Source organism: Pavona decussata, unplaced genomic scaffold (assembly GCF_977016875.1).
Source record: "Pavona decussata unplaced genomic scaffold, jaPavDecu1.1 SCAFFOLD_40, whole genome shotgun sequence".
NCBI lineage: Eukaryota > Metazoa > Cnidaria > Anthozoa > Scleractinia > Agariciidae > Pavona > Pavona decussata.
Window position 1 is genome coordinate 1335784 of NW_028145462.1, and position 72089 is coordinate 1407872.

At 38.9% G+C, this 72089-nt stretch overlaps 1 protein-coding gene and 2 pseudogenes across 2 annotated transcripts; 1 reads left to right on the forward strand and 2 right to left on the reverse strand.

Moving 5' to 3' along the window:
• Positions 1-17060: 17060 nt before the first annotated feature.
• LOC146483104 (uncharacterized) lies at positions 17061-18719 on the reverse strand. Its single transcript, XM_085106203.1, has one exon. It carries the CDS (start codon positions 18717-18719, stop codon positions 17061-17063), a length of 1659 nt encoding a protein of 552 aa, XP_084962329.1.
• A 12079-nt stretch (positions 18720-30798) lies between these two features.
• On the forward strand, positions 30799-33658 carry LOC146483105 (large ribosomal subunit protein mL43-like; annotated as a pseudogene). The gene is made up of 3 exons (XR_014863956.1): positions 30799-30905; positions 30992-31106; positions 32429-33658. The product of XR_014863956.1 is annotated as a large ribosomal subunit protein mL43-like (transcript).
• A 4018-nt stretch (positions 33659-37676) lies between these two features.
• LOC146483106 (uncharacterized) lies at positions 37677-39836 on the reverse strand (annotated as a pseudogene).
• Between the last annotated feature and the right edge of the window lie 32253 nt (positions 39837-72089).

A 72089-nucleotide genomic window follows, 5' to 3' on the forward strand; every position in this document is an offset into this window, starting at 1 on the left:
ATGAAAATATACCTGCATTGTGGGACAAGTGAGTCAGATCCTTGGGTGTTAATGATTTGATTTCAAAATACATGTCCATGCAGTTGATATAAAATTTATATTTTATTAATAGCTGGATCATTGTATAATGCAATTCGAGCGATTTGATTGGCTTAGCGGCCACGGTATATGAGCCATTATACTATGCTCAGGAAATAGAGACCATTAAATTATCCTGTAATAATTCTTGCAACGCGAAATCAGCAAAATCTAGCAGTATTTCTTGATTGTTTTTAATAAGACAATTGAAGGGCTGGGAGCATAACCGACTTATGTCGAATTTCAGCCCGTTTTCCGAGTTTGCTCGGATTTGTCCGAATTTTTGCATGTGAACTTCAATTCGATTGAAAAACATTGTTCACTATTTTTTTGCGCCGATTTGTGTTTCATATTAATGCCATTGGGAATTGTTACCATCTTCTAAAGAAAAATCGATAACATTATAGTCACTATGGATGACCAAAAGGACAATGCATTGAGTATTAATATTTGTATTAAATAGGAACTTGTTGTCTTTGAACCACGGCACACGAAAGCGGTCTTTCTCGCGGGAGAAACGAAAAGAATTCTGTTACACTTTCATTTGATTGTTACAAACTACTACGTGCGTGACAGGAATGTAAGAAACGCACCTCAGATACAATACGTCATCAAAATGTCCGCACAGTTCTCGGCCACAGTTCTCACCACTAAAAAGTCATTTATATATGTTCGTTGGCAATGTTTTACCTTTGGCAGCGTGTAAATGCTTTGTTTATCATTAGATCGCCATGTTGAAATGCTTTCCTAAGGTGTTTCACAGAGGAAATCTATTTTCCAACAGTTCTCACCCCATTACGTAAAAATAATTCAAAATTCAATTAGTTTCTTTATTGCGACATGGGCGAGAACTGTTGCCAAATTACTAAGACGCACTTTTGCTGTGATCAAAAGGGGTAGAATAGAAGGGCAACAAATCGGTTTTTCATTGAGAGAAAAGTTTATCTCGAAACAAGCCATTTCCTTTCCTGCAACACGATTTGAATAAGCGAGAACTGAGGGCGAGAACTGTTACGCATTGAAAGTAAACAAGTTCTATGTCACGCACTGCGTGACTTACGGCCTTACTGGCTTTCAAGAGACCGGTCTTTGTATGAAATGCAGTTATTTTCCCTTACGGTTAAGTGAAAAGTTACAACCATGTTAATGAAATAATGTGACAGTGTTGCTTGAAGTTCGTTATGCTACTAGTTGGTTTTATCGCCCCGAAAGGAAAACACAAAATTGGAACTAGCACTTTTTTGAAATCACGCGAAAGCTATTTGCGCCACACTTAACCTACGGCTAAAAAGAGTAACTTTCTTGACTTCGTTAATACACAAAGCGAAAATATGCACCATAGGACTTGGTTGACCGAAAACCGTAACTTACATTCCAATGTTTCCACTTCCCAAATATGCACGGTTACCTTACAATAAGAACGCGCAGTCCGAGTCTTCTTAACCGACGAGCACGACGTGGACAACATCTCTAACAACATTAACCTTCCAAGCACGTTTACTAGTAAACAAGGAAACCACCACATTTCATTCCCCCCTCCCCAACTCAATGTTGTTTTCTGGGTCACGAACAGTCTCCTGGCAAGCATCACCTTCCAAATCAACATTGCATAAGGGGGAGGGGGGGGGAGGGAGAAATAACTGTGGTAGAATTAAGAAGAAAGAAACAGTGAGTGAGTGGTTTCTACATCTGTTTTCGGTTGTCATTGCATAGGGGGAGGGAGTGGGAGAGAGAAGTAAAGTTCTGTGGTAGAATTACAAGAGAGAGAAATAGTAAGCAAGTGGTTTTTGCGCTGTTGGTGTTTGGTTTTCTCAAGGAGTTTTGTACACGATTGTAAAACCGCGAAATGTTTTCAAAACCAGGGAGAGCAAAAATTGGGACAAATGCAAGCGAAATCGTAAACTGGGCTAAAATTCGACATAAGGCGGTTATGCTCTCAGCTCTTCAATTATTCCACTCACGCTTGTTGGATATGAGATGATTATAGCCAACTCGGCACAGCACTACGCACACCCTTGGCTATCTATCATCTCATATCCAACGCGCACTGTTAAATATAATTATTTTCTTATTTTTATTCCCCACAAAAATGTACTCACTTATACAGTTATCACTAGTGACCGGTGCTTGTAATACAGTTTGTAGCAAGAGATTCATTTAGTTGAGTAATGTGGCTTTCTGTAATTTCTGTTGAGACAAAAATGATTTTTAAATGGATGTAATTAAACCACTGGTCAGAAATATTATTTTTTATTGAAGAGTATTTACTGGTTTATAATCTTGTGTCATCACTGTATATTAATGAACACTGATAATGACCTGAAGTCAACACTAGTCTAGGAAGAGGTCATGTCAGCACTGAAGAGAGTTTAGGAAACTGTAGTGTTTGTTTGAGTTGACATAAACATTGAAGTTCTCCCAAACCTACTGTGGTTATATCATGTAATTTAACAACTCATACAAGTTTGTAAATTGAACAGTTTTCTTTGTTACAATAAAGTTTTACTGGTATATTTGTTTTGAAGTATTACAGGGGAAGTTATTTGGCATAAAAATTCTCATTCTATTTTCCTGGTTTTATTTTCACATAAATTCAAGTTTATTCTCAAGATTGAAATATTTTCTTTACTGTCAACTTCATAGACTGCTCCTCTGACAACCTGCTGTGTAGTAGGGTGTAAAAGATTCCTCGCTGTCTTTACCGAAATACTGTGTAAATGATTTCTGAAACAGTCTCATCCCAGCGGCTATACTTGCGTTCAATAACATCTGAACTATCACACGTCAACATTTCATCCAGACTGTAAAGTTAGAACCACATGAGTGAAGCAAGGTTAATAAGAACATCTGCAGTTTTTTTTTCTTCACTGAGAAGCCATGAAGTGAAACAGATGCGATGCCAGTGTATTGCCTTGTACAAGTTTATTCTCAGAAAGGTCAACATGGTTTCTAGGAATCAGCAATGTTCAGGTGACGGCAGGTCTATTCCGGGGGTGAGGGGTGGGGGGTGAGGGGTGGGGGGTGAGGGGTGGGGGGTGAGGGGTGAGGGGTGAGGGGTGGGGGGTGGGGGGTGGGTGGTGAGGGGTGAGGGGTGGGGGGTGAGGGGTGAGGGGTGAGGGGTGAGCCAATTGTTCGAAACGAATTCTAGTCTGAAATGTCAGCCGTCTCTTCTCCCTAACCCACAGGGGGTTATGGGGAGGAGACAGCTGACATTTCAGACTATAACAATTCAAGATTCAAGACTGTAGTTTCTTTCCCCTATTTTACTGAGATCTGAGACGCATCTAATACCCGACATTCACTAATGGAGTGTATTGTAACGTAGTACATGTGACACTGATAAGTTTCCTGAGAACTATAATTTTTACATTGTTGCTAATTTATTTGAATTTAATCAGTGATTTAATTCACACACTATCTTAGGTGCTAAAACAAAATGGGTTCCATAGCAGCCCAGAAACCCCTTTCCCTTTGTCATACTGTCTCCATATGTGACCCTCCACGCGAAAAGAGGGCTTATGGATTTCACTCCAAATAGTGAATTTTTTTCACGGTCACGGCGCGTGTATTTGAAACTTCACACTGTGAGGTGGAAATTTCACGCCGTGTTCACGCTATTCCGAAACGTTTTCACTCTGGGAGTGAATCTGAAGACTGGGAAATAAATTCACGCCGCCCGGTCACGCCGTGAAAGTAAAATTATAAAGGAGTGAAATATTTCACGCCGTGAAATGTAAACCTCGCCGTGAAACTTTTCAATGGCGTCAGAGTGAAAAATAATGAAAATAGTTTACTAGGATCCGGTTACGTATCGCGGCGAGTTTAATGAACAAAATGCCCCAGTAAACATACTTCTGAAGTATTATAAAGCTTAATCCATTATTTACGCCAAAATTTCACAAATAAAACACAATATCCTTAATAATAGTGTTTTGCTTTTGTTCAGCCAGGTCAACTTTCAAGTCAACTTAAGAACGTGTTTTGTGATCATTTGCATGAAATCAACATCTTGTGATAATGTTGTCAACAGCCTGTCAAAGTTCATTATTCCATTGGTTAGTTTATCGGTAGCCTGAAAAATGAGGCGCCTCTTATCGCGCTTTAGTATCAATTGAGACGCGGTTGTTGGCAGACGTAGTATCTCAGAACTATAAACCTGTGATCAGGATCTCAGTCTTGGTATTTTAAAAACCATTCCTGCAAAAATTTAGCGAGCGACCGCGTAAAAATAAATAAGAGCACTGCTAAAATTGGGCCTTATCACAGGTTTAATGGGGAAACCGACTGAACTTCTGTCAAGGGACATTTAAACTCACCCCAGTTAAACTCACCCCCCACCCCTCACCCCTCACCCCTCACCCCTCACCCCTCACCCCCCACCCCTCACCCCTCACCCCTCACCCCCCACCCCTCACCCCCGGAATAGACCTGCCGGTCTTGCATGTGTGACGTACAAAACCAAAAATTATAGCAGCAGCAACTGTGTCAAAAACACAATGTGTTTTGGCTCAGTTCTCAAATTTGTGCCAGTTACTTTCAGCCTAAAAGTGGGTAAATAAAACAATTTATTGAATCAACAGAGGAATTGATTTCTAAGCATATACACTTTACAAAAAAATAAATTTTATAGAGGGTGGCTGCTTAATTAACAGGGCCGTTATATACAGGTTCGACTGTATATACACTTTACAAGGAATCTCCCTCTAGTCCTTTTTCCTGATACAGTGGTTACAGGAGGTAATCGGTTAGGGGAAAGATCAACAAAATATGCCTTACACTAGATTGATTAATTAGTTACATAAAAATGTCAACTTAGCAGATAAAACTAGGCAAATAGAAACAAATTCATTGGATTTTTTTCACATCTATTCATTCAGGTTCAAAGCAAGTTGATAATGGCCTACCAGTATTTGTATAAAGTTGTACCTTAAAGAAGCCACAGTCTTAACATGCATTTAGTGAATTTGTTGAATCATCAAGACATTCTTTATGTGGTGATAATTTTCTTTAATCTCATGAGTTGTATGCTTGATGAAGTAGAGATGTTGTAGCGAGAAATTAGGTTCTGATCATTATTGAGATGTTTAGAAAGGTTTTAACACCCCTGCCAGACTAATTCCTCTAAAGATGTCCCTGCAAGGGCAAGTAATTCATGGTAAGGTACCATATAGTCACCCACATAACCCTATCCCTAACCCTCCATATAGTCACCATTACCTTCCCATGAATTATGTGCCCTTGCAAGAGATAAAATCCCTCTGGCTTTTAAAGGGTGGAGGGGGGAATTTGCTTGAACATCTGAATAAAATGTAAAATATAACTTGAAACAATTGAATCTTTTTGTTATTTCTGTTGCATATCCCTTGTGAAAAATTTTCCGAGATCTCGGCGAGATAAACGAGATCTCGCCGGGATCTCGGACAATCGCGCCGAGATTTCCAAATTTTCCGAGATCTCGCCGAGATCTCGCATATCTCGCCGAGATAAGCGAGATCTCGGCGAGATAAACGAGATGTCGCCGGGATCTCGGAAAATCGCGTCGAGATTTCCGAGGTCGGACCGCGATCTCGCCGAGACCTAGCAAATCTTGCCGAGATAAGCGAGATCTCGGAAAATCGCGCCGAGATTTCCGAAATCGGACCGCGATCTCACCGAGATCACGCATACCTCGCCGAGATAAGCGAGATCTCGCCGAGGTAAACGAGATCTCGCAAAATCGCGCCGAGATTTTCCAGGGTCGCACTGCGAATGTTGAGATCGTTCCTAGATCTCGCCTATCTCAGCGAGAAGTGCGAGATCTCATCTCGCAAAATCGCGACGAGATTTCCGAGGTCGACGCACTGCGAGAGTTGAAATCATTCCGAGATCTCGCCGAGATTCTGGAGGTCGCAACGTCAAATGGCTGAGATCATTCCGAGATCTCGCCGAGATTCTGGAGGTCGCAACTTCAAATGGCTGAGATCATTCCGGGATCTCGCCGAGATTCTGGAGGTCGCAAAGAGAAGGTTGACATCATTTTGAGATCTCGGAAAATCTCGCTGAGATTCTCCAGGTCGCATCGAGATGGTTGATTCCCAGATCTTGAAAAATCTCGCCAAGATAGTTGAGATCAATTCGAGCTATCTCACCGAAACGATAGTCACGGCTACAATGTAGTCAGTCGAGGCGTCGTCGAGATGATGATGATTTTTTAAAAGCTGCGATCTCGCCCTTACAAAAGAACCTGCACGTTGGGAGATCGCACCGAGATGCATGACCATGATGATCTCCGCAATATCGTAGATTAAGAGACATCCACGATTTCGCCTAGAGACTAGCCGAAATCTCGGGAGATGACCGTCATCAGTTTGGCGAGAAAACCGCTTGCTCGCCGATACAATAACCGAGCTTGTGTCGAAGATTAATAATATCGAACGGCATTTCAAAGAAAGAATATTCTTAGTGATAAATGAAAACCGTTTGCGTCGCATAAAGTCACTTTGTGTTTATGAACTTTTCTTTAACATCTCTCTGAACTTAGCCTGCGAACGCATACGTATTTCCGGCTGTTGAAGGTCCACAGCCGAAATACGTCTGCGTTCGCAGGCTACTCTGAACTCAACGCAGTTGTCATGTCATGAAATGTCATGACAACTTACCTTCAAAACGGTTGCGATACAATGTACTCTTAACTTTCTTTGGTGTTTTATTTGCATCAAATTAATTTGTATAAGATTTTGAGTATATAATTTGTTGGTTTTTACATTTCTTTAAGGACCTTTATGATGCAATCCATAAATGTCTGTCAAAACTACCAAACTTCTGATACCGGCTTCCCAGGGGGGGTACTCGGGTATAAACATGACGGGGGGGTCCACGGAGCCTAATATTTTGCACCCAAAAAAAATAGAAGGACCTTATATTGTGCACCCAAAAAATACAAGACTCCTGCTACATGCAGATTATTCATATATGCTTTCAAACCTTGCGGGAACTTTAATTGGCTTGAATTGCGTAAGAACTATTAGCCAGGCGGAAAATCGGACCCAAAAAAATACGCGCAGATTTTTCAGACCCAAAAAAATACACGGTTAAATCTTCAACCCAAAAAAATACAGGAGTTGAAAATTATAGACCCAAAAAAATACGTCGGACCCCCCGTCACGTTTATACCCGAGTATCCCCCCTGGGACCGGCTTACCAAGTACGCTGCTGCCGAAATAAACTACTACTGCCTCTAGTGTACTAGTTAACTATTACTACTCCTTATACTACTTACACGTACGACATGTACAATGAATTTTGCTGATAAACATTTAACCGTATTAGGGTAAATTAAAGTTTTAAATGTAGCCTTACATCTAATTTTCTTCTCGAGACCAATGCTAATTGTTGTCCTTTGTGAAATAAAGCATCGACAAATGTTTTTCATTCCTATTACAGAGCACAAAGGCTGGATGTATATATACATAACAAAATAAGCGAGACTTGAAGTCCCCCAGTGAAGGTGACCACAGTGACGCCCAGACACACACTACACTAGACCGCAGTTAACCCTAGAGTCTCTCCCGCGCCATGTCCCGCTGGCCAAAATTAAAAGCCTGTTGAATCTGGATCGAGATTGGCACGCCACTGCAACCGTGTGGGTCACATGCCGCATCTGTCTGTTGTGTTAGCCTGCCTATCACAGCTGATCTACACTGTGGTCCAACAGTACGATAACGACTTTAAAATATAAAAAAAGGTCACTGACTACGCCAGAACTTTTGCTCAAGTCTCTTACAGGTGTACGAACTAGACTGGTTTTAAAAGTCGTTCGCAGACTCCTTAACTATTTGTATTCTCGTTACGCTACATTGGTCTGGTGAAGTGAAATGTGAGAGTTGAAACAGTTGAAACACGTTTGGAAACGTGTAGTAAACTGTTCAGGGGCACCCAACGGTTTACATCTGTCTAGAAGGTCTTACTTGCCTCAGAAAATTACGATATACATTTATAAAGAAATTATCGAATAACGACTGCTAGTATCTTCGTAATGCGAGTAACAGCTTGAATGTAAAATTAGAAATAAGTTTCTGTTGCCAAAAACTTTTTTTGCAGCTTAAAATTTTAGCTGTGTTAGCTTACGCCATCTATAAGGTGGACTGTACGGATAGTGTTGAAATGGTCACGTTGGGTGCCCTGAAAGTTTCTTATCTACATGTTCATAAATCAGCACTAGCATTTTTAATTAACGGGTATTTAAAGCTCTCCTTAAAGGAGCACTGTGACGGACATTTTGCTGTGTTTAATAGAACAGGCTACTGAAATATTTTGCACAGAAACCACATTAAATAGTTCGTAGAACACCGGAAGGAAGATATTAACCCGGGATATTAACTGATTTCTTCAATAAAGAACAAACTAAGCATTTGAACAATAGTCTGTTGTTATTCCAACGATTATATACTTTTGTTAAGATACAATACGGTACTTACGATATGAATCTTGCCCAAGGAGCACACAGAGGTGAATCATCTCACTTTTAAACTTGAAAGCTGTTCCAACCATTTCAGTTCTTAGATAATCCACCTAGATTGTACAAGTTGATCGAATTTAAACAATTCTCAGAATCGAAGTGAAGAATTGAGTTTGAATAAGGCATCCTCACTTACAATTCCAAGTAACATTTTTACTGACGTCTTCATGGTTAATTCACACTCATTGGTAGCCAATTGTATAGCCCAATGTGTGACAGAAAATGACCGGATTCGCTGGAGCGTGGTAAATAACACCTCGATTTGTGATAATCTGTGGGCAATTACTACAGGTTACATTTTTTAAAGTCTTGCCGATGTTTAGCCCACCTAAAGTCGATCAGAAATTGGCCGATTCAAACTGTAACATGTAAATAAACTCCTTTCCAAATATTAAAATTCAACTTCTTATAACATAGAGGGCAAAATTTTCATAAACTGTCGCAGCACAGGTATTTATTAAGCAAAACAAACAAACCATTGTCCTTTTTCTTAATTAGCATACGAAACAGACAAAACGAGAAAAGTTATGTAGGTGAAATTAAGAGAAAATACGAGTTTAAGCAAAGGAACAACAATTTAACCAAATGTTAGGCATCAATTAATTGTTTCACCTGCTCTCAGTCAAAAAATTTCTACCGCTTGAAAATCACACGAACTACAGATCGATAACAATAGGAAACGGTAGGTCCAAAGAAGGAACTTGTTGATTAAATTCTTGAACTGAATGTGTTTTGCCCTTTCCTCCCTTCAAAAGGGAACTGTTATCTTCTGTTATCGTTGTTGGAAGAAGCCGTAACAAACTGAAAATGGTTGACTGGTCGCGAGCATGAATGATTTCAGTCTTTTAACCAAACAAATCCGATCAAGTTTTAAGAACCCTTTTTCTCTAAAATGGACACTTCTGTAATACGGACACTTATTCCTGTCCCCTTGGTGTCCATAATAAAGAGGTTTGACTGTAGAAGAAACTAACCAACATGGCGTGCTCAGCAAAGGCGCAGCCAATAAGAAGCAAGTGTTTTCGTTATTCAACCAATCAGGAGTGAGTAATAATGCCCTCGATTAAAGGTAAAATAGGAAAAAAATGCCCCTTGTTTTGATCAATCTGTATTCAAAATTTTTACCCTCTATGTTATAAACTTGATTATTCAATTTCCTTCGTTTGTGTCCTCTGGGCCTCATTGTCAATTCTAAACAGTTTTAATAAATCGAATCGAGACTATTTGGTCAACCGATTGAATCGCGGGCCGAAAAATTGGTAAGTGTGAATCAACACACTCGTAGTCAAATCCATTGGCAAAGGTCTCTGTTACTTAGTCGCATTCTATAAAGTTTGGTATATGGGATACGTAAGAGTCGCTTCCCACTTGGAGAAAGACGTACTTTCGTCTGATGGAATGTGCATTAACTGCTACCAGATGATTTGAACTCGTTACTCTGGTAGCCGATTTCAGTTGCCTTGCAAATATTCCCTGATCTTGAAACTTTTCTGAAAGCATTTCAGTGACCTCATCATCGTCGGGCATCATAGGTGTTAGTGCGTGCATCGCTGATCGCTCAAGAACTCTTATCACAGCAATGTCTTGATTTCTGTGTTTAACATATGACACGATGTGTCCTAGGGTCTCGTGCCCACGACTGCTCTCATCGGCAAAAGAAACTGTGAACGAATTTCTGGCGGTTACTCTGCGATAACCAGTGCTGTGGTAAACCTGTGAGTCCTTCTTCATCCTGTAGTAAACTGCCACAGGTTTTGGTCTGCATTAACACAAATTTCCCCTCTTGTGCAGAGGAAACGATTAACGGCACGCATTTCATCTATGCTGAGTATTGCTCTGCATTCTGAACCCAAAAACTCGACATCTGAGACCGAGTGGGCACTGCAAATGATCAAAAATTAATGTTAATTCTAGACAGGAGGCGGGGTGCCCGAGGTGGTTACCTGGCAACCCCAGGTTTGGGTCCTCTCTCTGAAAACTAGGTAGCCCCCTGTTTAAATCCTTTGCCACGTACGTTTTGTAAATAGCAAGCTGGTAAGCCTTGCTGTCAGTATCCATTTCGTTTAATTGTTTAAAATACCAATTTGTTTTATTGCCGCCGCTTATAAGTTAATTTCTTTACTTTACTTGTAAAATCTAAAGAGCGTGTTCAAACGTAAACGTTACTTATGAAAGCATACCATCAGCGATTTTGGTATTTTCTTTTGTAGAAAAGACAAAAGCGTACGGAACTGGATGTGTGTTAAAAATTAAATTAATTAGTGTGAACGTCCAATAACAAGACATGTTTCTAATTTAATTAGTCCGCAGTTATATCAAAAAAGCTATCGCTATATTTCTTCACCTGCATTCGTGTTATTATTAAATATGAAATGAGAAACTTAATGCACCTCTCTTTTTCTCCTGATATCTTCTTTATAAAACTAACAACGTCAGGTGCGATGGCTTGGAAATCCAGGAGCTCTAGCAGTTCGGGTCCTCTGTGTAGCATGGAGATGGTGAAAGCTATCTAAGTTGTGCAAGAAAAAAACTGTTATAAGAGTTGTTTTAATTAAAGTTTCATATGATTTTGTCACCAACAACGTTTGTCATAACACCTGTCTGTTACGGACAGTTTCCTATGTCCCAACAAAATTTGACATTTTCTTTAAAAAAAAACATTACAGTCAAACCTCTTTATAACGGACACCAAGGGGACAGGAATAAGTGTCCGTATTACAGAGGTGTCCGTTCTAGAGAAGTAGGCTTTCGGACCAAGTGAACTTTCCGTAATAGAGAGGTGTCCGTATTATAAAGGTATCCGTAAGGAGAGGTTCCACGGTATATAATACGGATAACATACACTTAATCTCGGCCGCAGAGAGCAAATAAATATGAACAGAACTTAACCTTTTTATTACGGACACTCCAGTTGCTGAATGTCAAACAACGACTCACAAAAGCTGACCAATTGGACCTTTTAAATGCCCTAATGACTACAGTACATGTATAAATTTTTTTTATAATGGTTTACCCTAGTTGCTATTGGCTGTAGTTGAAACTGCATTAAAACACGTTTTCCAGAAATGAACTGTAGAACAATGTACTTTTTAGGTGCAGCATTGCGTTGTAGTATGTTTCGTTCTCCTGTAAGACTGTGCCTCGATGCTGTATATTAATTAATTCAGATGCATGTGTGTGCCTGTTTTTAGTTACTAGACACTTTACACTGTCAATGGAAGATTAAAAGTGAAGTCATCGTACTGACCTCTATAAAACGGACACCTCTCTCATACGGACACTTTGCTCCGTTCCTTCGGTGACCGTAGTAGAGAGGTTCGACTACATTTGTAGAAATATTATACGGAAAGCTCAACCTCCCACTGGACCTAAATTATAGTCTATTATATAAAAGTGTCATACACACCTGTGTTGCTACATATCTCGTTCCATGTACCATAGTTTTGACAAAACCGTTAGTGGACTCATACGGAAAACATGAGAAAACCCACAGTGGCCCGAAGTTCTTCACGCACATTGGCAAATGCCTAAGCATATGCACTTTCATCGTCATTCTTTTTTCACCTGAAAATGGGTTAATTTCAATAATGTCAAACGCACAGGTCTAAAGTGTTATGTCTTAGTAAGCAACTAAAGTAGTAACATATACTTAAAATCTGTCCTTTTTTTATTATTTTTGTAACTAAGCAGCTAGCATGGTGCTTTTTTTTTTGTTACGGGACATTTATCAGTAAAAGTGGATCTCACTCAGTTTCATGTACGGAAATTTCACAGCCTTCGTAATCATCAGGCCCCAGTTGTTCAAAGGTGGATAACTTTATCCAGCGGATAAGTCTCTATCCGACAGTTTCAATCTGTGCAAAGATTTCAGCATTTTCTCGTGTACAAGCGAATATGCACACTCTAACCACAGTCTAGTTTGGGAGAGTACGAAAACCTTGGACAACATTAAACGTGAAGTATATTTTAGACCCTGAAGAGTGCCTTATCCACCGGACGTATTATGAGGATGACGTTGAAAGAGGATAAAAGCGAACCATTCAGCCATTTTCACGCAGTCCTCTTAGGGATTCTCGGCGATTCTCGGCACGTTTTTGGCCGCCGAGATCTTGCAACTAATCTCGGCGCGGTTTTAAAAGAACTCTCGTAATCTCACCAATATAATCTGGGCGCGTTTTTTGCAACCGAGATTTTCGAGATCTCGACAGAAATCTCGGCGCGTTTTTGGCCGCCGAAATTTTTATCTCGGCCGAGATCTCGCCAGTAATCGATCACGGCGCGTTTTTGGCCGCCGAGATTTTCATCTCGGCCGAGATCTCGCCAGTAATCTCGGCGCGTTTTTGGCCATCGTGATTTTCACCTCGGCCGAGATCTCGCCATTGATCTCGGCGCGTTTTTGGCCGCCGAGATTTCCGTCTCGGCCGAGATCTCGCCATTAATCTCGGCGCGTTTTTGGCCGCCGAGATTTTCATCTCGGCCGAGATCTCGCCAGTAATCTCGGCGCGTTTTTGGCCGCCGAGATTTCTATCTCGGCCGAGATCTCGCCATTAATCTCGGCGCGTTTTTGGCCGCCGAGATTTTCATCTCGGCCGAGATCTCGCCATTGATCTCGGCGCGTTTTTGGCCGCCGAGATTTTCATCTCGGCCGAGATCTCGCCAGTAATCTCGGCGCGTTTTTGGCCGCCGAGATTTCCATCTCGGCCGAGATCTCGCCATTAATCTCGGCGCGTTTTTGGCCGCCGAGATTTCCATCTCGGCCGAGATCTCGCCAGAAATCTCGGCGCGTTTTTGGCCGCCGAGATTTCCATCTCGGCCGAGATCTCGCCATTAATCTCGGCGCGTTTTTGGCCGCCGAGATTTCCATCTCGGCCGAGATCTACCGAGATCTCGCCGAGATCTCGGTAAAATTTTCTTACGTTCCATCAGTGATTGCGTGAACCTAAGTGTATATGACAAAAAAAAATTATTTGTTTCGTCAAGTCTTCATGTTGTTATCATAAGAAAGTAGAAAAATAGAGTCCGTATCAATTTTTCTTCCCCCCGCTATTGAGGCATATAAAAGCATCAAATTTCAGTTTCGGTTGGGTACAATACACCCAAGATGGGAGACTGGGGACAGTAGGGCTGTAATGTCAATACAGGAGCACTTAGTATGCCATGTATTCAAACGCTGAAAAAAGACAGTGTCAATCAGTCTCTGTTTACTGTCTGTGTTTTACCGTTTGAATACATGACATACTTAACTTTAAAAAATCTTGAAACCTTTTTTCGGTAAGTAATAACTGAAATAATTTAGTAAACTCAGACTCACAAATAACTTATCAGCTTTGCGCTTGAAAAGTGAAAACCTTATCTTAAAGGGGAAGTATCACGAAAATTTGATGTCATTTCAAAACCCAAAAATGTTTGTCTGACAACAGAAACAAAAAATAATTGTCAAGTTTTGTTACAAAATTATCACCCCAAAGTAATAAAACTGTAGATAATTAGTGCCCCTGGCCAGAGACAGAGTAGGCCCGTATGAATTGAAACTTGAAAATGTTAGGCTAATGTTTTTCAAGTTATCATATTTTTGTTTCCAAAATGCGCTAGAACAGAGGATGAGTTGTTCCTGTCAAGAATTGAGTTGATTTCTCTCCTCATTGTTCCAAAATTATTTTGTAGCAGATGTAAAAATACCCATGATACTTTCCCTTTAAGGATCTTCTAATTTTCTAAGTTTAACGACGTTGCCTACAATAATTAACGAAGTATTTTTGCATACTTTGTGACTATGCAGAAAAAGCTTATCTTAGTATGGGCTAATGGAATCCAGAAAGATAATAATTTGGGGTAGCGGGGTAATTTTTTGTGAGATAATTAAGCAACAGTTATTCTAAAAAGCAGTAAAATACAAAGCAACGTATGGCATTTTTTCCCAAATTTAGTTTTATTATCTCTAAAAAATGCATGGTTACCCCCAGTTTTCTTTTTGGATACCCCAAGAAACATACTTGCGTAATAGTAAGAGGCGTTGCTTGATCCTATTTCCTATTCATAAATTTCTCTTCACATAAATTTTTACGAAAACACGTTTTTTTCTTTCATTCACTCGGCCAAGGTAACAGATGATTAATATTGGAGCGAAAATCATTAAAGTTTTCTCAGACCAACCGCGTGACTTGGTCGTGATCCCATTGTCACCCGAACATTGCTGATTCCTAGAAACCATGTTGACCTTTCCGGGAATAGCCTTGTACAAGGCAATGCTCAGGCATCGCATCTCCTTAACTTCATGGCTTCTCAGTGAAGAAAAAAAAACTGCGGGTGTTCATATTAACCTTGCTTCACTCATGTGGTTCTAACTTTACAGTCTGTGCATGAAATGTTGATGTGTGATAGTTTAGATGTTATTGAACGCAAGTGTAGCCGCTGGGATGAGACGAATTCACAAATCATTTACACAGTATTTCGGTAAAGACAGCGAGGAATCTTTTACACCCTACTACACAGAAGGTTGTTAGAGGAGCAGTCTATGAAGTTGACAGTAAAGAAAAAATTTCAATCTTGAGAATAAAACTTGAATTTATGTGAAAATAAAACCAGGAAAAACGGGAATTTTTTATGCCAAATAACTTTCCCTGTAATACTTCAAAACAAATATACCAGTAAACCTTTATTGTAACAACGAAAACTGTACAATTTACAAACTTGTTCGAGTTGTTAAATTACACGATATAAACACAGTAGGTTTGGGAGAACTTCAATGTTTGTCAACTCAAACAAACACTTTGAAGTTTCCCCAAACTCTCTTGAGTGCTGACATGACCTCTTCCTAGACTAGTGTTGACTTAAGGCCAATATCAGTGTACATTAGTATACACAGTGATTATACACAAGATTATAAACCAGTAAATACACTTTAATAAAAGTTAATATTTCCGACCAGTGGTTTAATTACATCAATTTAAGATTCATTTTTGTTTCAACAGAAATGAGATCACGGTGCTCTCTAAATTCTTTCCAGCTCTTACGAAAGCCACATTACTCAACTAAATGATTCTCTTGCTACAAACTGTATTACAAGCACCGGTCACTAGTGATAACTTTAAAGTGAGTAAATTTTTGTGGAGAATAAAAATAAGAAAATAAGTCAGTCCACAATATATAAATTATATATCAACTGCATGGAAATGTATATTTTGAAATCAAATCATTAACACCCAAGGATCTGATTGAATTGTCCCACAATGCAGGTATATTTTCATTATACAATCCTTGCCAAATTGTTTGGAACGGAGGACTCACTTGGGCCGATATGCAGACATGATTTAAATTCTATGCATTCTCCCTCCATTACAATGGCAACGAACAAAGACAAATCAACAAGTGTAAATTCTCAACATTGAACAGAGAGGGAGGGAGACATTATGTTAATGAGCGACTAGTGGGAAAGATGTCGATGTTGTTGAAGCAAAGTAAAATGGGAAAAAAATTGCCAAAACAATCAAGTGTCGCTAATGTCTTATTGGCCAGGATAATAGTTGCATGTGGAGCTGTCAATCTAGTCCTGGGAAACTTTTTCACTACTCATACTTGTAAGCAGACGAAAATCAACTATAATTTTAACAATACTTCAAATTACTTAGTAAGAAAAATAATTTATCAGTTTCCATGAAAATAGTTTGTCAAAAATATAATCATTTATCAGGATCAAGATAGCTTAAAGAAAAAGAGCTTTAAAAAATGAGAAATTCCAGCATCTTTTGCCATATAACAGGTAAAAAACAAGGGTAGCTAATTCAAAGTTGTGCTCCTTGATTGGTTATTTTCAAGGCTCCTCGATGAGTTTAAAATAACAGCAACATTACTGCATAGCAGCAAAATAACTAGCCGTTTTTATAAAAAAGAAAAACCCTTTGAACAGCTACAACAATTAAGGCCAGGCAAACTTTCTAAAATAGAAAGGTTCTAACTATAAACTTTTATTGCCATCTCACCATTCTAATAAGATTAATAACTGGATTACACTGAGTGTGAAGATGACTCGAGAAGCATTCTTTTGGGACTATGCTGTAATAGGAATACAAGGAGTAGATAGGAATAGGCAGAATTGCATACTTTGCAGAAATAAATTCTGTGTATTCCTTTATTCCTAAACCACAATAAGCTGAATAAGAATAACCAGAATTGTCCTAAAAGAATACATCCTCAATATACCTACACTCTTTATGCTATTTTAAAACTTGTATATTCCCGTAAGTTTTCTTTATCACAAATGATATTGAATTATACATTACAAGCTCTAAGAAAAAAAATCAAAAGTTAAAACATCAGTAAACGTAGTTACTGTTACAATCGAAAGCTAAGCAGTAATGGCTGTCTTCATAGTCACTTGATAATCCTGAATTGTGGCGAAGAAAAATGAGTTAATTGTTTTCATGAAACTTCCTTCGTTTTAGTTTTCACTAAAAAATTGTTGATTTATGTTTCAGAGTCACTAACTCTAAAGAACAAATACCTTGCCATAAGGGGAATAAGCGGTAACAGCCACAGCAATGTGACCCTCCATGCTCACTGTAATCCCGGGTATACCAAATATCTCCTCTTCAGTTACTATTATTCTCCTCATTAACTCACCATCTGCAGTGTATATTGCCACACACCGGTGGTCTGTTCCTCGTTCCCGTCCAGCGACGACAGCAAATTCACAAGATGGATGCCATGCAATGCACCGCCAGCAAGTATCTTCTTTGGTGTTAATGTTAACTTTACGCTGCTGTTTACCATCCTCGGTGAATAACAACACACAGGAATCATCCAGTGTCATGACCTGGCCATCAGGACTAGCAGTGATATCCCACGCATCCTTCAGTATCCCCTCCCCAAAGCTGTGTACATATCTTCCCTCCTGCTCGTACACATGCACAGTCGTCCCTCTTGTCAGTACCAGCACTTTGTTATTGGTGACTGCCAGTCTGTCCCAGCCCCTTCCCCTCACAGGAAACTTGTTTAGTAGGTCAGCGGTCTGACTGAATACCTGAACTTCCCACTCAGACTCAGACTCATACCTCCTGGGACCGACCAGTACAAAGATGTTGCTATTGTTCATATCAGTGGCGGCATCAGAAACATCTAAGACCGTCTCAGTGTCATTACGTTCAAGGTGAAATTGGAGAACAAACTTTCCGCTGCTGTCAAACACTTTCACACTTCCATCCGAATCGTCTGCTATAATAAACTGTCCATCTGCGTTTGCAGCGATACCCATAATACGCTTCAGCTTGTGCTCCTCTTCACCCTCCTGACCAAATGACCATGGTGTGACACAGCAGTGCTCCATACCTTGTTTCTGCAACACTTTAGAAACTCTTCCATCAAAGAGCGGATCCACTTTCTCTTCCCCGGTATCAACACAAGGCCAGTCGTTTGCGTACAGCGGGTTGTTGCTAGAACTGACCATCAGAATAACATCGTAGATGGTGCGATTCACATGACAAGTGGCGGAAATGATCGCCCTTCGTTCTTCTTTACTAAACCGAGCCCAGAAGCCTCTTTTAAGCTCGACAGTAAAACATTCCTTAACAGCTGACAGACTGTGTAGCTCTTCAATGCACACTCTACACGCTGCTAATGCGATCTCGGGATCGTCCACTGTCTCCAGTATTGTCGCCATTACTCGATATTGCATGGCCAGTACGCGATCAGACAACTCCAAAGCTTCATTAGCGAACGCCTCTGTTGCTTTCCTACGTGTTTCTTCGAATCTCTTTTTGGCATTTGAAAGAACCTTCAATGCTGACTCATCTAGGTCAGTAAGCTCCAGTCTTCTTATTCCTTTTGCCAGAGAAACTGCTTCAGCACTAGCTGCTCCAGCTGCTGCTTCTTCCTTTATCGTGCCGTGCTCCTTTTTGCGCCTTGCCTTACCAAACACTTCATACAGCAGCTCGATTCCTTCTTTAAAGAAGCTGATGCTTGCTAACAAATCTTTTCTTGCCAAGCCCTTCAACTGCGACTTGATATCGTCGATTTCACGCACGATCAAGCCACGGAATTTCTGATCTGTTACGTCGCCATCCTTCAACTTTTCTGCTGCTTTATCCCGTCCTTTATTCACGAGCAAGCCGATGGTGGCTTTAAACACAGCCGTTATTATTGAGGACATCACAGCTAAAGAGAAAGCCAAACAATGCTAACAGTTGTATTCTATAAGCTAACAGAGCTTGTTCATTAGTGTTGTGGCGTTGCTTACTAGACAGGAAACATTTTCACATATTACCGCCTGCAAATTAGATTTTGAAACAAAGAAATAAGAGTTCATAGTTCAGTGCCTCACAAAAGACTGAAAAGCGGGGTTCTTTCACCTATCGCAATGTCTAGAAATATTTATTTTAAACGAATCAAATGAGAAAGGAAACCGGATGTGTCAAGTGCGAAAACAATGACTGTCAAAGGGTTTATTTATTGCCGCTTCTACCCTCAAGCAGTGTCCATACCGTATCGCACTGTTAAAGCTTTTCTTTTGAATATGCTTAACAAGTCATGAAAGGTGTTAGCCATCAGTGATCGCGACTTGATATGATCGTTCAATTCAATCGTTTTTTTACAACAGTTTTCACTCACATAACTGTAAGTGTGAACCGCAACGTTTCGACCGCTAAACTGCTGGTCTTCTCTGATTAGGTAGTTGTGTCGACTGGTTATCAGTATCAATATAAGTACAGTCGAACCGGTATTAAGCGGCACCGTATTAAGCGGTCACCCTCTATTAAGCGGTCAGTTGTCAAAGTCCCGAAAATTACTTCCCTTATTTACTGTAATTCTGACCTGTATTAAACGGTCACCTCTATTAAGCGGTCGCGGTCACCCTATACTAAGTCCCTGCGAGCTGTTTCTATTGTCTTGACCTGTTTTAAACGGTCACCTTGTAAAAGGAAACCACTTAAATATGGTAACAAATAGCGAGCCAGGCAATTGAGCTTCTAAGGAGCTGCACAATCGTTGCGTTAATGTTTTACTTGTCTGTTGCAAAACCATGCTATCCTTTGTCATACCATTTTACCGCCGAACTTTCTTAACCAAGAAAGGGATATATTCTGTGCAACCTGTATTAAGCGGTCAACCTGTATTAAGCGGACACTTAGCCATTCCCCGAGGGTGACCGCTTAATACAGGTTCGACTGTAGTAACACCATGTTTGACATCCTTGCTTTGGATGTTAGTGATTAGAGGATTTCGATTCTCGTTGTTCGGACTGCTACATAAAGCGTCGCGATCAGACATCAACAACTAGGTTAGCCTGAGTAAACAGACGTCGTTTCACGGTGCTGCCACCGCGTTGACGTCTGTTTATTCAAACTACAGCCATGTGAAACAATCGTGAGACAAACGATCAATTTGAGCTATCATGCTTGTCATTCCATAATGGCGGTGGGTGGAGAAGAGCATAGTATGCAGGCGTATTTAAGCAATTCTTCTGTAACTCCCTTTCAAGAGTCCTGATCATAACAGCAACTCAGTCTATTGATTGGAAATTCGCTTTCATTCATTTTACTTTTAAGATAGCTGTCCATAGCCTTACGTGGTGGCACAGGGTACTATGCATCTCATTATCGTCAATATGTTATCAAAGATCCTTAAATCCAGACTCAACGACGCCGTTTGTTATGAACGCATGCACCGTTAGGTCCTTAATTAAACAGTACGGTTTCATAAAACGTTTAGAGAAATAATTGCCATTATCAGAAGAAAGGTTAATCACCTGTTTTATCAACAGCTCAAATAAAAAACTGATCGCTTCTTAAAATTGGCCGCCACATTAAAAAAAGAAAACAAAAACTGGCTGATAAGAATTATAACGTGATGAATCTGTTTTCGCGCGAGATTTTTTCCAGCTCGCGCGCCAGCTTCTCGCCGACTCCTGAGACAAAAGAAAAGTAAAACTGCTTGAAGCAAGCTGTCTTAGAAACCACCGTAGTCTTTTTATTTTCATCGCTAGGTTCCGTTTAGCTTCTTTTTGTTGAATTAAAAACTGAATAAAATAAAATGACGCCAACGCATTATTATAAACCATTAGTGACCAACATTTTAAAGTCTCCTGACCCGTACCAAAGTATTGCATCCAACTGATGAATTGTCCTTGTTCTTCAACATGAGTGAAGTTCATTTGACTGCTTATTATCTGTCTTGACTATATCTTTGGTCTGTTGGTAGTTCCTTTCATAAAGAACATGTACAGCTCTGTAACGTTTTGACGCATGTATAGGTTTGGTATAGCTCCAGATAAACTAATATTGTGCTGCGCTCTTGGCCTAAAATTAGAAAAATGTAAAGACAAAACAACCAAAGCAAGTTGCTACAAAAACGCCAACATTTTTTTATTTACATTTCGACATCCTATGGAGACTAAATGAATTTCTACTATAAATATGAAAGTTACCAGTCAGTTTTAATTGAACTTATTAATTCAACACCTTCCATGATTTCTGAGAAACATTCCAGGATTCTTTAACAAAATATTTGCCGGCGGCAAAAAGCAATAGTGAGAGACGTAGCCAGGATTTTTCCAGAGGTACGCACAAGTTTTCCAAATCCCCCTGCAACCCCAGCCCCCCACCTCCATTTTTTTTTTCACGTGCCATCATGATGACATGAATAAAATTTCTTTATTGTAAGGATGGTGAGGTTATGCTGTACGTTTAAGCGTGATATGAAATGGCAATTACGTCGTTACATTCTTTGCTGCTGTCTTGGGTTCATTGAAGTGCTCCGATCCCTTCATTCATTAATTAAGCCAACAAGCTAGCGGTATCTCAGGGTTTTATTCGCAAACGCCGGAGCACTTTTTACCACTGTTTTCCACATCATTGCTTTTGAGCGGCATTAAGTACGCGCTTACTCAGTATAAATCTACAAATAAACAATCAAAGTGTACATGTCTAGATCTACATCGCCAAGAGCAAAAAAACTGAGGCATAGCTTTCCTAAAGGCATAATGGATGTAATGGTTTACTGTTACAAACACAAAGCTAACCGTATGTCTTTTCTTCCAGCAAAGACAGAAATTACCTCATTAAGGTCTACTTCCTTGTGCTTGTGAATATGTATCACGGATAGCGAGGACAACCTCGCATCTGAAATAGCACTCCGAAGTGGCGTCTTAAGCCTCTTCATGCTGCTAAAGCGCCGCTTTGCAGCACATGTAGACACAGGGTATGTGAGAAGCGTCTTGACTGCTACATCAATTGTAGATTAAAATTCTGGGATAGAAAAGTCTAGCGTTCCCACCAAGGCCTGGGGAGTGCCATCTTCAACCAGCAGCCACTTATGACGCCACATAATCACTTCTTGTTTTATTCATTTTATTTTATTTTATTTCATCTTACCTGATTTGATTTTATTTTCGACTTTTTCAGGTACGCACGTGCGCATGTGCGTACAAGTAGCTACGCCCCTGCCAGTAATAGTAGTCTGGGAAAGATGATTTAGGCCGGAATTTTGAGGGAGAATCTCATTAAGATGCAATAGATTGTAAGTGCTTATCCGTTAATGGATTTAGTCAATGAAGGTTTGAGAAAAATGAAATAAATCGAAAATCGACTGAATGTAAGTTCATTTCAGTCGCCAAAGTCGCCACACTCGCCAAAAACGCCAATGAGATGCCTGTGTTTTACCTAAGGGCTCGTGTGAGACACGCAACGAAGTTTACGTGAAGAACCCACGCGTGGATAACGCGAGATGTACTTCGCGTGTGCATTATTAGTCAGAGATCTATATATTTACAATCTTTAAAACTATTTGGAATTAAGCTAAAATAATATAATACTATCATGATATTTCTATAGCGCTTATACATCGTTGTACAAAGCCTAAACAAAACAAATTTAATTACAATACGAATTTAGGTTATTTTTAATTTATTGCTTGATTTATAAGATAGTCAATAAAATGCTTTTGACAACTAATTGCATCATTGGACAATCATTTTTCTTGGAAATAAATCCATTAACGGATAAGCACTAACAATCTATTGCATCTTTACACAACCATTTCCATGAAGGTAATATTCTTTAGTGAATAAAGACAAGCATAAGTGTCATCATAACATTCAACTATTTGAAAAGAAATTTGAAACTCGCTGTGTGAATTATCCTTAATTTTTATGCCGCCATTTAGACACCGTGGTAAATACGTTTACATGAAATGATACCACTGTCCACATTAAGCTGTCTTGATGGAACTAATATTCCCTTAAAAAGCAACAATTAAAGCAGCCATCAACCGTCCTGAGGTACAGGAACAGATGATTATTACAAACATATGAAGGCAAACTTAGTGCTTTAGAAGTGGAACTCGGAGAGTTACTTTCATTCATTCATTCATTCATTCATTCATTCATTCATTCATTCATTCATTCATTCATTCATTCATTCATTCATTCATTCATTCAAAATCTTCAGTAATTTGATCATTTCTGTATCGCGCTAGTCAAAGGCAGTTATTTTTTAGGTCTCTCAAGAATTTTGCTTTGTTTATTAGCAAGCATTCAGTAGTCGCGTGTTTGAATTGTTATTTTTTTAAATTGATAATTTCTATCAACTTAAGCTGTCTATTGCGGTTTTTGATAAAAAGTTAGAGGTTTAAACTTGCATAAGCCGCCTTATTTTCATGACAAGCGTAATACTACAACTTCCTTGTACAAGATCCGTTAATTGTAACGGTTAAAATATTATCCATCAAAATACAACATCTTGCTGGAATGTGTGCTAGCGTGGTACTCAGTTGGTTAACAACACCTCTCTGTGAAGGACGTATCCATAAAAGAAGCACTGGCTCTTTCATCGCTTTCATAACGTCTTCTGTTCAGAAAATCCTCAAATGACAGAGGCATGGCCCCACACCGATCGCTTCCTCTCTTTCTCTGGAAAAGATACATCTGTATGCAATAAAAGATGCAACTGTCTTCCTTTAAAGGACAACGTTTTCATCGCGTAGCGATGAAAAACGGAAAGGCATCGTAAAAGCATATGTTTGAAAAAAAAAAAAAAAAAAAAAAAACGGTTTGCCAAGTGGTTGTTTCTAGTAAAATGTTTTCGATCTCGACGGGCTTTTGATGTATATTTTGTAGATGTGAATTTCAGCGTTTTTCAAAAGATCATCACTTGTTTCATGCACGTTTGCCAACCATCAAATTTGAGTCAACGTACATGGGGCTCATTTCTGCGTTTCCTCAAGTTAAAAAATACTGGAATCCACTCTCTTGTTGAGATTTATGATGGCTATATTCAGAACGGCAACCGTTAAATACGAATAATAATAATACGAGCAGTACGAATTAACAAACACTTTGCAAAATCTCGCTTGGTAAAGGCCTAATGAACATGAGTGGACGAGAAAACCGGTTAAACCAGTTTTCATAAATACTGAATGTACTGAAAAACTGTCATACCCAGTGTCCTCTCTTGTCAATGCCCAAATGTAGGCCGTATGAGAGCTGGGTACTACTTAGGTGTTGAGTAAACAGAGTAAACAATCAATGCTTGGAAAGTTTCTTTTATTTTCTTTCTTTTTTTTAATGTAAATATATTCGTTATGTATGTCGAGAGACAAGGTGCATTTTTAGACACCATTGTAGTTAAATATATATTTTTTACTTTTAATCTTTGAATTGAACATATTTACAGTCCTTGCATAAGTTCGTTGTTTACATGTAATTATTTACAGTAAAGAGATGAAATTGTTTCCATATTTTTCACTCCATATGAAAACAGTATATATCTTTTTTATTTCGCAACTGAACTTTGTCTCGAAATGGTACAGAAACTGTACTGTAACAAAGGACTATTAAATAACAGTGCGATCAAGACCTTCTTTGCCTTGCTTGAGAGCAATGAGCAAATCCGGAAGATATATGGCAACGCGTTGTTGGATGTTTATGGTTACAATCTGGTGTTTAAACAAAGCGAGACATTAAAACAGATTTGCATATTCCTAGACGTTCAGTGTGACGATAACTATTTGAAAACAGTTGGAAATATCGTCAGTGAGGTTACTCCATCGAGACCTAGAGATCTTGTGGAGTGGAGAATGGAAGACAAGGATAGGATTCACAATGAAATGGATATTTCCTCCAATTTGACATGTTTATCTCTGGGACAGGCCTCTGGGGAGTATATTTTTTAGTTGATACAATTACTTGAGGCGGCAAAGTTTCGACAAAGTTCTCGAACAGAAAGGCTGCTACTGTCTCCCTATTTTTCCCGCCGCCGCCAACTCCGCTACCCTCCCCTCGGTAATTTAGAAACTCTCCCGAGATCGCGCTCGCTTTAACAAACCAAGATGGAGACAGCCCAGTCTCGAGAATCCCACGGAAAAATAGGGGGATAGACTGTTCACAGTCCCCCTATTTTGCGAGGAATTCTCGAGACTGGTACGATTCGATGGATCTGCCATCATCTTGGTTTGTACAGGCGAGCGCGATCTGGGGAGAGTGTCTAAACTACCGAGGGGAACGGGAGTTTAAGAACGGGAGTGGGTTATACCCGATCGTGTTACCCTCCCCTCGGTAGTTTAGACACATCCCCAGATCGCGCTCGCTTTTACAAGCCAAGATGGCGGCAGCTCCATCGAAGCGTACCAGTTTCGAGAATCCCACAGAAAAATAGGAAGATTGTGAACAGTCCAGGGGCGGGGCAAAAGACTCGTCAAATTTTCGTATCTGAATCATCCAACAAAAGTTGACGTCACATCCGGTCAAATTGGCGCTCAGCAGCCTCTCTCGGCGAAGTCGAATGATGGCGTCCGGGTCAGGCATGATTTCTTCGGATTTTTGAGCCATCAGTATCAGGAATTGTGAACTGTGGATATGAAAGATGTTGTAAAGATATTGCTTCGACTTCAAGAGCAAGGGTTTTCCAAAGGAGTCATTTTTTCCATTGTTTTGACGGAAAATACAAGACAGCTAAGCGTCGTGTCATGGCGAAAATTTCACACTCTCAAAACGAGTGGCGTTCAGACTTTTGGCTCTTGTGGCTTCTGATCGTTCGAAAGCTAAAATTTTAATAGCCTATCCCGTGTGCAACATAATGGAAGAGACAGCGTCAGTCATAGTTTGCAGTGTTAACATCGGGAACCTAATTATCTCTCGACGTGAAGTGTTGGAAGCCGGTATCATTGAAGCTGTTCTAATTGTCTTCGTTGTAAGAGACTCGTAATCTTCCAGGTGAGTAAATGTAGTTATCTTCATTTCCAGTTCTTTTCTGCCGACGTGAATACCTTTACATGTGGTCTTTAGAGTAATAAGTCGGTTTTGTGCTTCGTAGTTCTTTAATAAAGACGCAAGTGACGTTCAATTTATAAATAGCTATGGTAATTCTCTTATCTGAAATGCATTTCATATCATGTTGTCCTGCCAGTGCAGGCTTGAGGAGGGGGTTGAATCAGAAAATGTATCTGCGTGGCCTGGTTCATATTGCTAGTGTGAGACAGTTGTTAAAGTTATTGATGTCAAGCCATCTTAAACAATAAATTAAATAGCATTATTGCGAATGACATTATTTCTCAAGTATTGAAAGAAACAACCCCTTCACCCTTTACCCCATCTGCACTCTCACCACTTGGGTGCTCATGGGCTAAGGCTTTTTATACATTTGCACTATAATTATGCACCTGTGACATCAAATTGTGGTAAGAACAAACAGTATGCCACAAGCCACAGACAAGTGGCATGACTGATTACCTTACCTTGTTTTGAAGTCCTCTTTGGGTTATCAAAGGACACATGGAAGGCCAAATGGACTTTGAAAACTCTTTATGGCTGACAATGTCATTTGTACATCATATAATTAGTTACCAGTTATTTCAGTTATGTTAGTTGGTGCCAAATATTTAAGGGTGGGGAATTGTCTTTTTCTCAGTGTCCAAGGTTAGGGAGAACATAAAGTAAAAAAAATATATATATTTGCAAATTCCTGGAGGTTATCTATCAGCAGTAATTGACCCATACATTAAGTTCAAATAACATTGTCTCCTTTGAAGCAATGCAATTCAAAGTTCATTTTGACAAGGAATATTGAGTTCTGTTCAATTCAATAAAAAATCAAAAGTTCAATGACCACACAGTCAGTTCAAAAACCACACATCAGTTCAGTGACAGTAGACCAATGTAACAAAAACTATAGGTGATTTGTTTTCAATTTTGTCTCGTTCATGCTTGTCAAGGATGCAAATGAGAGGCCTGCTTGTAAATTTCATATTAGTTCAATTCAAAGAAGGCTTAAAAATTCAATCACCACACCAAAACAACAAACCTCCCACCCCTTCCCCCCCCCCCCCACCCTGCCAAAAAAAAGGGGGGATTATATAAATGTTTATATATTTATTAACCACCTGGGTGATAGCAGACCTCAAAATAAAGAAAATTTACTGGTGTGGGTGTTTTTAGTTCAATGGGTCCTGCAGGTAGGGAAAGGGAAGGAAGTGGACAATTCAATTGAATTCAATTCAATTTTATTCACACTTTACACTTGTTACAACGAAATACAATATATTTTAACCCTTTCCCGTCCGAGGGAAATGGCGAATTTTTCTAAATCGCTAACTTTGAACTGGGAGACCACATGTGATATACCATTTAAAAGGTATTTTCTGGAGTGTGCTATAAATCACACCAACAGAGATGGAGGAAGTCACATATGAGAGTGAGAAAGGTCCAAAACGAAAGAGGAAAAACATTGAAAATTTTCTTATTCGTTGTACATACTGGGTATCCCCCTAAACTATAGCTTAATGTACAGCTCTCAGTGCTTTGCTTGTTGTAAGATATCAACTGGACCCTTAACGTACAAAGGAAAAAAAATCCAAAAGTTTGAGGGGTGGTAAATCAAGTCTCCTATAGGAGGGGGGCATGATTTTATGCCTTCAATTTATAGACCTTTCAAAGATCTTTTGGTTGTGCAAATTTCACACAAATTGACCAAATACTGAGCTCATAATTGTGTCTTGTGCCATGTGGCACTCTTGGTCAGGAAAGGGTTAAAGTAAGAAAAAATGAAACGTGCAGACGACTTAATTGAATGATTTTACCTTCTACGGAAGAAGTGCGTAGTGGTCATAGGAGCAAGGCTTTCGTGTTGGCCACTTAACAAATTGGCAGCAGTTTTCTATGGTCTATACTCTCATAGACAATAAAGTGACGTCAAACAATGTTCAAAACCCAAGTGACGGAATTTGGACAGTTATTGTAAAATACCTCCGTGCAATTAAATAAAATAGGGGAAAGTAGAATTTATAATACTGGTTGAAGAGCTCTGCTAATTAAATTAGGCTTGGGAGATGAAAATACAACAGTAAGGAAAAAAGTGTTTACAGCAAATATAAAAGTATATAGTATACGTTAAATTTTTTTTAATATTATTAATGTTTGGCTATCAAGTAGAAAAAGTTTGTATATCTTCTTAAAAACATTGTGGCGCAGACACTTTACTTCCATTGGAATTGTTTCCCAGGTTTGTGATGCCACTACTCTAAACCGTGCTAAACCATAATTAGTTCTACAAAATGGTCTGTACAGGTTTTGACTAGTAGCAAATCTGGTGTTATTTTTATGGATATCAGAAGCTAGGGAAACAAGATCATGGAGTGCAGCGGGTGTTTTTTTATTGTATTGTAATTTATGCACAAGGGAACCAATTTTCACCTTAAAAATGTTCTCTAGCTTAAGGATTTCGCTTTCTTCCGTTTGCTGTCTGTTTCCTTTCTTGCCGTCTCAGGGGGATTTGCCGGTCTCTTTCCTTTTGAGTTTTTGTTTAAATCTCTAAAAATAAAATAATTAAAAAGAAAAATTAAAAACATTAAATCCTTAAAAATTTCATGTAGGTAAGGAAAATTCTAAACTATGGTAATATAACTAATAAACCCTATTAATATAATGCAAACATATTTGTCCACTTCCTTCCCTTTCCCTACCTGCAAGCCCCATTGAACTAAAAACACCCACACCAGTAAATTTTCTTAATTTTGAGGTCTGCTTTCACCCAGGTGGTTAACAAATATATACATTTACATAATCCTCCCTTTTTTGGTGGGGCGGGGGGGGGGGGGGGGGTTGGAGGTTTGTTGTTTTGGTGTGGTGATTTAATTTTTAAGCCTTCTTTGAATTGAACTAATATGAAATCTCATTTGCATCCTTGACAAGCATGAAGAAGAGAAAGTTGAAAACACATCACCTATAGTATTTCTTACATACTTAGGTCTACTGTCACTGAACTGATGTGTTTTTTGAACTATTGCTATGGTTATTTGACTTTTTGATTTTCAATGAACCATAGGACTTCTAGATTTTTACAAATTTACCAACGGACCACTAATCTGCATCATTGACAAGAAGTAAGTGGAACTATGTCCAAGGAAAAGCTACATTATTGGGCAGCTGTTGCCAAATATGATTACAAAGGCAAACGCATGTAAACGCATGTAAGCCTGTTACCATTATTTGTAATACTTACTAGTTTCACTTGTACTTTCTGCCTGCTCTAAATATGGACCACGCTCCGGTAAAACCCTCTCCCCTCCCCTCTCCTCTTATCTGTCCCATTGGAATAAAAAACCTTTCACCTATAGTTAATCTTACAATAATTGAGGTCAACTGTCACTGAACTGATGTGTGGTTTTTGAACTGACTGTGTGGTTATTGAACTTTTGATTTTTCATTGAATTGAACAGAACTCAATATTCCTTGTCAAAATGAACTTTGAATTGCATTGCTTCAAAGGAGACAATGTTATTTGAACTTAATGTATGGGTCAATTACTGCTGATAGATAACCTCCAGGAATTTGCAAATATATATATTTTTTTTACTTTATGTTCTCCATAACCTTGGACACAGAGAAAAAGACAATTCCCCACCCTTAAATATTTGGCACCAACTAACATAACTGAAATAACTGGTAACTAATTATATGATGTACAAATGACATTGTCAGCCATAAAGAGTTTTCAAAGTCCATTTGGCCTTCCATGTGTCCTTTGATAACCCAAAGAGGACTTCAAAACAAGGTAAGGTAATCAGTCATGCCACTTGTCTGTGGCTTGTGGCATACTGTTTGTTCTTACCACAATTTGATGTCACAGGTGCATAATTATAGTGCAAATGTATAAAAAGCCTTAGCCCATGAGCACCCAAGTGGTGAGAGTGCAGATGGGGTAAAGGGTGAAGGGGTTGTTTCTTTCAATACTTGAGAAATAATGTCATTCGCAATAATGCTATTTAATTTATTGTTTAAGATGGCTTGACATCAATAACTTTAACAACTGTCTCACACTAGCAATATGAACCAGGCCACGCAGATACATTTTCTGATTCAACCCCCTCCTCAAGCCTGCACTGGCAGGACAACATGATATGAAATGCATTTCAGATAAGAGAATTACCATAGCTATTTATAAATTGAACGTCACTTGCGTCTTTATTAAAGAACTACGAAGCACAAAACCGACTTATTACTCTAAAGACCACATGTAAAGGTATTCACGTCGGCAGAAAAGAACTGGAAATGAAGATAACTACATTTACTCACCTGGAAGATTACGAGTCTCTTACAACGAAGACAATTAGAACAGCTTCAATGATACCGGCTTCCAACACTTCACGTCGAGAGATAATTAGGTTCCCGATGTTAACACTGCAAACTATGACTGACGCTGTCTCTTCCATTATGTTGCACACGGGATAGGCTATTAAAATTTTAGCTTTCGAGCGATCAGAAGCCACAAGAGCCAAAAGTCTGAACGCCACTCGTTTTGAGAGTGTGAAATTTTCGCCATGACACGACGCTTAGCTGTCTCGTATTTTCCGTCAAAACAATAGAAAAAAATTACTTCTTTGGAAAACCCTTGCTTATGAAGTCGAAGCAATATCTTTACAACATCTTTCATATCCACAGTTCACAATTCCTGATACGGATGGCTCAAAAATCCGAAGAAATCATGCCTGACCCGGACGCCATCATTCGACTTCGCCGAGAGAGGCTGCTGGGCGCCAATTTGACCGGATGTGACGTCAACTTTTGTTGGATGATTCAGATACAAAAAAAGTGCCAGGCGCTATGGAGTGTTCTCCCCCGGCCTGGAACAGTCTAATAGGGGGACTGTGAACAGTCTATCTACAGTGTGTTGTAAACTCTAAGTTTCTTACATGAGGAATATACTTTAAAAGGATCTGGGAACTAATTTCTAAATTTTAATATGGCGCAGGTTGGAATCCCTAATAGAGTATTCGGTCGCTTTGTTCGCCCGTTACAGCGGCTAGTTTTTAATTACTGTAAACGCGGAGGAAGCAGCAGTGGAATAAGGTAATGCACTAACTGTTGAAAAGGTTTTTGTCTTTTCGTGAAGCTCTTTTGACCGGCATCACCTCGTCTGTTTCTCTCGCGATCAGTGAATACATTGACAAGCTAAGGAAATCGTGGAATTTTCAAAGAACAATCCTGAAGTTACAGCTTACGACAGAGAACGAAATGGGAAACATCTTAGGATTGTGCAAATTTTCGTAAGTTGATTTCGTAAGTTAATTAAGCTTAATGGATGTCTAATCAAATGTTGTCTTCAAGTGGCTTTAAAAATGACCTTACTCTCTTACACCTGGCCTATTGAAGGGAGAATTTTCTGTTATCATTCTTTGTGCATATTAACCCCTTTATTGTGGTTTTTCTGCATAAGAAAAATATCACTTTATTTAGGTGTCAATGTATTTAGCGCAGAGCACTAATTGGGGTCACTATCCAGAGGGAATTGGTATTTTGTAATGTTGGTTTTTGAGGAGAGGGGAAAACCGAGTACGTGGAGAAAAACCTCTCAGAGCAAGGACGAGAACGAACAACAAACTCAACCCACATGACACCGAGTCTGGGAATCAAACACAGGCCACATTAGTGGGAGGCGAGTGCTCTCACCACTGCGCCATCCCTCCTCCCCCCTGGGTAGTACAGATGTCTCGTCTCACCCTTGTGGTCTGCTGGGTACACTTGGTGGTAAAAACGTTGTCACTTAAGTTTGACCTATCAGCTTATTTATCTTCATGTTGTTAGAAAATAAAAGTATGTGCAGTTTTAAGGGCTTAAAATTCGCATATTCGCAGACAAAGAAGTAGACACGAAATATGCACATGTCAATTAAATTATCCTATTATTTCACCAGGTTGCATTGTTTACAATAATATTGAAAGTTTGCACAGGACAACTTTTTTCAACTGAGTGGATACACAACAAAAATGCATATGAAATCAAGTGTGGTTGTGTATTGTACTTATCTTAGTCATGCTGATCAATTGGTGTAGAATAAAAACCATTATGGCTGATTGAGGCCGCTTGTCTTTTGCTTATGCCATACCAAGAGGTGAAGATATGGAAATGAAATACTTGAAATACATAAATTTAAACTGGGGATGAAAGAATGCTGCTTAAAGGGGAAGTATTATGCAAATTTGCTGTCATTTCAAAACCCAAAAATGTTTGTCTGTCAGCAGAAACAAAGAAATAATATTTATTGTCAAGGTTGTTATAAATAATTTTTATCGCCCCAGTGCAATAAAACTGTCAATTAGTGCCTCTGGCCAGAGACAGAGTGGGCTGGTATGGATTGAAACTTGAAAAATGTTGGGCTAATTTTTTTCAAGTTCTCTCATTTTTGTTTCCAAAATGCGCTAGAACAGATTATTATTATTATTATTATTATTATTATTATTATTATTATTATTTTTATAATTATTAAAACCACATGATACTTCCCCTTTAAGATGCAGACATTACTGCAATGGCTTGCAGTTCAAGTATATCACTTCCAAATTTTTTTGTATTTATCTACTTTTGTGTTTTAGTGAATGGCAACAGTAAAATAGTGGAAGTGAAGAACAAAACTCCAGATGAGATTGAAGAATGGGCTGTAAGATTAAGGCATGAATCAGGAGTAAAAGTACAAAAAATAAGACAATTTTGGCACACGGAGAATCCTTCCATACAAGGAACATGGACACCAGTCCTAAACAAACCACCATCACTGAGACGGTCGACTGTCAATGAAGCTACGGTGCAAAGACAATCAAGCAGTTGACTCTGTGTTGACTCTGTGTTTGGTCTTGTTCAACAAGGTGATAGTGGCACCTTTTTTGTCCCGTACTTGCAACTCTTTTCCACTTATTACCTTTTAAAAGCTAATGTTTTAAGAGGGTTGTTCAAGTTAGGAAAATTGTTGGCAGCAAAAACTGTAAAGTGGGAAGCTTTTGCAGTTCAATGGGCCATTTCCAAGTTGCTAAATGAACCTCCTTATTTGAAGTGAGGCTAAGGGCAAAACTTCATATAAAAATTATTTTTGTTTGCATATGAATGTAAACTAATTTCATCATAAAAGCAATGCACAAAGCCTCACTTCTTAATGAGGTTCAAAGCAACTCAAAAATGGCCTACTGGGGTTTGTATAAAGTTGTACCTTTAAAGAAACCACAGTGTCAACATGCATTTGGTGAATTTGTTTAATCATCAAGACAGTCTTTCTCTCGTGATCATTTCCTTTAATCCCATGAGCTATAGGCTTGATTAAGTAGAGATATTGTAGTGAGAAATCAGGTGCTGATCATTATTAAGATGTTTAGAAAGGTTTTAACACCCCTACCAGACTAATCCCTCTAAAAATGTCCCTGCAAGGGCAAGTAATTCATGGTAAGGTACCATATAGTCACCCACATAACCCTAATCCTTGCCCTCCATATAGTCAACCTTACCTTACCATGAATTTTATGCCCCTACAAGAAATAAAATCCCTCTGGCTTTTAAAGGGTTGGGGTGTGTGCTTGCTTGAACATCTGAATAAATTGTAAAATATAGAAACAATTGAAAATTTTTTTGTGTCTTATTCCTTTTGGCATATTTTGTTCCATCAGTGATTGCGTGAACCTAAGTGTTCATGACAAAAAAATATTATTTGTTTCGTCAAATCTTCATGTTGTTCTCATACGAAAGTAGGAAAATAGAGTCCTTATCAATTTTTCTTCCCCCTGCTTTTGACGCATATAAAAGCATTCCGGCTGGGTACAATACAGTGGAAGATGGGAGACTGGGGATAGTTGGGCTGTGATATCAATACAGGAACACTTAGTATATCGCGTATTCAAACGACGAAAACAGACACACAGTGTCGATCAGTCTCTGTTTACCGTCTGTGTTTTTACTTTTTGAATACATGACATACTTCACTTTAAAAAAACTTCAAAACCTTTTTTTGGTAAATAATAACTGAAATAATTTAGTAAACTCAGACTCACAAATAACTTATCAGCTTTGCGCTCTAAAAGTGAAAACCTTATCTTATGGGGGAAGTATCACGAAAATTTTGTGTCATTTCAAAACCCAAAAATATTTGTCTGACAACAGAAACAAAAAATAATTGTCGTTTTGTCATAAATTATCACCCCAAAGTGATACAACTGTCGATTAGTGCCCCTGGCCAGAGACAGAGTAGGCCTGTATGAATTGAAACTTGTAAAATGTTAGGCTAATGTTTTTCAGTTATTATATTTTTGTTTCCAGAATGCGCTAGAACAGAGGACAAGTTGTTCCTGTCAAGAATTGAGTTGATTTCTCTCCTCTCGTTGTTCCAGAATCATTTTGTAGCAAAGTGAAGGTCTTAATTCAACATTTTTAACAAAAGAGGTTAAAAAAAAAAAAACCCCCATGATACTTCCCCTTCAAAGGATCTTCTAATTTTCTACGTTTAACGACGGTGCCTACAATTAACGAAGTATTTTTGCATACTTTGTGACTACCGTCGAACCTCCCTTTGCGAACACCTCTCGTAAGCGACCACCTCTCATTAGCGACCACGTTTCCAAAATACCAAAAGTTTTCAAGTCAAATCACTATAGATGGAACCTCTTGTAAGCGACCACTTCTCATAAGTGACCACTTTTAGCAGATGATTGTTTAAAATTTTCAATAATTGGTTTTAACCTCCCGTAGGCGACCACTATTATCACGGGCGGAAATTGAAAAATGCGTCGCTGTAACATGTTGGTCACATCATGACAGCGTACGCCGTCAATCTCACAGTCCATAGCTACCGGAAGTGTTTCCTGATATAGCTTAGCATTGAAACAATTGATAAAATACACAACTGCACCATACTTCACACTGAAATAAACTTTAATCAGATAATTTGAATCCTTCGTAGGAAAAAAACCCTCTTATCTTTTATCTTTCTTATCTTTTTGCTTATGTTCCGTTTCCTGAAAAATTTAGACAGCGCCACCTGAAGTAACATAAGAGTCAAGTTTCTTCAACAATAATTGTCTCATTCGCTGTATCCGGCGCTGTATTGTATTAAGTAATTTGTGAGATAAAAACAATAATCACCAGAAACATTAAGATTTTTTGCCTAGAATAATTTTGGACCAGTCTTAGTATACTTGTAGCTAAGAAAAATTATTACTATGGGTTTCGATAAGTACTTGCAAAAGGGTTAGGTCTCCGCAATTACCATATGTAAATTAACCGAAATTTAGACCCCCCTGTGGTCTCACCTCTGGTAAGCGACCACCTCACGTAAGCGACCAAATAACCTTGATGTTATGGGTAGTCACTTACGGGAGGTTCGACCGTGTGCGGAAAAAGTTTATCCAGAAAGAGAATTTGGGGTAGGGGGTATTTTTTTGTGAGATAATTAAGCAACCATTATTCTTAAAAGCAGTAAAATACAAAGCAAGGTATGGCATTTTTTCCAAATTTAGTTTTATTATCTCTAAAAAATGCATGGTTACCCCCAGTTTTCTTTTTTGGATACCAAGAAACATACTTGCGTACATCGGTAAGACGCGTTGCTTGATCCTATTTCCTATTCATAAATTTCTTTTCAGATAAATTTTCACGAAAACACGTTTTTTTCTTTCATTCACTCGGCCAAGGTAATAGATGATTAATATTGGAGCGAAAATCATTAAAGTTTTCTCAGACCAACCACGTGACTTGGTTGTGATCCCATTGTCACCTGAACATTGCTGATTCCTTGAAACCATGTTGACCTTTCCGAGAATAAACTTGTACAAGGCAATGCACTGGCATCGCAACTGTTTCACTTCATGGCTTCTCAGTGAAGAAAAAAAAACTGCAGGTGTCCATATTAACCTTGCTTCACTCATGTGGTTCTAACTTTACAGTCTGTGCATGAAATGTTGATGTGTGATAGTTCAGATGTTATTGAACGCAAGTGTAGCCGCTGGGATGAGACTGTTTCAGAAATCATTTACACAGTATTTCGGTAAAGACAGCGAGGAATCTTTTACACCCTACTACACAGCAGGTTGTCAGAGGAGCAGTCTATGAAGTTGGGAGCAAAGAAAATATTTCAATCTTGAGAATAAACTTGAATTTATGTGAAAATAAAACCAGGAAATTAAAATGGGAATTTTTATGCCAAATAACTTCTGTATATTATTATATATTATACCAGTAAACCTTTATTGTAATAACGAAAACTGTTCAATTTACAAACTTGTATGAGTTGTTAAATTACACGATATAACCACAGTAGGTTTGGGAGAACTTCAATGTTTATGTTAACTCAAACAAACACTTTGCAGTTTTGCCAAACTCTCTTGAGTGCTGACATGACCTCTTCCTAGACTAGTGTTGACTTAAGACCAATATCAGTGTTCATTAATATACAGTGATTACACAAGATTATAAACCAGTAAATGCACTTTAATAAAAGTTAATATTTCTGACCGGTGGTTTATTTACATCCATTTAAAAATCATTTTTGTCTCAACAGAAATTAGATCATGTGGTCTCAAAATTCTTTCCAGCTCTTAAGAAAGCCACATTACTCAAATAAATGATTCTCTAATGCTACAAACTGTATTACAAGCACCGGTCACTAGTGATAACTGTATAAGTGAGTACATTTTTGTGGGGAATAAAAAATTATAAGAAAATAAGAGTCCACAAATTATATTTAACAACGCGCGTTGGATATGAGATGATAGATAGCCAAGGGTGTGCGTAGTGCCGAGTTGAATTGGCTATAATCATCTCATATCCAAGCGGGTGGAATAATTGTCTTATTAAAAACAATCAAGAAATACTGCTAGATTTTGCTGATTTCGCGTTGCAAGAATTATTACAAGACAATTTAATGGTCACTATTTCTTGAGCATGGCATAATGGCTCATATACCATGGCCGCTTAGCGAATCAAGTCGTTCGAATTGCATTATACAATGATCCAGTTTTTAATATAAATTTTATATCAACTGCATGGACATGTATTTTAAAATCAAATCATTAACACCCAAGGGTCTGATTCAATTGTCCCACAATGCAGGTATATTTTCATTATACAAATTATCCTGGCCAAATTGTTTGGAACGGAGGCCTTACTTGGGCCGATATGCAGACATGATTTTACTCCTATGCATTCTCTCTCCATTACAATAGCGATGAAAAAAGACAAATCAACAAGTGTAAATTCTCACATTGAACAGAGGGGAAGGGAGACATTATGTTAATGAGTGACTTATGGAGAAGATGTCGATGTTGTTGAAGCAAAGTAAAATGGGAAAAATTGCCAAAACAGTCAAGTCTCGCTAATGTCTTATTGGCCAGGATAATAGTTGCATGTGGAGCTGTCAATCTAGTCCTGGGAAACTTTTTCACTACTCATACTTGTAAGCAGATGAAAATCAGCTATAATTTTAACAATACTTCAAATTACTTAGTAAGGAAAATAATTTATCAGTTTCCATGAAAATTGTTTGTCAAAAATATAATCATTTATCAGGATCAAGATAGCTTAAGGAAAAAGAGCTTTAAAAATGAGAAATTCCAGCATCCTTTACCATATAACAGGTAAAAAACAAGGGCAGCTAATTAAAAGTTGTGCTCCTTGATTGGTTATTTTCAAGGCTCCTCAATGAGTTTAAAATAACAGCAACATTACTACATAGCAGCAAAATAACTAACCGTTTTAAAAAAACCCTTTGAACATCTACAACAATTAAGGCCAGGCAAACTTTATAAAATAAAAAGGTTCTAACTATAAACCTTAATTGCCATCTCTCTATTCTAATAAGATTAATAACTGGATTACACTGAGTGTGAAGATGACTCGGGGAGCATTCTTTTGGGACTATTCTGTAATAGGAATACAAGAAGTAGATAGGAATAGGCAGAATTGCATTCTTTGCCGCAGAAATAAATTCTGTGTATTCCGTTATTCCTGAACCACAATAAGAATAACCAGAATTTTTCTAAAAGAATACACCCTCAATATCAAAACCTACCCTTTTTATGCTATTTTAAAACTTGTATATTTTTTCGTAAGTTTTTTTCATCACAAATGATATTATGATAATGAATTATGCATTACAAGCTCTTATAAGAAAAAAACAAAACAAAAGTTAAAACATCAGTAAACGTAGTTACTGTTACAGTCGAAAGCTAAAGTAATGGCTGTCTTCATGGTCACTTGATAATCCTGAATTGTCGCGAAGAAAAATGAGTTAATTGTTGTCATGAACCTTCCTTCGTTTTAGTTTTCACTAAAAAAAATGTTGATTTGTGTTTCAGAATCACTAACTCTAGAGAACAATTACCTTGCCATATTTACGGGAAACATTTCTAATAGCCACAGCAATGTGACCCTCCATGCTCACTGTAATCCCGGTTAAAAGAAAATTCTTTCCTTCAGTTACTACTATTCTCCTCACGAACTCACCATCTTTAGTGTATATTGCCACACACAGGTGCTTTGTTCCTCGTTCCCATCCAGCGACGACAACAAATTCACCAGATGGATGACATGCAATACGCCAGTACTCATCTTCTTTGGTGTTAATGTTGAATTTACGCTGCTGTTTACCATCTTCGGTGAATATGAACACACAGGAACCATCCAGCGTCATGATCTGGCCATCAGGACCAGCAATGATGATATCAAGTACATACTTCAGTATCCCTTCTCCAAAGCTGCCTACATATCTCCCCTCATGCTCGTACACATGCACAGTCCATCCTTTCAGTACCAGCACTTTGTTATTGGTGACTGCCAGTCTGCCCCTGCCCTCTCCCCTCACAGGAAACTTGTGTAGTAGGTCAGCGGCATGACTGAAAACCTGGACTTCCCGCTTAGCCTGCGCAGCCCCATACCTCCTCAGCCTGACCAGTACATAGATGTTGCTATTCTTCACATCAGTGGCGACATCAAAAACATCTAACTCCGTCTCAGTGTAATTACCTTCAGGGTGAAATTGGAGAACAAACTTTCCGCTGCTGTGAAACACTTTAACACTTTTATCCGAATTGTCTGCTATAATAAACTGTCCGGCATCTGCATTTGTAGCGATACCCATAGGATCCTTCAGCTTGTCCTCTTTCTCACCCTCCTGACCAAATGACCATGGTACACAGCAGTGCTCCATACCTTGTTTCTGCAACACTTCAGAAACTCTTCGATCAAAGAGCGGATCCACTTTCTCGTCCCCGGTATCAACACAAGGCCAGTCGTTTGCGTACAGCGGGTTGTTGCTAGAACTGACCATCGGAATAACATCGTAGATGGTGCGATTCACATGACAAGTGGCGGAAATGATCGCCCTTCGTTCTTCTTTACTAAACCGAGCCCAGAAGCCTCTTTTAAGCTCGACAGTAAAACATTCCTTAACAGCTGACAGACTGTGTAGCTCTTCAATGCACACTCTACACGCTGCTAATGGGATCTCGGGATGGTCTACTGTCTCCAATATTGTCGACATTACTCGATATTGCATGGCCAGTACGCGATCAGACAATTCCAAAGCTTCATTAGCGAATGCTTCTGTCGCTTTTCTGCGGGCATCTTTGAATCTGTCTTTTGCATTGGCAAGCGCCCTCGTAGCTGACTCATCCAGGTCAGTAAGTTCCAGTCTTCCCATTGCTTTTGCCGGAGAAACTGCTTCAGCACTAGCTGTTCCAGCTGCTGCTTCTTCCTTTATCGTGCCGTGCTCCCTTCTGGACTTTCCTTACCAAACACTTCATACAGCAACTCGATTCCTTCTTTAAAGAAGCTGATACTTGCTAACAAATCTTTTCTTGCTAAGCCCTTCAACTGCGACTTGATATCGTCGATTTCACGCACGATCAAGCCATGGAATTTCTGATCTGTAACGTCGCCATCCTTCAACTTTTCTGCTGCTTTATCCCTTCCTTTATTCACGAGCAAGCCGATGGTGGCTTTGAACACAGCCGTTATTATTGAGGACATCACAGCTAAAGAGAAAGCCTAATGTTAATGATTCGGTCAGTATAAAATGCAGACTGCAGACTGCAGATTGCAGACTGCAGACTGGGTATTAAACGCAGACTAGGTATAAAATGCAGACTGAGACTAAAACCGCCTCTTCATCAAATACAGGATACATTTTGAATTTTTCAACTTAACTTACGCTAGTGTCATACAATCGTCTTTCGAGATCATTTCCCATGAAACTGACATTATTATATTCTTTTCGAAAAACGTCAACCTTGAAATAAACAACCCCGATGCATGAAGTAAGCAATAACGCGGAACCATGACCTTTACTTCGTACGTGGCTGACCTTTTCGCCGCTTTGCGTCAACGTGATATCGGCAACATCGGTAAGTGGCACTGAGTCAGGGTGGCAGTAAAATAATGTTTTTTTAAATAAAAAATATGTTCATGTGTTGCTAGAATACTGAAGGTCTACAATTTGTCTTTGACAAACTTCGTTACTATTCAAAGAAACTAGTTAAAATCTGTCGATGTCAAATTGCTTGCCTCCTTGGAAATCAAGTCTGTTTCCCTCGTTTACATAATAATTATGAAAACCGTCATGGGCGTAATTGTTTAAGAACTATAAATGCAAAGCGATTAAGCTCGAGTCTTCTTTGTGAAAGAAAGGAAATGAAAGCTACCAAATCGAGATAAAGAAAACAAACTGTTAGGAAAAGGGCCAAAAAAAAGGTCAATTTCATGGGAGATGATCTCGGAAACGTGATTGCGTGACACTAAAGGCCCGTAGCAAGGCTAAAATAACTAGGGGGCCGAGCAAAATGGTTAAACAAAACTACTCCCCCCCCCCCCCTCCCTCCTGGCCCGTCACCCCAAAAAAACAGACAGATTAGGGAGTTAGATGCAACGAGAACATAAAAAAAGCAGTAGATTTAGTGAGCAAATCAATAACTTTGCACCTGCGTCACACTTTTTGGTACATTTTTTTGCCGTTTTTTTTACGCGGACTACCACGTGAAATTTCCTAATTTCACGTTTGAAGGAGGACGTAAACAAACGAGGACAATTTTTTTTCTCTTTTTAAATTTGGAATCGGGCAGTGAGAATCCGACTGCAGGAAAATTTTGCTCTCGAGAGGACATATTTGTGTGGCTTTCGACAACGCGCGAATACTAAATTGTTATAAACTAAGGGCATTTATATTGCTATTAATGAGCAGATGTCTTAAAAAACAAGTAGTTTATTTCAACAGCTTTCACGGTTTGAGATTGGTTAATTTCGATCCATTTTGGTTCTTATTTCCGATTCACAAGGTAGGAGTGCCTTCGTTGCCGTTGAATATAAAAACAAACTGTTAGCGAAAGAAACTCTGGAAACTGACAGGTAGTAAACATATTATTGAAGGTTGTAAAAAGGCACTTGCAGCATCAGAGTTCAAGACTGATTGATCAGTGCACATTAATCTGTTTTAATTATCTTTTTTGGCACATTGTGTTTTAACTTCCAAAAATTCTGGCGGGGGGGCGGGGCTCAAGCCCCCCCCCCCCCCCTGCCCTCCCCCTGCTACGGGCCTGCACTAGGGTAAGTTGAAAATTGAAAATGTATCCTGTATTTGACGAAGAGGCGGTTTTGATATCAGTCTGCATTTTATGCCCAGTCTGCAGTCTGCAGTCTGCATTTTATACCTAGTCTACATTTTATACCCAGTCTGCAGTCTGCATTTTATACTGACCGGTTAATGATTAGCTTGTTTGTGTAATTTCCGTTTTGTGAGTTCAGAAGATATAGGTGTCACAAAATTCATATTATTCATGTTTTTGTTGTTTTCATTTCATGTTTGCATTTTCATGTTTCGTGTTTGCATGTAGAAATTTAGTCGTTTCTTTTTCATTATCTAAATTCGTTAGGTTTATTGTTAATTATTTGTAGTCTTAATTCGTCGTATTTTTATCAGTCAAAAAATGTCACTAGTATATTAGTAGTTATTGTCTTAGAAAATGGTGTGTAGTATTGTAAATTTCAATGTAATCTAACTAACTATTATTATTCCCGTTACCGTATATTTTGTATCTTATTGTGTAATCAGCATTTATTGTACATCTTGTAGTTAGCGTTTTCTGGAATCTTCTTTGTAATGTCGTAATTGTGTACAGTATTTAAATAGAGGTCAAGGTTGTTGTTGTGTAGTTGATTGTTATTCTTGGAAGGAGAAAAAGGACAGAGAAGTAAGAAGAAGTAAGGAGACGCAAAAGTTTGCATTGCAAGGTCGAAGGCGAAATTGTTCAAGTCACTGTCAAGAGCCATTGGCAAGAGCCGGCCGTGTTTTCCTTGACATAAACCCTTTTGTCAGCGGCGGCGAGTGAACAAGATTTCAAGGCGTGTGCATAGAAATTAAAACTGAGTGCGGCGGAGTCAAACAAGACGGGAACAAAGAAGAGAAAAGGCGCCAGAAGAGAAGAAGCAGAGGTTTGTGTGAACGGTTGTTGGTGCGGTTTGTTTATGCGAGTGGTTGAAGTAGCAATTTGTTTGTGCCTGGAGAAGACTTCAAGAACAAGGAAGGACTGAACTGAACTGAAATAAGTAATTTAGTTTAAGATAATTAATTAGGTTAAGAAAGTATTTTTTACGTTACCGTTTATTGTGTTTACTAAGCGTTTATGTATACTAAATTAATTAAATTTGTTGTATTACTTAGTCTTGTATTACTTAGTGGGTTTGCGGGAAGGGTTTTGTACAGTCCCCTTTTAAGTCGTGCCTCACAAGGGAGAGATCCACGTCACAATAGGATCGTGCTGCAATTCAGTTTTCCCGTCGTTTTCGAAATAGACAGACACATTTTTAGAAGGAGTGAAAGAATCAAAGCGTCTATTTAAGGTACAGGAGAGGAGAAAGAGGTATGATGACGTTTTTTGTCTATCTTGCATCCGTAGTGATTTGTAGTCTATTTTGTTATATTTCAAGCACGTGTTTCGTAACTTAAGGCTGGTTTCCATATGATCGCGGATCGCAGATCGCAGATCGCAATAAGGTCTGCGATCGTCTGCGATCATATGGAAACACTGACTTCTGCGATCGTCTGCGATCCTGCGATCACGATCGCAGACGATAGAACATAAAGGCTGGTTTCCATATGATCGCGGATCGCAGATCGCAATAAGGCTGCGATCATATGGAAACATACTTCTGCGATCGTCTGCGATCCTGCGATCGTGATCGTAGACGATCGCAGACGATCGCAGAAGATAGAATCATGTTCTATCTCCTGCGATCGTCTGCGATCCCCTGCGATCAATTGCGATTGTGCGATCATATGGAAACCAAAGTTTTGCGATCCGCGATCGAAACGCATCCCATAATATTTCGGGTTCTCTCCCACGATTCAACGCTCGTGTGTTCGATTGTAGGAACGGTCTACGTAGCAACAATAATCATTTCGTTGTCATTTCGAGGAATTTATGGAGGAAGTTGCTCGTTATGAATGTGTTTACAATCGCAGCAGCAAAGATTTTAAAGACAAGAACAAAAAGGCCAACTGTTGGGACAAAATCGGGCAGAAGTTTTATTTATCGGGCTGGGGAAGCGGAGACCAAATTTCGCAACATAAGAATTGCGTACGGTCGTTATCGAATCCAAAACCGATGTTTTCGACGGTTTTGGAGCTGACGACGGCTCGCTTCATGACAAACAGAAGAAGTAAATTTGCTTGCGGCAAAATTTCCGCTCTTGCACGTTCGCGATGTTGTTTGCTTTTCAGCCTACACGCGCGTGTATATTTGACATTTCCGCTGACCAAAACGTATGGCTACGGTCGGCTCTGCGATCGTTGCGATTATATGGAAATAGCCTTTTTTGCGATCGTCTGCGATTGTTTGCGATCTGCGATCTGCGATCGTCTGCGATCATATGGAAACCAGCCTTTAGATAGAACATGGTTCTATCTTCTGCGATCGTCTGCGATCACGATCGCAGGATCGCAGACGATCGCAGAAGTGTTTCCATATGATCCCAGACGATCGCAGACCTTATTGCGATCTGCGATCCGCGATCATATGGAAACCAGCCTTTAGATTCGCCGCACGAGTGATCAATTAATCTTTCTTGTGGAATGTATTGTAATCAAGGTTTAATTATAATTTTCTTCTCAGTTTTTACGTAATTCCATCAAGCCATTAAATTTATATATCAAGAAAGGAGGACTGGTCTGTTGGAGTTCTAGTAAATGCTTTCTCGTTCTTATCAACATTGGAGTTCAAGTTATCTCGAGCTCCGCCCGCTACAGTAAAAACTCTTTAACACGCAACTCAGCTGTGTACGTAACTTCAGGGCCGTACCTAGAATTTTTTGTCTGCGGGGGCAAACTCCGCACACCTTCACGGGGGTCTCCCAGGGATTTTAGTTGGACGTTTTTGCAGTTCACCCCTACACAGAAAGTTGCCTAAAAGACCTTTAAGGAAAAAAACACACTGATGTTTTTTGTCTTAAATTGTCATCACTTTTTATGGCATAAACAACTTGTTTAGCTTGAACCAAATATTGCCTCTCATTTAATGGTAAATTTAAAACACAGTCGATGCACTGCTGCAAACAAAGGGAGAAAATCATTGAGCTCCCACAATTCAAACGCACTATAACAGTGGAGCGAAGCACTTGCAAAAACACAGTCGTGAATTTAGTACAATTCAAGCCTTTTATGACTGTGACACGTTGCATAGCTCGATAACACGCTAAAACGATTACAAGAGAAACAAAAAAACAAATAGCCGTGCCAAGAAACACAACACCTTATGTTATGACAAAAACTAATAGCCGGGCCCGGTATTACAACAACTACAAAATGAAGTTTATTGCAAATTCAATCGGCAAGCAATGATTAATTCGTGTCCTAACATTTCACAAATCTCAACAAGAAAGGCCGTTATAAATATCACGCACTTAAACGAGCCAAACAAAACCTCGCTGAAATGCCCTATGTGGAATAAAAACACCGTCGTTGAACACACAGAATAAGAGGTCGTATTTAAAATGAAGAGAATTCAAAAGGGGAAAATCAAAACTTATCAGGCACAAATGACCTGTGATGTTGATCATATGATGGTTAAATCCAAGGCTCTATCAAATCCTTCAAACCCAAAATACTTATGGGAGTCGCGCAGGCTTTAAAAACCAATTTAGCTCTGAAAAAACATACTCGTGTAAGCTAGATTTAAAAAAACACACGCCAGGGAGTGGCATAGGCTTGTTGACCAGTCTTTATTTACACACCAAATTCTAAACCACAGGCAGCCCAAATTACAAAAATCGTTATTTTCATAAGAAAACTCGTATTGGCTTTTGGCTTGAAAGATTTTCCAAAATAATTATTTGGAATTCTCATTGAAGGATTTTTTTTTTTCAGTTAATTAGTCGATTTTCTTGTGATTTATCATTTTGGAACAACTTACAAGAAAAAGCTCTGCAAATTCAAACACTATATTACAAAAAAAAAAAAAAAGAGAGTTTTCCTGGCGGGGGCAGCTGCCCCCTCTGCCCCCCCCCCCCCCCCCCCCCGCTATGTACGGCCCTGAACTTACGTCGGGAATAAACCAGTGGTTAGAAAAAATGAATTCAGACGATAACCTAGACGATCTTGAAAGTGCTGAAGCCAGCCAACCATTAATGAAACGAAAACAGACCTTTAAAGGAAAGGAGTATCAAACACAATTGTATCAAGATCAAAGGTCGTCCGGGTTGTTGCGAAAACTAAGACCCACGAAAATTAAGACACCTAAGACCCGAAAACTAAGACCCTCTTATTTTCTTTATTTTTGCCCTTCAGTTCGTCATTTTTCCAACCCCCAACCTCCAGCGTACATTTATAACTCAACAGTGTACGCTATGGCGTTTACCATTTGTTAAGTATCCCCTTAGTAAATTTTAAAGTAATTGCAAAGAAAGAAACTAAAAACCAATTGTCAACTGACAAGCGACAATAGACATAATTTTAATAGACAGACATAAAATAAAATTTTGAACGCCACAAGTGTTTACCAGAATAAATAAAGAAAACAAGAAAAGACAAAAATAACAAAAATACTGCCAGATCTAAAACAGGCCATAATCGATAAAACAATCACCGCCACGCTAGCTGGTTTTCCTAGCAAGACTTGTAATAAATCCTCAAAATTGAGGCAAAATCTTTCAGAGATGCAAGACAGGACATTGTAAGGATACAGAAAGTCATTTGGGACCATTTGCTAGCTTTAAGGGTGAAATTATCCAGAAGCAAGCTTTATTTTCGCTTCCGTTTCGAACACCGAATAATTCACGCGTTGTTTCAATATACGCTGTCTGTTCTGTTTTTTCTTTCGTTCTCTTTTCTACCTCGCCCAGGTAATTTTTTCGTCTAAATCACGAATGTTCTCATTCAAGGTTTAGCTCTGAGGTAATAATTCTGTGATTTTTTTACCCAAACGTCGGCTTGTGCTGTTGTGGGCGACCGTGGCTACTTCTTTGAGTCAAGCAATGACACGTCGAGGTGAAAAAAAAATTGTAACAAGCTTTCATCGGTCGCTGCTCGTCTTTTGACACCATAGCGAGAACTGAGAATTCCTTAAAACTGTTTCTTTCCATTTTCAATCTTTTAAATGACCATTAACACTTCAATGATGCAAAACTTTGGCTTGGAAGATCTCTCACACGTGCAGTCTCGGCGCAATCTTTTAAAATATCTTGTTCGAGTGGAAATGGCTTCTGATTGGTTTACGAGGTTTTTTGGCGGGCAAACTAGGTTGCGGGCTCTTCTTGAGCCCGCAATTAATAAGAAACGAGAATCAAACGAAAGTGAACACCGTGCTTATAGGCACTAAGTTCGGGAATATAAACGGTCTTTGATCACAAAGATAAACAAAGGGGCAAAAATAAAGAAAACAAGACGCTGTGGGAGCGTTTACTTGGGCATCGTTGTATTAGGAGTATCTGAGCATGCATGTTAGTTCAGTCTTTGGTGACAGGTGAACGATAAAAGATTCGCTTAGAGTCTAAGGCATCATATTTGCGATAAACGTGATGTAGTTCGACCGAAAATGTCACGCAAACAAAATAAAACATTTATTTACTCTCTTACTAAATATGTCGGATTTTGTAACCATGAGGTGCATCTAAGATAATGATGGATTTTGGCGACAAAGGAGTATTTGTGGTTCCAGTGGTAATGATGAATTTTGGCGTCAGAGGGGTATTTGTGCGAATAGCTTTCCACCCTGATACCCTTTTTTTAAGGGCTTTCTATGAAAGATGTTCCAGCTTTTTCACTGGTAACAGCGCACGATCGCAAAATGTCACGCCTAACGTGTAATATGACACGCGTGCGAAAAGACATGCGTTCTATATGGGACGCGTGTGATAAGACAAACCTCACAGAACATCCGATTTACAGAAAGTTAACTCAACGAATCTATTTCATGATCACTGGAATGGGGCAGAACTTTAATGACAAAATCAAAGCGCTCTGTGAGTGACCAAAGAATGAAGTATTTCAAATTTTGTCTACAGTTATTTGTTTATTGAACACGCAAAAAAGAAAATAAACTTCACTCGCACTGGAAGGCAACACAAAGGTCGAAGTGTACGTTCATTCTTTTAGTGGTTTTGCGTGATTGCCAATGGACAAAATATCATGACACAAAAGAGAGTGTTTCCAGGATTTAAAAGGGCTTTAAATGAAAGAAGCTTGGTTTATAAAGTGGAAAGACACTGCAGCCCCCGTGGCGATTGAATAACAAGCACAAACTGTCCAGTTTTCCTTCCAAGAATCGCCGAAAAATTTTCTTCCTCAATGCCGCGTCGCCGGATGAAACTTGATACACGTGAACGATTTTGGTTGCCCAGCACGTGAGCGATTTCTTCCCGGTGTTTTCAGCGTGACAGTTCCTCTCTGCATCCAAACGACGGCTTCTCTTAACGTTTTGTAACATCGGAAGGGGCTTTCAGTTTTGCTAAAGCCGTGCGTTCACCTTTTTCCCTGTTTTTCCGAGGAGGATCACATTTTGGTTTTATCCAAGTGAACGTAAATAAAGAAATTAATTCGTCAAGCGTTGATTGTCGCTGTGCATTAGCAAACTTTCAGTGTTTACATTTGTTCTGGTGAATAGATCTTATCGCTCACACTGGACCCCGAATGAAATTTATTTTCGAAGCTTAAGTTTTAGTTTCCTACTTTACCCTAAGCCTTTCACCCACGGAATGGTCTTGAATCTTTAAAGTTAATTGAACGTTTTCTTTTTTATATTGCGGCCTGAGAAATGAAATGTTTTGCTCGGCTGTATGTAAATTCAGTGTTTACGGCCTGATCTTATCGATTACGTTTGACACCGAAGGGGGATTTATATAATTATCGAGAAGAGCCAAAAGAGCGTCTGCGAGGGAGGTTAATCGAAGTCGAACTTTTGGAAAATATCCGTCCTGAAAGGAAAGTTGCTAGTTGGTTTCGTTAAATGGAAGGAGTTAGCAGACAACACACATACTAGCTGTTTTCTTTTAAGAATACGTTATTCGTTGTGTTGATTTTACGTCCTTGTTTTCTGTCCCGCAATGGCGGCTTTTGATGAGTACATGAAGACTCGGCCAACATGTAGCGCACGCGCAGTAGACCCCTCTTTGCCGTTTGAGACCATCTCGTTTCCAGAGCCTACGATCTTTTGGTCAGCGGTTGGATCGTAGGCCCTTGTAACAGCCGTTTCCGGATGTCGTGAATTTTACGACATCCGGTAGCGCACGCTCAGTGTGATAAATTACCATTGCGCTTGCTCAGTATTATTATTATTATTGCTCAGTATTAGGAAGTAAAGACAAATGCGCAGAAGCGTAGCATTTTTCACCTTAGAGCGCATCAGGTTTTCGACAGCCAATGAAAAAACAGATATTTTTGGATGGACCCAGAGCCACTCGTTCATTAATTAAAAAAAAAAAAAAAAACGTTGGGGCTCTGGGGACGAGAATGGTTTGAGACTTACGAAGAAATCCTATTTTATAACAAGTAATAAGGGGGTCTTAGTTTTTGGGTCTTCGTTTTCGGGTCTTAGGTCTTAGGTCTTAATTTTCGGGGGTCTTAGTTTTCGGAACAACCAGGTCGTCCGCGCAAAGGAATTGGTGTAAACAGCTAAACAAAATAGAAAATTGTCTCGCCGATTCAACCAATCCAGCTCAGCTGTAGACTTGCTTACAAGTCGAGCTTAGAGAGCGCGAAGCGCGATACTTTAAGAAAGTCTAGCTCAGCTGCAAAGCGAAAGAATGTGTTTAGAAACAAAAATGGACATCTTGATCGCAGCTCAAGAACGGCTCGACTGAAGTATTAGACGACTTCGAAGTGAAACGTGTTGCGCGACAGAAATTTGAGATCTGGGAGCAAGAGCATTCGGACGCGCTAAAGAGCTAAAGAGCGGCTGCCTGAGAATATCGAGAACTCGTGGTCAAAACTGAAATTTCGGATTTCATCATATTTTGTCAGAAGAATCCCTTTAGAGAACTATTTACGAAAATAACAATAAAACTTTCCAAAGATTTTTCGTTTTCGAGAATTCCGGCATAATGTGAAATGCCGTGATCGCGTCGCAGCCGGCGTTAAATTTTGACGAGATTTGGTGCATTTTCAAATCGCTCGGGAAGGAAGACGGCTTAGCGTATTAAAACGATCTTTTGAAGTTAATTTAGGCATCCTTCTGAGAATGCGGTCTTATGAAAGTATTGCTGGAGGATTTTTATTTACATGCAGTTTTCAAAGTCCGAATATTCCTATTTTCAGTATTTTCGTTAATACTGGAAATTGTGGAAACTTTGCGGACAAATATCGTGTCCTGGTACATCGAAATTTGTAGCAAGTATTAAACTTCAGGAAAGCTCTATACATGTACTGCAATATATAAAAAATCCAGCTTGGGTAATTTAAAATCCAAGCGTTGACGGAAGTAAACACATAGGGAATTTTAATATATATTTTTTCAAAAATGCGAGTGGTCACGCAAGGACAAGTTAATAAATTTAAAACAAATTTATTGTTTATGTTTCATTTCTGGTAGAATAAAACTAAGTTGTTATTCGGAAACAAAATCTCATGTGTTAATGGGTTTATCCCTATATAAATTAATTTCATTCCTAGTAGATGATCACCGATCGCAAACGAAAAAATGAAACGTTCAGGTGTTATGGCACGCTTTCCTCGGTACGCCAGCGTCAACTGAATGCGAAGGATACGAAACAAAATCAATAAATATTTCATATCAAAGTGTATCTGAAACCCACCACAGACGATAATGTTTCATTAAATTACTAATCGACTTGCAAGAAAAACGCCTTTGGTTCAGAAAAGTTGCGCAAAAGTTGCAGTTTTTATAAATCCTAGGTTTGTCAAAGATGCATCTCATCTTCACTGTCAACTGAAATGTCGTGACAGGCACTACATTGAGCTGGATAAGAGAAGACGAGAATTCTAAAAGCTGAAGAACAAGGTATCTGTGTTTTCAATTTGCAGGTCCTAGACTATATATCATAAACAGAACTGAGATATCAGAGCCGGTAGAGAAAATCATGGTTTCACTTTAGTGCAAGGCTGGCCATATAATAGTTATCTTCAACAGCTACACGGCTATAATATATTTGAATGAGCACTTACCGTTCCAATACCTGCAAAATAGGCATTTAATGAACCATCCCCATTAATGCGAGCAATAGTCCACCCTTCTCAGTCAGATCCGGATAGAAGAGCACCAGAAAATAACCAAGGTTGTTTGCATATTATGGCCAGCACTCACTGATCACTGTGTACATAGCTATTTTAAACTTGCTATTTATAAACAATGACGCAAATGGTTATAAATAGCAATGTGCGTTCTTGGTTTGGAGTGGTTTGCTCGATACTAGAAACTGTATTTCTTCTTCCGCGATGTCATATTTTGCATTTTCTATATATTTTCGGTTGCATTTATGGCTCCGTGCTCATTTTCGTCCTTGATAGACGACGAGTTCGGTTGCGGTCAAAGTTCGTACTATTACAGCAACCTGCGTTACTTTGGGTGAATGCCAAAAAGATATCTCCAGTCATCCAGGTCCCAAAGCCAGGAAGGTGTTAGTAAAGTTATCGATCATCTGATGTTGTTGATTGAACATATGAAGTTAAGTTTACTGACTTTACATCGATGGAATACAAACAGCGGTGATATTTCTGATCAAGCTACGATGACCCAAGAACAAAAGTCTTTAGTACACTGATGGAATTTGATATTCTGAAAGCACGAGTCAAATAACAATCTGACCATCTGCCCGCGCCGTCGAAATGTCCACGGTTTTCATTGGCGGTAGCCTCCCACGCAGTCGTTTTTAGGGGACTCGTATTACCTCCTCCCCGAGTCCCCTCAAAACGACTGCGTGGGAGGCTACAGCCAACGAAGACCGTAGACATCTAGTTTAGACGTCTAGTTCAGTCGGAAGGGGTCGACAGGGAGAAAATCTGCGTGACTAGCATTCCGCAAGCGTTGCTTGTCTTCGCGCTCGCGAAACCCAGATATGCCTGGATAAGCCCTCAAACCATCATCATCATCATCATCATCATCATCATCATCATCATCATCATCATCATCATCATCATCATCATCATCATCATCATCATTATCATCATCACCATCTCCATTATCATCATCATCACCATCATCATCATCATCATCGGTGAATCGAATAAAGGCCTTAGAGGTACTGCATGTTGCCTTGCTTTTTTTGTGAGCATGAGAAACCTGCAGTTACTTTAAATGACATCTGTAGTGCGGAAATACTTCGGATTATTGTTGAATACCTTTTACGTGTAAGGGTATGTGTGTACTAAAGGAGATTCAAAATTCGTTCAAATTAAAGTAGCCACAGCGATAGAATGATTGCTGAGACCATTGCGGTTTTTTAATATTATTTTCTCTTTTTTTGTTTACGTTTTATCAGTCACCTTTCCTTCTAAGGGGCGGACCATTAGAAATCACGGGAGGGGGTGGGGGGAGGGGGTGACAATTCCCAAAAAAAAAAAAAAAATCCTGCAAAGGAAAATTGCCAAAAAAGAAATTCCTGCAAGTAGTTCACCATCCAAAAAAAATTCCTGCAAGTAAACTGAACCAAAGTACGATATCAAAACACAACGTCAAGTAGTTTTACTGTACATATCAAGAATATAACCTGCCCTTCTATCATTTTAACGCATTTTACATGTATTAATGTTTTTAGAAGTGACAATGCAACAGCCGTGATTACATCTGATCTCCTGCTCATTTATGGAGAACCATATTTCAAATGTAGAAGAAATATAAAACAATTTTACTATATTGCCTTCGAACTTCTCACGCTTTTCAAGTTCGCTTTTGCGTTCAACTGTAAAGAACGGTATCGACCAACACGACGAAGCAGAGTTTCTTTGACAAGTGAAAAAACGTCCCTCGAAACATGAGGTGCGGTACATTTAGTAGCTCATTTCTTTCTCGATAATCCCGATACTCGAATTTCGAGAAAATCGAGACTCCAATTAAAGAGACTGTTACCTTGAGCGGTACTGTAATTAAACTGTGCGGAGCTTTGCATGCCTTTAATATTATAAAAAGTTCTGTCGAAAAAAAAATCGTGCAGAGCTTCCACGTCGAAAAAAAAAATACATGCAGGCAAATCGGACTAAAAAAAAAGTTCATCCACTTAAAAATTCTTCACCCCCCTCCCTTGATTTCTAATGGTCCACCCCTAAGACCAGGGTATTGTGTCTCTATACCACATGGTACCCGCCTCTTAGATAAAACAATAGTTTCCCCCCCCCCCCCCCCCCGCATTAACTACATTCATTGTCCTCTTTTTTAAATGTCATTTTCACTCAAGATTGTTTGAGGGCCGGTTGGAAAAAGCAAGCGCCTGGGATCTAGGGATTATTTTCAACAAACTTACATATGTATCTATTAACAAGTTGAATACGTTGTAACCAGCTTTAAATCAATGTTATTTTCTTTACTATGGAGGAAAATACTCAAAAAGACTCAGAAAATGCCGTTTAATTAGCTACGATAAAGGCCGTTTATTTGACAGGCAGACAGACAAACAGACTACACGGGTTTAATAGTTGAACTCCTGCGAAAAAGATGAAAATACCGCAACGTTTTTGATGGGAGTTTCGTCTTCAGTGAGCAATACCACGTGTAGATGAAACCCTCTACTCGAAAATATGCCAAAGCGCCGGGCAAAATGGAATTTTATCTCATATCAGCCGTATCGAAGCGGCAGGTAAATACAACTCGGATACTACACTGTAGTTATAAAAACGCCGTAAACATGTCATTAACCCTAGCTATCGACTGTGAGGTAGAAAATGTCGCTGTTTCGTACAGCTTCATTTAAGAGCTGAGCAAATTGTCACTCTTCCGTTTAGTGAAAAACGTACTAGTTGCGTGAAGTACAATAATGAAATTTGTCGATCATTCTGACGTTGCGTTATCGGAAAACATGCCACAGCAATCGGCCTTTACGAATTTTGCTGTGGCATTAGTTATCACTCACTCTAACTGTGAATAATTTTTTGTATGGGAATATTCAGCAACGAAAAACTGTTTAGAGTATTACATTTTGTATTGTAGCGATAACCTTGCCATTCTCTCGGGAAAATATATTATACAAACTAAATGCATTTCAAATGTGTTAACTAGTACTTGCATGACCACCGCAATATTTCGAAGAAAATACACAAAAAATTCCCTTATGTTAAATTTTGTTAACACTTGACTATAAATGTTATACCCAAACTAGATTTCTTACATGTTGCAGTAAAATACAGATCGTACCTCAAGCATACCTGTTATTGTAAGTTTCGATGTACCAGGACAAGATTTTACCTCGAAATATTTCCTCATTTTCAAGTGTTCACATGCGAGGAGTTCAACAGTCGGCATGTTGTTGACAGGCTGTGATCTAGAAAACGTGCCTGCTTTGCACAGCTCCACAAACCCAAAAGTGTATAACACCTGTAATTAGCTTTATTATTGAAACAAGTTCTTATTTAGTAAGATATATCATAAATACTTGGTTCTAGATGCACCACGTGGCAATGAAAAAGATTGGTTGAGATCTGGGTGACATGACACTTTGACCTTTTCAAATTTGGCGTTACTTCTCACTCCCTAGTTAGACTTATTTTATTTAAGGGATATAAAACAATACAAAACTTATAAGATCATTAGATTTAGTTTTGGAACAAGAATTTTATAATTCTCCGGTAAAAATAACACACAAACAATAAGTTATTGAAACATGTCATCTTATCCTTGCGTGACCACTGGAATTTTTTGAAAAAATAAGTCAAAAATTCTCTATGTGTCTTATTCCGTCAAGGGCTGGCTTTTAAATTACCCAAGCTGAATTTTTTATATGTTGCAGCAAAAGAATAGAGCTTTTCTTTAGTGTAACTTTCATTGTAAATTTCGATGTACCAGGAAAAAAATTTTGCCCGCAAAGTTTCCACAATTCCAAGTGTCAACAAACATGCTGAAAATGGGATTCTTCGGACTTTGAAAACTGCATGTAAATAAAAATCCTCCAGCAATACTTTCATAAGACCGCATTCTCAGAAGGATGCCTAAATTAACTTCAAAAGATCGTTTTAATACGCTAAGCCGTCTTCCTTCCCGAGCGATTTGAAAATGCACCAAATCTCGTCAAAATTTAACGCCGGCTGCGACGCGATCACGGCATTTCACATTATGCCGGAATTCTCGAAAACGAAAAATCTTTGGAAAGTTTTATTGTTATTTTCGGAAATAGTTGTCTAAAGGGATTCTTCTGACAGAATATGAGGAAATCCGAAATTTCAGTTTTGACTGAGTTCTCGATATTCTCAGTCAGTAGCTCTTAAGCAAGATGAGGAAAGTTCTCTTTCTTCTAGACAGACACATTTTTAGAAAGAGTGAGAGAATCAAAGCGTCTATTTAAGGTACAGGAGAGAAGAAAGAGGTATGATGACGTTTTTTGTCTATCTTGCATCCGTAGTGATTTGTAGTCTATTTCGTTACATTTCAAGCACGTTTTTCGCAACATAGATTCGCCGCACGAGTGATCAATTAATTTTTCTTGTGGAATGTATTGTAATCAAGGTTTAATTATAATTTTCTCCTCAGTTTTTACGTAATTCCATCAAGCCATTAAATTTATATATCAAGAAAGAAGGACTGGTCTGTTAGAGTTCTAGTAAATGCTTTCTTTTTTTTTTTTTTTTTTTTTTTTTTTTTTTTTTTATTCATAGCAACGACACATACAAACAATACTACGTTACATGACTATTTGAGTTACACTACTATTACTACATTACATTACATTGCTTGACCTACTTACAGAAATTGTACTTACATTGCTTGTATTCTTTTTAACTAATTACGAAATAAATACACGTGCTACGTCATCCTGCATACGATGCTAACACAACACACACACACATACACACACACGCACCCCACCCACACATACAAGAGATAATAAAAGATTCCCCTTACTCAACTTTCATACCTAAAGTGCTTCACGCATCGTAGTTGCTGAGAGTGGTCCACTTAGCTCTATATTTTTCGTAATTAGAATTTCTAATGGCTATTTGTCTCTCACATTTGATCTTGCTGTCTAGTAAGGCAAGAAAGACCTTTAAATTTGGAGTCTCAGACTGGTTTCTTGCAAGAAAAACATGATATTTAGCAATAAGAAGATAATGGTTTAACGCGTAGAAGGTGGTCGTTTCAGGTTTGTAACCGTACAGGATTTCAGTATTACTAGGACTAATGTTGTCAGAGCGCTTAGCATTCCACCACATCATTAAGTCTTTCCAAAAGATTTTAACGTCGGGGCATTCGCAAAGCATGTGAATAAGCGTTTCGTTCGGAAAGAGGCAGCGTTCACATTCTGGAGAAGCCTTTATATTCATTTTGTAAAGAGAGTGATTAGTGGGTATGATGTTATGAATTAGCTTAAATTGGAAGCTCCTCAGTTTGTTTTCGACTGTGACTTTAAAAGGAAGCTCGTATACTGCCTTTACATTCAACTCTTGTTTTCTAAGATTGATTTCAACGATGGGGGGAGAAAAGGATCTTTCTGCAAGCATCACACGGACTTTTTTTGTAGAGGAGATGTCAAGGGATGGAACTGGTTCGTTATCTCCATTAGTGAGATTACCTACGATTTCGCTTTTCCAAATTTTAGGGATTGCCGTAAGAACACCAGCATAATCGAGAAAAGTAGAGCGAACGTTATATTTGCATTTGAAGTTTTCGAACGAAAGGAACTGGCCATGGATGTTTTGGAGGTCGCTTATTTTCAAAATGCCTTTATTAGCCCATGATCTATAATAAAACGATTTTCCGTTTATCTTTATAAACCGATTGTTCCAAATGATTTCTTGTTTGTATTCATTTGCGTTACGTGGATCTTTGGAATTGAGCTCTTGCCATACAGCTAAAACGTCTTTATAAAAAACAGAGAGATTTTTGAGGTCGAGTAATTTAAGATCGTAGTTACATTGAAATAAGAGAGTTCCACCGACCTTACCTAAAAGCGAATCGAGGAGGGCACACCAATGGCGGTCATTTGCTAGACAGTAATGATTAACCCACGAAGTCTTGAGCGATTTAACAACGTCAGCAAAATTGAGCATATTAAGACCGCCGTGGCTTATTGGGCCGGTCAGAGTTTTTCTTTTGATTTTATCTGGCTTAAATTTCCAAATAAAAGAGAAGATATTGCTGTTGACTTCTTTTACAAATTCTTTGGGAACATTTAATACGGAACAACTATAAACAAGTTTGGCGAGAGCTAAGCTTTTGACGATGGCAATTCTGCCTAAGATCGTTAAATGTCTACTTGACCAAGTATTTAGAACTTTTTTGAGTTTGGCAAGCCTCTCGTCGAAATTGATTTTATTCCCAACCTGAACATGATAAGGAAAAGCAATTCCAAGCGCAATGACGTATTGCTTCGGCCATGAAATGCCAAAAGGTTCTTCTTTGCCTAATCGACTTTTCAAAGGACCAAGCCAAAAACCCTCGGTTTTAGACTTATTGATTTTCAAGCCGGAAAGGTCACCGAACTGATCGAGAAGAGTTAGTAGGGACACCGCGGATGAATCGTCGCGAATGAAAGCGGTGGTGTCGTCAGCGTACATACTGAGTTTAGTGATCTTATTTCCGTTTTCAAGTCCTTTGATTGATTCATCGATTCTTATTTGGTGGGCGAGTGGCTCCACAGCTAGAACAAAGAGTAAGCCTGAAAGAGGACAACCCTGCCTAACACCCCTTTGGAGAGAAAAAAATTCCGACGAGTAGCCATTATTTACAACACGGCTAGAAATGTTGGTGTAAAACGTTTTGATCCAGTGGAGGAAACTTGGACCGAAATTCATAGTGTTAAGCACTTTAAAGAGAAAGTCCCATTCTAAAGAATCAAAGGCCTTTTCAAAGTCAAGGAAAAGTATCATTCCGTCCTTGTTTTCATATTGTTCAATTATATCCGAAATTAAGCGAATATTTTCACCAATAAATCTACCTTTGATGTACCCAGTTTGATCACCGTCTATCAAGTACGGAAGTACTTTCTCTAAACGTTTCGCAATACATTTGGTTGCTAATTTGTAGTCTGTGTTTAGAAGAGAAATAGGGCGCCTAAGAGTGAATTATTAAATTTCCAGTAGCCTGGGCCTCTTTCTTCTTGTTTGTCTTCAGGCTTGATCGAGATGGTGACAGGGGAGTGATCTGAATCATGATAGGCGGAAATGTCGGTTTTCGAAACGCGGCATAATAAATGCTTCGAGATGAGCCAGAAATCCAGTCTACATTTGATTTTCCCGGAGCTATTTCTCCACGTAAACTGCGTATCATGTGGATGTTGTTCTCGCCAGGGATCGACTAGGTCATAGTTGCAACGGAGTTCGTCGATCGAATGTATTACACTTTTTTTGAATTGAATGTCTTTACCTCCAAATTTATCGGAAGCGGACAGTGGGCAGTTAAAATCTCCACCAATAAGAATTTTGTCACTTTGCAGGCCACGAATAGAATCGGTTATCTTCTGAAAAAATGAAATTTGCTGGTTTTGGTCGTTTGGGGCATAAATATTAACGAGGCACAATTCGTCTTCGTTGACGGTGGTGTTTACAATAATAAATCTGCCGTTTTTATCCGCAGTAACATTCGTCACCTCTTTACTGAGCGAGGGACTGAAAAGAATCATAACACCTCTACTGTGTTTTGAGCCGTGCGCAAAGAAAATGTCGCCTCCCAATTCTGCTCGCCAAAAATTTTCCAAGCTAGCATCGCTGTACGTCTCTTGCAGAAAAATTACATCAAATTTTCTAATATGAAGCCACCGGAAAAGTTTTCTTCTTTTGATAGATTTGTTGAGGCCTCTTGCATAAAGAGAAACAGCATTTAAGGTCATATACACACTAGATTTATGAATTTCTTTCTAACGCAATTCATGAACCACAGCTTGCAACGTTCGATAGCGTTTAGCCTTGCGATGGAAATGTTTTGTGCAGATGGTGCGCTGACAACAATTTACAATACTTTGAGTAAGGCGGGTACAAATCACGATGAGTACAGCAAGTGTACTATGGCAACTAACACTTAACATAATAGAAACACTAATTAAACTGCGAAGCAGCTTATTGTATAGAAGGGAATAAGTGCCATTTTTTAAAGGCATGTTGAAAAGAGACAAAACCCTCCTACAAAACTCTCCGCCAAAATTTAAATAATTAATTGATGAAGCGAAAGGGAAGCGAGGGTTTTGAAAGGGAACGTTTGAATAATGTTATGTTACATGTGGGAGAGGGTAGGAAAGAAAAATATTTGATTATAACCTAACGAATATTGTCCAAATCTTCGACTTCATATACTCTATGTACTTGATCGCTTTGGGACTTCCTGACGAAAATTTTGCCGTCAATGGTCCAGGCGCTATGCCAGTTGTTGATCTTTTTAACTTTTCTTACTTTAGCGAACAGTTCACGCCTATAGTTAGTTAAGTTCTCATTAATATAAACAGCTCCTGCATTATGAAAATAGTTGTTTAAACTTACTGACTTCAGGTGCTTTTTGGATTTATAGAGTTCACTTTTGGCTCTGTATGATCTGAATCGTACAATGATTGGTCTTGGACCGCCGTTAGATCTTCTCGTAGCCATTCTATGACAGATGTCGATGTCATTGTTGACAATATGTACATTGAGAACCTTTCCAAGCTTGATGATCTTGTCAGACAGATTTACTTCTGAAGACTTAGGAATGCCGTGAATTTCGAGATTATGTTTTCTAGTGTATTGTTCTAAATCGTCTATTTGGCATATAGCGATGTCCAGATCGCTTTTAAGACCATCTAGATCGTCGTTTAAGTCGGCAACTTCATCTTCTGCTTTGCGAACTTCTTTCTTGAGCGAGCTCACATCTTGTTTCAGCTTGTTATTCTCCGCCTCTAATTTTTCCAGTTTATCGATGTGGAACTCTAGCGACTTCTGCAGTTCTTCGTGTTGCTTGCGAAAAGCTCTGTTCTCTTTAAGAAGCTCGTCAGTGTTCCGTTGTATGTTGTTCAGTGCGATCCAGATACTCGACAGATCGGCATGCTCGACCATGTGCTCTGTAGTCTTTGCAGTCTTATTTGGAGGAATTTCGGGCGAGCTGCTGCTACTAGGCCTTTCAAACCTCTTCCTTCCAGTGATGGGCGGACTTTCGTCGCATTCGCTTACCTTTTCAGCCATTTATTACGAAGCGGAGAGCTACACAGGACGGACTACTCAAAAACGCTGCCGTCCATCTTGGCTCTCCCCCAGGACTCCCGATGCTTTCTTGTTCTTATCAACATTGGAGTTCAAGCTATCTCGAGCTCCGCCCGCTACACTTACAATGCTAACAGTTGTATTCTATGAGCTAACAGAGCTTATTGATTAGTGTTAAGGCGTTGCTAACTAGACAGGAAACATTTTCACATATTACCGCCTGCAAATTACATTTCGAGTTCATAGTTCAGTGCCTCACAAAAGACTAAAAAGCGGGGTTCTTTCACCTGTCGCAATGTCTAACAACATTTATTTTCAACGAATCAAACGAGAAAGGAAATGATGTGTCAATTGCCAAAACAATGATTGTCAAAGGGTTTATTTATTGCCGCTTCTACCCTCAAACTGTGTCCATGTTGTAGGTTAAAATGAATCCCAGGTTAAAATGATTTCAACCTAGGTTGATTTGTATTTTCCTTTGTTTAAGATGTAAATTACCCAACTTTAACAAAGGAAAATACAAATCAACCTCGGTTGAAATCATTTTAACCTGGATTCATTTTAACCTACAACATCCATACCGTATCGCACTGTTAAAGCTTTTCTTTTGAATATGCTTAACAAGTCATGAAAGGTGTTAGCCATCAGTGATCGTGACTTGACATGATCGTTCAATTCAATCGTTTTTTACAACAGTTGTCACTTACATAACTGTAAGTGTTAACCGCAACGTTTCGACCGTTAAACTGCTGGTCTTAATTCACTGATAAGGTGGTTGTGTCGACTAGCTGTCAGTATCAATATAAGTAGTAACACCATGTTTGACATCCTTGCTTTGGATGTTAGTGATTGGAGGATTTCGATTCTCGTTGTTCGGACCGCTACATAAAGCGTCGCTATCAGACATTAACAACAAGGTTAGCCTGAGTAAACACACCTCGTTGTGCGGTGCCGCCACTGCTTTGACGTCTGTTTATTCAAACTACAGCCATGTGAAACAATCGTGAGACAAACGATCAATTTGAGCTATCATGCTTGTCATTTCGTAAGGGCGGTGGAGAAGAGCAAAGTATGCATGCGTATTTAGTAAGCGATTTTTCTGTAACTCCCTTTCAAGAGTCCTGATCATAACAGCAACTCAGTTTATTGAGTGGAAATTCGCTTTCATTCATTTTACTTTTAAGATAGCTGTCCATAGCGTTACGTGGTGGCACAAGGTACTATGCATCTCATTATCGTCAATATGTAATCAAAGATCCTTAAATCCAGACTCAACGACACCGTTTGTTGTGAGCACATGCACCGTTAGGTCCTTAAATTAAACAATACGGTTTCATAAAACGTTTAGAGAAATGATTGCCGTTTTCAGAAGAAAAGTTAATCATCTGTTTTATCAACAGTTTAAATACAAAACTGATCGCTTCTTAAAATTGACCGCCACATTAAAAAAAAACAAAAAAAAACTGGCTGATACGAATTATAACGTGATGGATCTGTTTTCGCGCAAGATTTTTTCCAACTCGCGCGCCAGCTTCTCGCCGACTCCTGAGACAAAAGAAAAGTAAAACTCCTTGGAGCTAGCTGTCTTAGAAACCACCGTAGTCTTTTTATTTTCACCGCTAGTTCCGTTTAGCTTTTTTTTGTTTAATTAAAAACTGAATAAAATAAAATGACGCCAACGCATTATTATAAATCCATTAGTGACCAACATTTTAAAGTCTCCTGACCCGTAACAAAATATTGCATCCAACTGATGAATTGTCCTTGTTCTTCAACATGAGTGAAATTTATTTGACTGCTTATTATCTGTCTTGTCCATATCTTTGGTCTGTTGGTGGCTCCTTTCATAAAGAACATGTACAGCTGCTCTGTAACGTTTTGACGCATCTATAGGTTTGGTATAGCTCCAGATAAACTATTCAACATGCATTGCGCAAATATTGTGCTGCGCTCTTGGCCTAAAATTAGAAAAATGTAAAGACAAAACAAGCAAAGTAAGTTGCTACAAAAACGCCAACATTTCTTAAGTTAAATTTCGACATCCTATGGAGACTAAATGAATATCTACTAATAACATGAAAGTTACCAGTCAATTTTAATTGAACGTATTTGTTCAACACCTTCCATGATTTCTGAGAAACATTATTGGATTCTTTAACAAAATATTTGCCGCCGGCAAAAAGCAATAGTATTCTGTGGGGGGGGGGGGGGGGGGAGAGGGGGGTCGGAACTTCCCGCCTCCCGTACCTTTGTCTCCCGCCTCCCGCCCTTTTTCGCGTTTCTCCCGTCCCCGAGTAAATTAGAAGGCTTTAAAACCCGTATTAGTCATAAAGCTGTACCAAGACGTACCATTCTCAGGTCTTTCATTATTCATTTTTTTACTATATATATTTTGAATAACGTTAACATTATTGATAGGTTTTGTACTCTGAGTTAATGAAGTTTTGACTAACATAAAGACTTTTGTTCTTGAGCCATCGTAGCTTGATCAGAAATAAAATACAAGCAGCGGTGATAAACATAATAAACTTGCGCATTTTATGTAACCTTACGTTTCATATGCTAGGTCAAGCTAAAATGCGCAAGTTTATTATATTTATCACTGCTGTTTGTATTTAATTTTTGACTAACATGTTCGTCTTGTTTGACGGTTTATCCATTCTTTTAGTGACAACAGTCTTAGTCCATCGTGCAGTGTAATAGTTGTTGCATTTCTTAATTATTCATTTGGTGAGATCATGTAATTCAAATGGGGAAGTAGGACATGGCGAGCTGGCAGCCAAACGCCCCAGTTTAGAGTTCGGTATGTCTGCCTAATTCTCGAAGCCTTATTGCGGATCCATCGCGTTTACTTAATTATAATAATTATGATCTTGATATCTTTCTTGATATCCTTACTCCCTAAAACTGCGTGAAAAAATTGCTTTTAGTTCGGGAAAAAGTAAAATGAAACTTTAGGACCTACTTTCAATCCAAGGTTTAAATCTCTGGGTTACTGGTGGTGAATTCTAAGCTCGCTGCTACTGTTCTAAGGAAAGAATTACTGCATTAAATGCAAAAAGCGTCCGAAATTAGACCGAACAAACTGTTCATCAAAAAGAAGTCTTCATCAATGTGCAGAGGAGGCTGCACTGATCTCCTTCTACTCCTAATCCTACTCCTCTTTTCTATAAAGCCGCTCCTGATTGCTTCCCATGCTATTTGGCTGCCTATTGTAATAGGAATCGATTTTGCCTTGTCCAAAACGAAAAACGGTGTCATTAAACGAGTCACTCCGCTGTCTCCACGTGCTCATTGAAACAGCATTCCGTCCGCAAATTCCCATACACCATGCAGCAAAATCTTTAGTACAGTCCGATTGACGGTCAATGGGAGCTAACTCCCAAGAAGGTCGTCCGTGCCCCAGATTTCTTACTACCGCACTGAAAAATACTAAGAACTACTAAAATGGTCTTTGATGACATTGAATCTCTGATATTAAATTTACAAGACGCGTACTTGCTTGCCTTGCTCACCTCTTTTGAGACTTCTAAAAACTTGCGCACACTCACACATGTGTACACATACCACGCTTGACATTTCATGAGCTATGACGTAACACCATGAAAAGGTTTACAATTTCACCGGAGGTAACCCTGTTTATCGCCTGAGCACGAATTTTTGTGTGCCCTTGGATATAAAATATTGTGTAAAGCCTCGGAGGACGCTAAATGGAAGACAAATAACATTGTACAACATTGTTGAGTTCTTTTTTTGATAGTATTCTAACGCATTAACAAGTAAAGAAATTCCCCGTTTTGTATTGCTCTCCCGCTTCCCGTCCTCTTAGAACTCCCGCCTCCCGCCCTTTCCTCTCCCGTCTCCCGTACCCCTCCCGCCCCCTATTCTCCCGGGCTCCCGCCCCCCTGTCCCCCCCCACTATTCTGGGAAGGATGATTTAGGCCGGAATTTCGAGGGGGAATCTCATTAACATGAGGGGGAAAGAAATTAACGACGATGACGTCATCGCCGATTGTGTTGATCTCACGAATAAAATGAGGTGGATTCTCATGAACGTGGCATTTATTATAGTAAATAAATAGAATAAATAGGTATACTTAGCGCTCACAGATAGTTAGTATTTACATGAAAAGGACGTAATAGTAATAATAGCTAGAGTTTGGTTATAACTTTCGAAACGTACACGCGCGCGCATGGCCTTGTTGACGTCTAGCGTGCCCTAGCGTGCAAAACCATATGCATATTCTTACGAAAAATTATTATTTCTTTCCATAATTCTTGTTATTTTTAGATCTTACTCGAGCGGGTGTAAAAAGAGAGCGAACCGCGAAACATTCTATCCGTTTTTACAAAATCACTTGAAGGCCTTTCATCCTGATGATGCAATTATTCTGGTTTTAGATAATGATGTCGGCATTACCGTTGACAGCGCACTGTAATAAACAAAGAAAACTAAACACTGTTTTAATTGCTTAATCCCCCACAAAGCTCAACCTGAAACGAAACGTTTTAGTCATTAGGCGGGAAAGGTGCTTAGTAAATTGAGGCGAGCCCGGAAACACACACGAAAACTATTTTTTCATTACTTCCGAGTTTTCGGGAAAATATAGAAAACATCGAATAGAACCATGACAAGACAATATTTCACCTTCACCTTAAGTGCCGTTATCCAAAACCAATTAATTACACCTTACATAAACAGTGTTTTGTATTAATCTCCCCATATTAAGTTCTGAGAAGACTCCCGAATGCAAATTCTTTAGCTAAGAAATTGTAGATCCTGGAACTTGTGACTGGCCAAACGGCTTTCGCCTTCCGTGGAGCAAAAATCTACAATAATTTATCGAGGCATATCAGAGACACGGGAAAACTTAGCGTGTTTTAAAAAGCGACTTTTTAAGAATTTTTTTAATTCTTTGGTTTTTTATTACCGTTTTTTTTCCTTTCTCTCTATATTTTCATCCAAATGTAAATAGTTTTCAATATTATTAGTATTATTATTTTAATCAGTTCATGTATGGCGGCAGAGCCCCTAAAGGGGAGCTATACAATAAAGTTTGTTATATGTATTTTATGATAATTAATTAATAAAAAAAACCCTGTAAAACCGGTGATTCCGACCATGACTGCCATAAGATAAAAATAAAACATGACATCATTGATAAACCTGTCAAACCAGTTCATAACCTGTTGGTAAGACTAAAATAAAACATGACATCATCCTATAATAAATGCCACGTTTATGAGAATCCACCTCATTACTTAGGCCTCCCACAGGGAGACCAAGTTGAAAATTGCCCTTCGTTGTTTTCTTTTTTTTCCTCATTCAGTCACAGGCCGTAAAACGCATGCGCAGGTAATCTTGTCGCTGCATGGGTTTGCAAGGGTCGGACATTTATTTAGTCGCCGATTTTCGCGTTTTCCGAAGGAAAACACAACTTTTCGAAGTGGTACATCGAAAGAAGAACTACTAAGGAATACTCAACAGTTTCGATAGCGGAAATCCGAGAAATAACGGCGAAGAAACTGTGCTTCGAATACAAATTGTTGTTTTGTCCAGGCGACGAGTTAGCGGAGCGCGGACATCTCAAATCCTTATTGAGGCCACGGACTTTCTACGAGATTTTTGAGTACTTCTGGGAATTCATCGAAAAATTACAGGTTTGATCGTGAATTTGTACTGAAATACTATTCTAATTGACCGATTCTTTATATTCTGAACAATTTTTGCGAAAATTTGAAAAACGTGCCACGCACGGGTTGATAAATTCGCTTCGAAATAAACTGGTAGTTCTTCAAATCGCCTTCGCGTCTCTCGTTTGGCATTTAGAATAATAAGCGTTTCTTTCTTAGGCGTGAACAAAGACTTTTCTGAATAAATTTTCCTTTAGGAAACCATTCTGTCTGTTTTTCTTTCTAGTTTAATTGACAAAACGTGACAACTGCGCAATCTTGCGTAAACAAACACATGCACTCGAGACGGATCAAATTTTGCCTATGTGACGCGGGACAAATTTCATCGATTAATGGGTTAAAGATACTGACAAAGAGAAATTCCCACGAAACACCAATTTCAATCAGAATTCCCTTTTTTCAAAAAACAAAAACTTTTGCGAAGGGGAGGGGGGGGGGGGGGGAGGATGAAGCCAACACAAGATATCCCTGCCCGCTTTGCTAATTCCTGTTGGCCAGATAGATGCAAATTTAGACCAGGAATATACATTGCTTACAATATACTTGCTTGTACTATGCTTGAGCTGTAAAACAATCGACAAATGACAGCTGAGATTTTATCACGTCAACTTCTGGCGTTTACAACTGGATATGCCAGGAAAGAAGCCCAAGTTCACGCACATACGCGTCTTGTTTTATTCATGAGATCAAGACAAGGTAAGAAAAGGAAGGGCATGGGTTCTACTACAACTTCCTTGTACAAGATCCGTTAATTGTAACGGTTAAAATATTATCCATTAAAATACGACATCTTGCTAGAATGTGTCCTAGCGTGGTATTCAGTTGGTTAAGGTGGGGGTACACCTGAAAGCTGTTTTCACGCCGCTTTAAATCGGTCAAATGAAAATATCTTGTTCGCATTTCTTAGCAATACAAAAACCCTCCATTCATTACACAAATCAATGATTTGGGGTTTTTTATGAATTTTTGGGTGATTTTTAGGTATATTTGGAAGGAAATAATTTTTCTTGAAGGATTGGTAAAATTAAAAGAAATAAGAAATGTTGAAGATTTAGTGAGGTTTTTAAAATTAGAATTTGTAGTTAATAACTAATAGACGGATACCAAGTTTGTCTACTAGCAACCTGGGGTGCTCTTGCGTGAGTATCAACTGTCTGTTAGTGTTCCAAAAATCATTTTTTTCTTCTATCCATTCTTAAAACCTCTTCAAATTTCACTCAAATTCAGGTAGAGCCCCACCTAAAAAACACGTCTGTGAAGGACGTATCCATAAAAGGGGCACTGGTTCTTTCATCGCTTTCATTACGTGTTCTGTTCAGAAAATCCTCGAATGACACAGGCACCCTTGCCCACACTGATCGCTTCCTCTCTTTCTCTGGAATCTATTTGCAATAAAAGATGCAATGGTCTTCGTTTAAAGGACAACGCCCTTCTCGATGGACTGAAAATAGCAGATGAATCTCGATGAGAACTCATCAAAAATCACCGTTTAGTTTTAAACACAATCTGAAAGGGCTTTAATAAGGCCCAGTTCACACTTGGACGTTTAAAACGTTTCTAACCAAATTTTCAGTTCTGTGTTTAGGCCTTCCATCCGTCGCGTAGCGATGAAAACGGAAAGGCATCCTTAAGTCACATGTTTGAAAAAAAAAAAACAATAATAAATAAAATAACGGTATGCCAATTAAGTGATTGTTTCTAGTGAAATGTTATCGATCTTGACAGGCATTTAATATAAATATGTGAATTTCAGCGTTTTTCAAAAGATTATCACTTGTTTCATGCACGTTTGCCCACCATCAAAATTGAGTCAACGTACATGGGGCTCATTTCCACTCTCTTGTTTAGATTTATGATGGCTACATTCAGAACGGCAACCGTTAAAAAATAATACGAGCAGTACGAATTAACAACCACTTTGTAAAATCCCGCTAGGCCAGGTGAACATGAGTGGACGAGAAAACCGGTTAAACCAGTATTCATATTTGTACCTAGGCCATATGAATGTACTGAAAAACTGTCATACCCAGCCTTCTATCTTGTTAATGCCCAAATGTAGGTCGTCTGAGATCTGGGTACTACTTAGGTGTTGCGTAAACAGAGTAAACAATCAATGCTTGGAAAGTTTCTTTTATTTTCTTTCTTTTATTTAAATGTAAATATATTCGTTATGTATGTCGAGAGACAAGGTGCATTTTTAGACACCCTTGTAGTTAAATATATATTTTTTACTTTTAATCTTTGAATTGAACATATTTACAGTTCCTTGCATACGTTCGTTGTTTACATGTAATTATTTACAGTAAAGAGATGAAATTGTTTCCATATTTTTCACCCCATATGAAAACAGTATATATTTTTTTTATTTCGCAACTGAACTTTGTTTCGAAATGGTACAGAAACTGTACTGTAACAAAGGACTATTAAATATTTCCTCCAATTTCACATGTTTATCTTTGGGGCAGGCCTCTGGGGAGTATTTTTTTAGTTGATACAATTACTTGAGGCGACAAAGTTTCGGCACGCCCCTCGAACACGAGACAGTGAGAAGCTGTTACAGTCTCCCTATTTTTCCCGCCGCCTCCCAACTCCGCTACCCTCCCCTCGGTAATTTAGACACTCTCCCCAGATCGCGCTCGCTTTTACAAACCAAGATGGCGACAGGCCAGTCTCGGTAGGTTGAGGGTAAGCACTTGTTTCCATATCTCCAATTGCCCTCCCTCTCTTCAAGTTTTCATACACGAAGTATATATTACACTAGAACGCTGAATTTTTTGGCTAGATATACCAACCCTCCATATAAATGCTAACCCTAACCCTAACCCTAAGCTAAATTAAGCTAACCGGAGTGCTATTTAGGCTAATTTTTTAGGCTAACCGGAGTGCTATTTATGCTAACCTGAGTTTACTTCATGTAATGTTAAGGAAATGTCCAAGGGCAGTTTGAGGTATGGAAACAACACCTAACGGAGTATTCGGTCGATTTGTTCGCCCGTTACAGCGCGGCGGCTAGTTTTTAACTACTGTAAACGCGGAGAAAGCAGCAGGCAGAGGAATAAGGTAATGCATTAACTGTTAAAGCTCTTTTGACCGGCATCACCTCGTGTATTTCTCTCAGGAAACACATTGACAAGGAGATCGTAGAATTTGCAAAGAACAATCCTGAAGTTATGCACCTATCAATGTCAAGCCCGAGGGGGGGAGGGGGGGTGTCGAGCAGGGGTGGGGATTTTGACATTTTCTTAAAAATGATTTAAATTCTCCACCCCAGGGACAACATAATTGACCCAAAAAAATTGGGTAGGGGTGTGCAGCCCCCTTCCCAAAACCCTTACCCTATTTATGACCAAAATCCGCGATTTTTCCTACCCTATTTATGACCTGACCAAAAATTTGATACCCTATTTATGACCTGATAGGGTCTGGTCAACTTCAGTTCAAAACTCCCCTGGAGCCCAGCGCTTGACCGGAGCGCGTCACAAGCCGTTGCAGCACGTATACAGTTGCTGTAAACATCATGGTGAAGAAGTAGCTTCTTCTTAAAAAAAAAAAAAAACGAATTCCAGACTAGAGTGCAAAAATCGATACCCTATTTATTACCAAAATGGCTAAAATTGATACCCTATTTATGACCAAAGCAGCTGAAAAACCATATCCTTTAGCGCAACACATACCTATATAGCCCATATAAGGGAGTAGCCCCGCCCCCCCAGGCTCAACCCACATATGACACTGAGTCTGGGAATCGAACCTGGGCCATATGTATGCTGTGAGGCGAGTGCTTTCACCACTGCGCCATCCCTCCTCCCCCTCGGTAGTACAGATGTCTCACCCTAGTGGTCTGCTGAGTACACTTGATTGTAAAAACGTTGTCACTTAAGGTGGCCGAACACAGTTTGCGCGCGCTTTACAGATTCTGTCAGTGATGCTATTAAGCGCACGCTAGGGTTGTGGTACGCAAATACAGCGGTCGATAAAGTGATCCCTCAATTTCACATGAAATGGATAAATAACTAAGTTTCTCGTTTCTGTTTTTTTTTCTTTTCTTTCCGAGCAAAAAAGTCATTCACCAAGGCCTTTTGCATGCTTTTCATCTTTGCCATGAAACCCAATTAAAGCCACGCATGTGCATTTGACCAAAAAAATGTGACTGGTTGTTTTCGTGGAAATGAACTGTTTTCTAAGGAACCGCTCATTAGAATTTCGATGCATTTGGCATGAAAATAGTTCCCTAAAAGCGTAACTCGCCTACAAAGAGAAACCTTAATCTAACAGAGAGTATCTTCACAAAACATTAAAATGCAAAATCAATATTTACAGGAGACCTCTCTGTTAAAATTACATGAAAGTAGTGCAACTGTGTCAGTGTTTTTTGAGTTTTTCTGGATCCAAAAAATGGAAAAAATCTAATGAGTACATTTTCTAAAAATAAAGGAAACCTACTATTTATGGACGTTTAATAGTTCGCTGCGTTGCCATGGAAACGGTACTTAGCTCAACAAGACGTACGAAAATGCATTCCTTCTTAGTTAGTCTTACCCCATACCAATTTTGGGCGTCCAGAAGTACATAGTTTCCAAATAACGTCTTCTAACACCTGTACACTAAAAAACTGTATTCGGCCACGTTAAAAGGTATAAACCGTGAAGGATAAGACCCAACAACTTTCTAGGAAGTGTTTGACCTATCAGCTTATATATCTTCATGTTGTTAGAAAATAAAAGTATGTGCAGTTTTTAGGGCTTAAAATTCACATATTGTTCACAGACAAAGAAAAAGACACAAAATATGCACATGCCAATTAAATTATCCTATAATTTCACCAGATTGCATTGTTTACAATAATATTGAAAGTTTGCACAGGACAACTTTTTTCAACTGAGTGTAAACACAACAAAAATGCATATGAAATCAAGTGTGGTTGTGTTTTGTACTTATCTTAGTCATGCTGATCAATTGGTGTAGAATAAAAACCATTAAGACTGATGGAGACCACTTGACTTTTGCTTATGTCATACCAAGAGGTGAAGATATGGAAGTGAAATACTTGAAATACATAAATTTGAACTGGGGATGAAAGAATGCTGCATAAAGTGGAAGTGTTATGCAAATTTGCTGTCATTTCAAAACCCAAAAATGTTTGTCTGTCAGCAGAAACAAAGAAATAATTGTCAAGTTTGTTATAAATAATTTTTATCACCCCAGTGCAATAAAACTGTGGATTAGTGCCTCTGGCCAGAGACAGAGTAGGCCCAGCCTCCTCCTCAGGCGCTTCGTTTCGCAGTTTAGTCAAAGGCGAGCGTGAAACGCGAGCGACTGGTGACGAAGCGCGAGGGACCACGTGCACAGAGAGAGAGAGAGACGTCTGGGAACGAGGCAGGAGTACGCCCATACTTCCCATTTAAGATGCAGACACTACTACAATGGCTTGCAGTGTAAGTGCATCACTTCCAATTTTTTTTGTATTTATCTACTTTTGTAATTTAGTGAATGGCAACAGTAAAATAGTAGAAGTGAAGAACAAAACTCCAGAGGAGATTGAAGAATGGGTAGAAAGACTAAGGCATGAATCGGGAGTAAAAGTACAAAGGATAAGACAATTTTGGCACACAGAGAATCCTTCTATACAAGGAACATGGACACCATTCCTAAAAAAACCACCATCACTGAGACGGTCAACTGTCAATGGAGCTACGGCACAAAGACAATCAAGCAGTTGACTCTGTGTGAATGTAGTTAACATTGCTGACATGGGCGAGAAATAACCAAGTTTGGTCTTGTTCAACAAGGTGATTTTGGCACCTTTTTGCCTCCTCCACCCAAAACTCTTTTCCACTTATTACCTTGTAAAAAGCCAATGTTTTGAGAGGGTTGTTCAAGTTGGGAAAGACGTTATATGCAGTCCAATGGGCCATTTCCGAGTGGCTCAATGAACCTCATTATGGAAGTGAGGCTAAGGGCAAAACTTCTCATATAAAAATTAGTTTTGTTTCCATGTGAATGTAAAATAATTTCTTATAAAAACGGTGTATCAAGTGTCACTTTCTTAATGCCAGGTTCAAAGCAACTCGACAATGTCCTACCAGTATTTGTATAAAGCTGTACCTTTAAAGAAACCACAGTGTCAACATGCATTTGGTGAATTTGTTGAGTCATGAAGACAGTCTTTATGTAGTGATCATTTTCTTTATTCTCCTGAGCTATATGCTTGATTAAGTAGAGATATTGTTGTGATAAATAAGGTGCTAATCATTATTAAGATGTTTAAAAAGGTTTTAACGCCCCTGCCAGACTAATCCCTCTAAAGATGTCCCTGCAAGGGCAAGTAATTCATGGTAAGGTACCATATAGTCACCCTCCCTTACCCTACCATGAATTGCATGCCCCTGCAAGAAATAAAATCCCTCTGGCTTTTAAAGGGTGGAGGGGTGAATTTACTTAAACATCTGAATAAAGCGTAATTTAAGTAAAGAAACAATAGGCCATTTCCGAGATGCTTTGAACCTCATAATTTTTGAAAGCGAGGCTAAGTGCAAAGTTTTTGTTAATTGAAAATTAGTTTTCATTCATATGCAAGCAAAACTTATTTTCATATGAAAAGTTTTGCACCTAGCCTCGCGTTCATAGTGAGGTTCACAGCAACTCAGAAATGGTTTATAGAGTGTTTTCACATGACGTCACGGCGGCCATGTTGGTGTCCCAAATCAAAGAAATGGCGGCCATGTTGGTGTCCCAAACAAAACCTCTGGGAATTGAACTCTGTTTTTATGCAAATGCTTTCTTTTGTT

Coding starts and splice junctions, on each gene's coding strand:
- LOC146483104 (XM_085106203.1), bottom strand. CDS start 18,719: ATGTCCTCAATAATAACGGCTGTGTTTAAAGCCACCATCGGCTTGCTC.